Source organism: Semicossyphus pulcher, unplaced genomic scaffold (genome assembly GCF_022749685.1).
Source record: "Semicossyphus pulcher isolate SPU_LCO1_2020_fin unplaced genomic scaffold, fSemPul1.0.p SCAF_9, whole genome shotgun sequence".
Taxonomy (NCBI): domain Eukaryota; kingdom Metazoa; phylum Chordata; class Actinopteri; order Labriformes; family Labridae; genus Semicossyphus; species Semicossyphus pulcher.
The window spans coordinates 3,997,762-4,069,850 of record NW_027211770.1 but is presented as its reverse complement, the minus strand read 5'-3'; the positions used below and the strand labels follow the sequence as shown (position 1 = coordinate 4,069,850).

General features: G+C 41.3%; 2 protein-coding genes across 2 annotated transcripts; one reads left to right on the top strand and one right to left on the bottom strand.

Annotated features, from left to right (window-relative positions):
* Nucleotides 1–6,838: 6,838 nt before the first annotated feature.
* On the top strand, nucleotides 6,839–14,315 carry LOC138583690 (melanocortin-2 receptor accessory protein 2A-like). The gene is made up of 3 exons (XM_069655646.1): nucleotides 6,839–6,959; nucleotides 10,819–10,918; nucleotides 13,892–14,315. Exons 1-3 carry the CDS (start codon nucleotides 6,839–6,841, stop codon nucleotides 14,313–14,315), a joined length of 645 nt encoding a protein of 214 aa, XP_069511747.1.
* A 4,530-nt stretch (nucleotides 14,316–18,845) lies between these two features.
* On the bottom strand, nucleotides 18,846–41,101 carry cep162 (centrosomal protein 162). Its single transcript, XM_069656150.1, has 30 exons — nucleotides 41,049–41,101; nucleotides 39,702–39,803; nucleotides 38,595–38,730; nucleotides 37,154–37,207; nucleotides 34,824–34,970; nucleotides 33,691–33,868; nucleotides 32,740–32,819; nucleotides 32,606–32,667; nucleotides 30,284–30,314; nucleotides 30,096–30,170; nucleotides 29,781–29,984; nucleotides 28,698–28,779; nucleotides 28,274–28,541; nucleotides 27,911–28,139; nucleotides 27,656–27,819; nucleotides 26,543–26,677; nucleotides 25,093–25,224; nucleotides 24,716–24,828; nucleotides 23,937–24,036; nucleotides 23,421–23,547; nucleotides 23,152–23,315; nucleotides 22,930–23,034; nucleotides 22,605–22,844; nucleotides 21,071–21,283; nucleotides 20,652–20,949; nucleotides 20,372–20,504; nucleotides 20,143–20,284; nucleotides 19,965–20,063; nucleotides 19,550–19,684; nucleotides 18,846–19,231 (listed from the first exon to the last, which is right to left on the bottom strand). Exons 2-30 carry the CDS (start codon nucleotides 39,759–39,761, stop codon nucleotides 19,028–19,030), a joined length of 4,110 nt encoding a protein of 1,369 aa, XP_069512251.1. The 5' UTR covers nucleotides 39,762–39,803; nucleotides 41,049–41,101; the 3' UTR covers nucleotides 18,846–19,027.
* Nucleotides 41,102–72,089: the final 30,988 nt, after the last annotated feature.

Sequence of the window (72,089 nt, the reverse complement as noted above, 5' to 3'; positions counted from 1 at the left end):
ACTGGCTTGCATGTTTCTGACCAAACTATCAGAAACAGACTCCATGATGGCCCAACGTCCTCTAATGGGACCTGTGCTCACAGCTCAGCACCGTGCAGCTTGATTAGCCTTTGCCAGAGAACACCAGAATTGGCAGTCCGCCATTGGCGCCCTGTTCTCTTCACAGATGAGAGCAGGTTCACACTGAGCACATGTGACAGACGTGAAAGAGTCTGGAGATGCCGTGGTGAACGTTATGCTGCCTGTAACATCCAGCATGACCGGTTTGGCGGTGGGTCAGTGATGGTCTGGGGAGGCATTTCTTTGGAGATCCACACAGACCTCCATGTCATAGCCAATGGTACCCTGACTGCTGTTAGGTACCGGGATGAAATCCTCCAAGCCTTATTATGGTGCAGTGAGCCCTGGGTTCCTCCTGGTGCAGGACAGTGCCCGGCCTCATGTGGCCAGAGCGTGTAGGCAGTTCCTGGATGACGAAGGCAATGATGACATTGACTGGCCCTCCCATTCCCCTGACCTAAATCCAACTGAGCACCTATGGGACATTATGTATCGGTGAATCAGACGCCGCCAAGTACCATCACAGACTGTCCAGGAGCTCACTGATGCCCTGATCCAGGTCTGGGAGGAAATCCCCCAGGACACCATCAGGAGCATGCCCAGACGTTATCGGGAGTGCATACGGGCACGCGGGGGCCATACACACTACTGAGTCACATCATGAGTTGCCATGATGACATTCATGAAGTTGGATCAGCCTGTGATTTCAATTTTTTACTCTGATTTTGGGTGTGATTTTGAATCCAACCCTCAATGGGCTGATGATTTTGGTTTCCACTGACCGTGTTACATCATTTTGTTCTCAACAAATTATACAATGTACATCAGTAAAGATTTTCAACTTGAATTATTCATTCATCAAGATCTGATGTTTGATTTAAGTGTTCCCTTAATTTTTTTGAGCAGTGTATATACCGGAAAAAAAATAGCAGCCAGCAACTCAACCTGCAGATGGAGCCAAAGTCTCCAACTGTATCCTCTGCCAGCAGCCTGCAGCCTTTAACCCCACCTGACACTTCAAGGAGACAGCTGCATCCAAACCTACACCCAAAGACTCTCCCAGCAAACTGTTGGTTTTTGCCTTCAACTGCAGATTGTTGCACAGCTTCAGCCAAACCTCCACCTTAGGCCCCTGACATTGACATGCAGCCGCCTCAACCTGCAGATAGCTTCCACCTACACCTACAGTCTTTTACACTAACCTGCAGCTGCTGACTCCACCTGTACATTACACACTGACATCCACTGCTTAAACCTGTAAGCTCTGTCCACCTACAGCCTCTGCTAGACACCAACAGCACCTCCGCTTCTACCTGCAGATTCTTTAAGGTGCAGTTAAACCTCCACCCAAAGCCTCTTTAAGATACCTGCGTCTCCACCTGTAGATTCTTGCACAGATTCGGCTCAAATCCTCACCCACAGCCTCTGCTTGATGCCTGCAGCTGCTGCTTCCACTTGCAGATTCATGCGGAGAGCAGCATGAACCTGCACCTCCAGACTCCTCCAACCACAGAAATCCTACAGAATCTTGAACCTCCACCTAAAGATCCTGCCAGAAGATTCTAGAGGAAAACTGCTGCCTAAGCTTCAAACTTGAGCATCTGAATCTGCAGGCGGAGACAGCAGCTGTAGTTTTCCATCAGGTAGACAACTGCAGCATTAGCCTCCACCTTCAGCTGCCAACTCCACCTCAAGATTGTGGAAGACATCCAGCTACATCCCCTGCAGATCCACAGATTCAAAGAAAGCTGGCCCAGGTGGGTCGTCCACCTCCAGCCTCTAGATAACGTTGTGAGCTTCTGCCTCCATCTGTAGATTGGGGCAGATAGTTTTAGCCTGCACCTTCACCCACAGCCTTGGCTAAACACCGACAGCTGCAACCTGCGCCTCCACCTGTAGATTCTGGAAAACGGGTACAACATAAGCCTTCAAGCTGTATTCTCTGCCTGCAGCCTGCAACTCCCACTGCAGATTGTGGCAGACAGATGTGTCCCGAGCCTCCACTTACAGCCTTCTCTACTAACCTGCAGCTGCTGCCTCCACCTGTAGATTGCACAATGGCATCTACCGCTGCAACCTCCAAACTCTGAAACAACTGAATCCACCTGCAGATTTTGTCAGACAGATTCTCCCCAAACCTCCACCTACATCCTCTGTCATACACCTGCAGATTCAGGAAGACAACTGTGTCATGAGTCTTGACCTTTAAGCTCTCCAACTGCAGATTGTCACACAGCCAACACCTCTGTAAATTGAGCTACATGCTACCATTCACAGCTTCAATTTGCAAGCTCTGTCATACAACAGAAACTGTTAATTTCACCTGCAGCCTTTACCAGGTACCATTCACTCCCTCTGTAAGTTTTGGCAGACAGTTGCAGGCGGCATCTCCACCTATGGGCTTTGGTTTACAACCACCTCTCCACCTTCTTGCAGAGAGCTGCATGAGCCTCCACCTCTAGACTTACCTAACCACAGGAATCCTACATAAGGCTGAACCTCCACCTAAAGACTCCAACTCCAGCATCCTCCAGACACCTGCAGCTGCAGAAACCAACTGCAGATTCTTTCAGGTGCAGTTAAACTTCAACCCAAAGCCTTTCCAGCACCATCCAAGAACAACCACCACCTGCAGATTATGGCAGAAAGGTGCTGCACATGCCTCCACCTTTAGCCTCGTCTAGCAACATTCAGTAGCCGCCTCCACCTGCAGACCAGGGATATAGTTGCAGTTCAGACCTTCACCCACAGCCTTTGCTCAACACCGACAGCTGTCACTTAAGCTTCCACCTGTAGATTCTGACAGAAAGATGCAGCCCAAGCCTTTAACTGCATCCTTTCCCAGCAGGCTGCAGCCTTCAACCCCTCCTGCAGCTCATAGCAGACAGCTGCAGCCAAACCTACACCCAAGCCCTTTGTCAGCAAACTGCAGGTTTCTCCTTCACCTGCAGATTGTTGCACAGCTTTAGCTAAACACACAGATTCATGCAGAGAGCTGCACGAGCCTCCACCTCTAGACTCCTCATCACAAGAATCCTACAGAAGCATGAAACTCTACCTAAAGCTTCTGCCAGCGGATTCTATCAGACTATGGCCATACAAGCCTCCAACTTCAGCCTCCACCGTCACCTCCAGATTGTTAAAGATATCTGCTGCCAAAACGTCCACTTAAACCCCTATACCAGAAACCTGTAGATCCGCCTCCACCTGCAGATTCTGAAAGACTGTGGCGTGAAGCCTGCTCCTCCAGCCTTTAGAACACAATGTAAGCTTTGCCTCCACCTGCAGATTGAGGCAGATAGTTGCAGCCTGGATTTTCACCTACAGGCTCTGCTAGACACCAACTGATACCACCTCCTCCTCAACCTGAAGATCCTGGCAGACATGTACAGCCCAAGCCTCCGACTGCATCCTCTGCCAGATGGGGGCAGATAGTTGTAGCCTGTACCTTTTAACTGTGTCCTCTGCCAAAAGCCTTTCATTTCCATTCCCACCTGTAAATTCTAGCTGACAGCTTCGGTCTCCACCTTCAAATTGTGAGAGATGCATGTACCTTTGCAGATTGTGCATGCTGCAGACAGTTGCCACCAGTGCCTCCATCTGCAGCCTCTGCCTGCAGCATGCAACTACGACCACAGAATGTGTCGGACAGATGCTTCCCAAGCTTCCACCTATAGATCGTTTCCATTAACCTGCAGCGACTACCTCCACCTGTACATTGTGCAACACACTAGCATATACAGCCTAAACCTCTCTGTAATACACCTAAGAACAGTTGCCTCCTCCTGCAGCCTCCACCAAACACCTGCATGTCCACCTGTAGATTATGTCAGACAGTTGCAGGCAGTGCCTCCACCTAAGCTCATTGGTAAACACCTGCACCTCCACCTGGAAATTATGTGCATAAGCCTGAAGTCCAAATGTCAACCTGCCACTTTTTCCAACTTTTTGCTGATGCCTGCTCCACCTGCAAATTTTGTCAGAAAAATGTTCCCCAAGACTCCAACCATAAGCTCTGCTAGACACCTGCAGCTGCTGCCTCGACTTGCAGATTAATGCAGAGAGAGGCATAAACCTCCACTTCGAGTCACAGAAATCTTACAAAAGCCTGAACCCCCACCTAAAGCTTCTGCCAGAAGATTTCAGCAGACAGCAACAGCTGCCCAAGACTCAAACTTAAGGTGGCATTAGGCTCCACTTTTAAGCTCTACAGACAACCTGCTGCAGCTGTCTTCTACCACAGATTCTGGCAGACAGCTATAGCCAAAGTCCCCACCTTCAGCCACCAGCTGCACATCAATAATTTGATAGATATCTGCTGCCCGAACATTCATGTAAACCCTCTACCAGCAACCAACAGATCCACCTCCACCTGCAGATGCTGGAAAACAGCTTTGGCAGGAGCCTCCACCTCTAGCCCCTAGAATACCACAAATACCTCTTTCCCACCTAAATTTAGCATGTTGACGCAGGTTTTTTAGACCCAGGAAGACCTGCTTATAGATGCAGATTGTCTCTGTTCCCATTGCCAGTGAAGTATCCTCCTGTCGGTCTCTTTTCTGCTGCGTCACCGTCTGACGTCACAAACGCACCAGAGGTTAGTAAACATTGAAGATGTTACGGTGGTTAGGTCTTTATTGGATCTATTAGTACGTTTGAAAAAGATTTATTAATGAAAAGAATCAAGTCATTTTAACGTGCACAACCTATACTTAAAGTAATAACAGCGATCAAAAGAAATGCGGTCAACAAAAAATACAGCAACTCTCCCTCCCCCCCCCCCCCCCCCCCGCCCACACAGGTGAAAAGGTGAATTTATTATTATTATATTTATTATTATCACCGCCCATATCCATTGTGACCCAAATCTCCATAATCCTCGCGATAACTAAAAGATGATAAATAACAAAATCCCGTCCACAAATGAATAAGAATTCCAAAATATACCATCAAAACTTAATTTTTTTTAAAAAGTACTTATTTGAGAATTAACTCATTTATGGCTCCTACAGTTATGTTACTGGATCATTATTATTGTACTGTAAGTGATACTTTAATGTTGTAGATTATTTAGTTAGACTACATTTTATTGTGATCTCTGAATCTCTACCGCTGTACTTACATCCATCCATCCATCAATTCATTTATTCATTTTCTTCCGCTTATCAGGGGTTGGGTCACGGTGGCAGCAGGCTAAGCAAGGTGACCCAGGCGTCCCTCTCAGCAACATTTTCCAGCTCCTCCTGGGGGATCCCGAGGCGTTCCCAGGCTAGGTTGGATATATAATTCCTTTCAGCAGGCTCTGGGTCGACCCCGGGGTCTCAGTGACCGGGAAACCTCTACAGGGAGGTGCCCAGAAGGCATTCTAATCAGATGTCCGAACCACCCCAACTGGCTCTTTTAAATGCGAAGAAGTAGCGGCTTTACTCTAAGCCTCCTTGGGATGTCTATGCCCCTTACCTTATCTCTAAGGATGAGCCCAGACACCCTGCAGAGGAAACTCATTTCATATGGAAATACACAGGTTCAAGTAACTTAAATTGTAGTGCAGTATTTGATTGCAGGTATACACTACAAGAAATTTAAATGCAATGTTTCTGTTCCCTGTTTCTGTCTGATATGATATGCCTGATACGTTTGTCAACTTGGCTGTTTTTTACTCTTGAACACTGGTGGTAGGATTGTAGATGATTTCCTTTTTTGAACCGCTAACACGAGTAAAGCCAAGAGGAAAGATGGATGTAAAGACCACTCATGCTCTAACTATGCCTGTTCTAGTGTTAGTGATGTCTTTTAGAATATGAAAGACAGAAACATTTCAGTCAAACAGCAGCTCAAGCTCAAAACTTTAAATATCTTTTATCCTTTTTAGATGCAGTTCAAAGCTCTGATGTTCGATAATCGCAGCTGTTTGAATGAATCCTGTATCTGAGCAGCTTTTTGAATATTCATCACAGCTAGACGCAGCAGGTCAAACACCTCACAGGGATTATTGTAACGCAGCTGTGTTTGCTCTGAGGTAAACAATCAGAAGAACCCAGCTGCTCCTCTTCATTATTCACTGCTGAAGAATAAACAGGCTGACGCACACAGCAGCACTCAGTGTCACATTACAGTTAAATCTGACCGAGCTGGAAGTAAAGACGATGCATGAAGATTTATCTTTTATTTGTCTTGTATTGTTGAATGGAATTAACCTTATAGTGTTTCTCACCAGTTACTTATCCCATGTCATGGATCTGTTTGGCTGTATCTATTCTGTTGCTTAATAAAGATTAAAGCGTAATACCTCCTCCTTCCTGTACAACAGTCCAGCTTCACCCGGCACACACTGAAGAACATTTTAAAGTAACACAGTGACACATGGGGTAAATCAAGGGGAAATTAGACTATACTGAAAGTTATACAAGTATTGGAGTTTGTGGTTTCAACATAAGAATATCTTTATCTAATTAAAAGAATGAAAGAAGCTGTACATTCAGGAGAAACCGAAAGGAAAATCTATTTCCCTCTCCACTTACAGAGCTCTCATCTTCCTTCCACCACGTGCTACATGAGGGACAAAGATGAGAGGAGGTGGAGAGAGAGAACGAAGGACGGAGGAAACGGAGGGAAGCGCAACAGCTTCCAGTTGTTCAGTGTGTTGCAGCTCCTCGAAGCTCCAAGCGGATGATTGCGCGCTATTACGCACAGCGGTGATTTGCGAGATTTCATTCTGTTTTGAGGAATCCCTCAACCGTCTGGAGCTCAGCCTGCTCTCTCTCTATCTCGCTCTGGGATGTCACGCGCAGACTTTCCAAACGGCACCGGCTCGTCTCTAGTCCCGGATTATGAATGGAGATATGAATACTATGACGAAGAGGAGCCAGTGTCTTTTGAAGGACTGAGGGCGCACCGCTGTGAGTATCTGTTTGCCTCTGTTCCTCATTGTAACAGTAAAGAGTTAAATTTGTTATTTTCAAAAACAAACGCGGAGTTTCAGCAGCAGATTTCTTCACTTGGATGTTATAAATAAAAATAGAAAAAAACTTAGAGAGTGATCACACCAAACATGTCAAGTATTTAATTTCATAACACATCTGTGATTCGTTAGTTTCCATTTCATGCTACAGTATACTCTTTCAGACGCTGTCTATACTCTAGGAAGATTAACATATAGCACAAATGATAAGCTTACACAGTATAAAACAGTGGATGGACTAAACTACGACAGCCAGATTGTTATGGGAAGGGAAGACTGATACAATACCAACGTTAGAGGGGTTAAAATGTAATGATGCGCCAGATAAAGTGGGTTTTTGCGCTGAAATAAAAACAGACCTTTTCTACGTGGTTTGTGCAAAAGAACTAAGACAGCTGTTCTTGAACAAATAACTTTATTAAAGAATATTGTCAACCAAGTCTAGAGCTGACCACCATCTGCTCAGCTGTGATGCTTTGCTCAGAGCGCCCTCTTCTGGACAAACTATGTAATGATGACAATTTTTGAATCACCCCATGAGTTCATTTTGCATTCTATGATCTGTTGAAAAAAAAAAAAAAGGAGCCAGTTTTACTTTAGTAAAGGATCTCAGTCTTCATTCACCACTGCCTTAAAGTATATATTCTGCAAACCAGTCACATGGTAAGCATGTGAAGGAATCGTTGATGTGTACATTTTTATTTTATCTGGACTTTAAGGACGTCTCCTCCATGTTGGCCTGGACATTGACTCTGAGGGGACATTGTTTACATTGTTTAATGACCTGGGGTTTCAAGGTCAAGAATGAACTATCTCTATCTCTATGATCTATCTCTGTAGGGATCCTTTCTGTAATGTTGTCGCACACTTAGAATAACAATCTGAGCCTGTCAGCGGAAACAACAAGAACTTTTAGTGGATGAACAAGGATTATGTTGCAGCCATTACAGTCATCTGTTTCACTGCTGCAGGCTCAAGAAATCTACTGGAAAAATTAAAAAAGCTTTAATACTGATTAGTCATTATACCCTTAAAAACTCAAACATCGGGCCAAGGTTTAAAAATTCAGGAATTCCCCTTTAATGAGGATGAACTTTACTTATTTAGTAAGATTCAAAGTACATCCCTTTCACCAGAAGTTTTTCCCATGAAGCCTTTTGAAATGTGTTTAATCACATTCTTTAGTGCCTTCCTGAGGACATTTTCAGTCCCCACCTGTGCACGTGCTCAGTATGAGCTTTTCCATTCTCCATGGAGTTGTTATTTCTATAATAGCCCTGTGGGTATATGAATGATCTGTGTGTCTAACATTAGAGACTGCCGGGCGTTTCACACAATTTATTTTTATATTTGTACATCATTCCTCTCCAATCATAGTAACATGTTGAAATATAGGACTCTGATATACACCGATCAGTCAGAACATTATGACAACCCGCCTTATATTGTGTAGCCAAAACAGCCCTCACCCGTGGAGGATGGACTCCACCAGACCTCTGGAGGTGTGCTGAGGTATCTGGCACCAAGACGTTAGCAAGTCCTGTAAGTTGCGAGGTGGGGTCTCAATGGACCGGACTTATTTGTCCAGCACATCCCACAGACGCTCGACTGGCTTGACATCTGGAGAATTTGTATGTTTGCAGTGTGGAAGGGCGCATTATCCTGCTGAAAGAGGCCACTGTCATTAGGGAATACTGTTTCCATGAAGGGGTGGACTTGGTCTACAACAATGTTTAGGTAGGTGGTACGTGTCAAAGCAACATGAATGGCAGGAGTTAGGACCCAATGTTTCCCAGCAGAACATTGCCCAAAGCATCACACTGCCTCCGCCGGCTCGCCTTCTTCCCATAGTGCATCCTGGTGCCATGTCTTCCCCAGGTAAGAGACGCACACGCACCCGACCATCCACATGATGTTGAAGAAAATGTGATTTATTAGACCAGGCCTCCTTTTTCCATCACTTTTGGCAGTGGGTCAGCATGGGCACCCTGACCGGTCTGCAGCTACGCAGCCCTGCACACAACAAACTGTAATGCTCTGTGTGTTCTGACCAATGACTGTATATATAGATGGACGACGTGTCTCCATCTGCTCCCACTGTATGAAATTGATGCTAAAACAGTCGCGTGATAGGTTCTGCCATCTGGCGATTGGTGACGTCATTTGGAGCCAGAGTCTGCGCAGTAGAGATTGGCAGGTGATGCCGCCGTACCAAGTGCTAACCAAAACACAACTTAACGTTCACAGGTATGGAAACTTCAATGACTGTAGTGATCGTTTTTGTTACGTTTCCTCTCGCGGATCGTCCTCCACTCTGCTAATCCTGAACTGATTGGCTGCAGGAGCCGTATTTGTCAACAGAGCTGTCAATCATCATTTTGACAGCATCAAATAACTAATTAAAAATAAACTTGTCACGGTTACGAGTTAAACAAAATGGTGAGGACCCAGATGCAGACTGAAATAATGGATTTAATAAACAAAAGGCAAAAATCAAACAAAATCTAACTCCAACAAAAGACAAAAAGGAAAATCAAAAGGCACAGCAATAAACTCACAAACAAAACCAGGAACAGGTAATCCAAGAGACACGAGGAAATCACGGCACGAAGACAATCCAGAGTAAGGTCATGGACATAGACTAACACACGATGGAAGACATAGACTCACGTATGATGGATGACAATGAACAGGCAACAAGACAGGGGAGCACAAAGACTAAATAAACTTAGGAGGTGAGGCTAATCAGACACAGGTGGGACAATCAAGGGGCAGGTGAAAACAATCAGGGCAGGGCACAGAATCAAACAGGCGGGAAAACACACAAAGGCAGGAAGTGGACCAACACGAGAGACAAGGTGACAAAGTAAAACAGGAAATGATCTAACCAAAGAGACACAAGTGAAATACTTAACTAAACAAGACCTAAACACTGACAAGAACACAGAATAAACTAAATACAAAACTAAACAATAAGAACTCATGACAGGGAGACAAAGAGACAAGGTAAAACAAGAAATGATAACTGAACACTGAAATACAAGACAAAAACATAACTAAACTAGATTGGCTCATGACAAAACTTGTCAGAAAAATGAACAATTGGACATAAATCAGCATGATAATAACTAGCTATAATGACAGAAACCATGTTTGAGAAAAATGTATTTTGATTTTATAGTTTGACTTATGTCCCATCTGTTAACATGGAGGAGGCGGGCTTTATGACCTATACAGCAGTCAGTCAGCAGGGGGCGCTAGAGAGGGTTTGGCTTTACTTTTAGGGAGCTGTCATGTCGGCCATCTATATATACAGTCTTTGGTTCTGACACCTTTCTATCAGAACCAGCATTCACTTTTTCAGCAGTGTGAGCTTCAGTAGCTCTCCTGTTGGACCACACACGGGCTGGCCTTCGCTTCCCACAAGGCATCACTGAGCATTGGCCTCCCATGAACCTATCACCTGTTCACTGGTTTTCCTTCCTTGGACCGCTTTTGGTGTGTACTGACCGCTGCAGACCAGGAACACCCCACAAGAGTTGGCCCTTCTCAAAGTCACTCACATCCTGATGCTTGACCATTTTTCTGCTTCCAACACGTCAACATCAATGAGAAAATGTTCACTTGCTGCCTAACATTTCACTGACAGGTGCCATTGTAACAAGCTAGTCAATGTTATTCACGCCACCTGTATGTGGTCATATTATGGCTGATTGGTGTATGGTTGTTACCAGAATACTAAGTGCCTTATCATCAATATGAACATTTATTATATCCTGTGTCATGTGTCTTTGTAGACTCCATAGTGATCGTCTTCTGGGTCGGCCTGGCTGTCTTTGTCATCTTCATGTTTTTTCTGCTCACACTTCTGACCAAGACCGGAGCTCCACAGACTGAGTGAGTCATACTGCTTTACCATTATCGCTTTAAGATACAATACAATACAAGATACCAATACACCTAAATATAATGAAGAAATAATTAGCAATTCAAACTAAAAGAAAAGATTTAAAACATAAAATACTTTGCAATATAATGATTCACGCATGAAAGGGTTAACACTGTCCTGCTGCCCCAAATACTCTCAGAACATCACATGTGGATTCATCTGCTGCTGGAAATAAGAGTTGCTTGATTCAGGCCTAAAATACACTGAACAAAAATATAAATGCAACACTTTTGTTTTTGCTCCCATTTTTCATGAGCTGAACTCAAAGATCTCAGACTTTTTCTATGTACACAAAAGGCCTATTTCTCTCAAATATTGTTCACAAATGTGTCTAAATCTGTGTTAGTGAGCACTTCTCCTTTGCCGAGATAATCCATCCACCTCACAGGTGTGGCATATCAAGATGCTGATTAGACAGCATGATTATTGCACAGGTGTGCCTTAGGCTGGCCACAATAAAAGGCCACTCTAAAATGTGCAGTTTTACTGTATTGGGGGGGTCTGGGGGGGTCTGGGGGGGTCTGGGGGGGTCAGAAATCATCTCAAGTTTTCTCATGACACTTTACACATGGGGCAGGTCTAATGTCTCTCTGATCTTCAGGTTGTACCTCATGGGAATTTACAAGGAAACACCCTCTCTATATGTACACGCAGATATAAAAATAGGATTTTGATTCAAGATATCGGTATGATTTTTGATATTGTAAGAAAGGGAATATATTGCAAGCTATATGAGACTGCTTGATTTATTGGACTGTGTTCAGCAGATGGATTACAATGCATCCATTTACAGGTCTGAGCATTCAAAACACTGAATGAACCATGAATCTTTGCATGTGAAATACTACTAATAAAATGTACAATGTTTTTGAGAATGGATACTGTAACAATATACATAATATTGACAAACTTCAGTGTATTTATTGAGTTTCTTACACCCCAAATATGTAGAGGACAAAATGGAAAGAAATGTGAATTTTACTACTTTGAATGTTGAATGTTTCCATCTCCCTGATATCTTATTGACTGTCATGAGAAAAGATAAATTATTTTAGTGGAAAACTGATGTTTGGTTCTATTAATAAAGAAACCTGCAGTTTGCTGGGTTACTTTAGCAGCTGAGGCATCGCCCGGCTGGATTATTAGGATTATTATGAGGTTCTGGTTTTCAGAGCATCCAAAAGGAAAGAGTCAATATTTACTCCGCCTGCTCGACGGTGGGAGAACGTCTGAGAGAAACTGAAGCTATGAGAGGAGGAGCGATCCTGTTTACTGAGCCAACACTGACTGTACATGCAGGGATTAGATATTAATGTTGTCAGACAAATCTTATGATACTCCACTCAGTGTGTCCACTCAGAGACAAGAGGCAACTTAGTTGTAACTATGGGATCAGTGCTGTTCAGCAGGGAAAGGAGTTTGTTTGGTACTCTTCCAGGATAAAATCCTTTAACAGCCTGCGAAGGGATTCAGATGTTGTACGGTTGAGAAAAACATAGAGCCAATGGGAAGGGGTCTCTGACAGCACGGTGAAAAGAAAATACATTTTACTTCATATTGACTTTAGTTGGGACTTTTTTAAAGTGACTAATGGTACAAACCCTGTCCACAGCGGGATATAGCCTAAACAATTCCAAACTATCTCTTTAATTCACCCGATCTACCAGTGTTGTAGTACTTGAGTCCAGGACTCGGATTCCAGTCCGACTCCAGTCCTGATTTTCAGGACTCGTGACTCGACTTGGACTTGAGCAGTGATGACTCTGACTTGGACTCTGACTCATTGACAGCAATGACAGCATTCAGACTCGGAGAGGAGGACTCTGACTTATTTATTGATAAGGACGGTTTTGTTGTTTTGAATAATTTATTGATTGATGAGTGAGGGCTGTCACGTGCATGTATCTGCATGCCTGATTAGTCGCCGTCTCGTTCGGACAACTGCAGTGATCGCATTTACGCACGACACACAGCGCTGTAAAGTCAGTTGAGGTTACAGTGAAATAGTTTGGAGTGAAACCGCATTCTCTTTATAAATCCTGAGGTCCATCAGAGCTGTCTTCAGAATGTTATTTAAGATGCTAGAAGTTTATTCAGTTCTCCTGTCAATTCATAGCAGTTTAAATCAGTGTTTAGTTTTGCTGCTTAAATGTCCCACGATATTTGCTGCCGTGACATTACTGTAAGCAAGTAAAGCTGGAGCCAAGCCCAGCTGTCATTGGGTGAGAGGTGGGGTTACACCTGGACAGATCGTCACCAGCCAATCACAGGGCTGACTCATAGAGACAGACTGTTTCATGCTCACACCGAGCATGTCTTTGGACTGTGGGAGGAAGCCGGAGTACCCGAAGGGAACCCACGCGTGCATGGGGAGAACATGCAAACTCCACACAGAAAGGCCCACTACGTCTGACCCGGGATTAAAACCAGGAACCTTCTAGCTGTGAGCGCTAGCCACTGCACCACCGTGCAGCTTCAGATGCAAACATTTAATACATTACATACTGTGAAGAACTTTGTGTGGATGTTGGCGCCCCCTGTGGACAAAGTGTTACATGTACTCTCTTTGCTTGATCTTATTCTGTACATGTGTAAGATAAACTGCTTTCTTTTAACAATCAAACGTCTCACTCACTGTGAGTCTTTATGTTTCTGCAGCGGGCTGTTAATCTCCTCGTCTCACCTGACCCGCTTGCGTTGGTAACAGGTCTTATAAATAACTATACAGAAATAATTAATGTTTTTCCTGATGGTCTGCTTTGTAGCTCATATAGAGGCATTGTTTTAATTTCAGTTTCAGAACCATAAATATATTTTAAGAAGTTACACTAATAAAGTTTTATGCACCTGGAATCTGTTTGAAATATAATCGTTATATTTACTCAAGTATCCTGTCTCTGTGTGTCTTTCCTCTCCATAAGCAGCAGTGTACAGACGTGTGAGAAACAGCCACACCTGATTGGATACATGGACACCAACCTCAACAATGTAACTCTCCACTCCCACCCTGGCGGTCTGAACTCGCCCTGCTCTCTCCTCCACTGCTACGTGTCAAAGGATGTTCAGGTGGGCTCTGGGGCTCAGTGGACCACAGCTGGAGGTGGTGTGGATGGAGATGGAGCATCAGGAGGAGATGACAGGAGGCGCAGCTGCAGTGTGGAGGAGGTGGGCGGTGCTCTCCTCCTGCAGGAGCTGGCAGTGACAGCTAACAGGACGGATATAGACACCGTCCTGCTCTCTCACTTTAACATCCCGAACACTGTGAACTCTGATGCTGTGGGGGAGCTCCTGCTCCTGGGAGCGCCAGAGCTGCCAATCATCCTGGAGGGGCGGGATCAAGGCTGAGAGCACAAACTGTGATTACTCAGTCTGTATCTGAAGACCCCGCTGGTTTGATTGTGACAAGACATGGATGGATGCTTTTAAAGCTGTGAAATCAGCTGCTGTTTGGCCGCCCATCATGACACATGCTGTGAACACTGATTTTAGGAAACCTGCAAAAAATACAGTGTACTCTGTAACATGCTGGTTGTAAATAAAAGGCAATCCTCTGTTCTCATGTTTGGACAGAGATGGAAACAGATGCTAACGTTTTTACTAATTCCTTTTTGCTTGTCCAGAAAAGTCCAGAGAGCAACTCCGAGCTGTAATCCACTGTCCATTTCTGACATCCTACCGAATTTAGTACCAATGCATTCAGCGCGAGTGGACTTACAGTGTGTATGAAACCTGGGCCCTTTTTTATACATATGTTTCGGTTGTAAATGACTAATACAAACAAAAACCTTTGGAATTACTCCAGTAGATTGGTTCGGCCGGCATTAGTGAAACAGGCTGCAACATAATCCTTGATGGATCAAAGGTCGTCCACTAAAAGTTCTTGTTGTTTCCACTGACAGGCTCAGATTGTAATTCTAAGCGTGTGACAACATTAAGGAAAGGATCCCTACAGAGATAGACCTTTGTGTTACATCGCTGTCTTCAAACACACCAGGCTCCATTGATAAAAACAGTCATTTTACAGAACACAAGAATTAAAGCTCTGCTGTAGCCGGTTAGTTTGTTTTTGTTTTACATAAAAACAGTAACTAAAGGCAGTGGCAGACAAACAACTCCTCTGTTCTGCAAAGTGAGTTTCTGGTAAGTTACCGTATTTGTTAACGGAGTCTGTCAGTGGCAAAAATAAGAACTAAAAGTGGTCGTACAAACATTATTAAGTGCTCCTCTGCACTATGTATTGACAAAGAGCAGCAGCAGCAGTAAGTGGCTAAACTACTCTGACTTACAATGTTTCAGTCCACATGTATTTATAGTGCTTTGTGCAGCTACTCTACACATCCCAGAGGGAGCCGCTGTGTACATGTAGGAGCTATTCTTAACTTGCACAACAAACCCTGCAGCTCAGGCAGATGTGAGTATTTTTAACCAACATGATAAACAACTTGGTTCTTTGTATAACTGGGGAAAAGTGTTTTTCAGGCCTGTTTGTGTGTGTTTTTGGGGCTAGCTGCAAAGTTTGTCATTTTTCTTTACTGCATTTTCTAAGATTTAAAATATTAGATTTTTGTAAATACTGTATTTATTTAATGTAACGTTTTATTTGTCATGTGTCTGGCCATTCTATGGAAAAAGAGTCTTGACTTAATGTTAGACTTGGTGTTGACTGGTGTATTGCCATACAGTTTACTGATAATGACAAGGAATTCATTATCATGAATGTGTATACAGCCTATGAGTGCAATCAGAATGATGAAAATCTAAGTAAGCTTGCCTTCATTCATTCCTTTGTTCAAGATAATACCACTACTAGTGTAAATGTCATTGGGGATATGAATGCAGATATCTCAGGCAGGAACCTAATATTTGCTAATCATATGATTCAGTTCTGTCAAGATAATAATTTAATATTATCAAGTAGCATTCTTTTGTCTGCTGACAGTTATACATACATTAGTGAGGCCTGGCACACTACGTCATGGCTGGACCATTGTATCAGTACAGCTGATGCACATGCTTCACTAAGGTGTATTAACATTCTGTATGGGTCAGCAATGACTGATCAGGTACCTTTTGCTATGTCAATTAATGTTGAACATCTACCTGCACTATGCAGAGATAGAAATAGTGTTAAAGCAAAACAACAGGACTGGTCAACTCTTACGAAGGAGGACATCTTATATTATTATGCTCATACAGACAAATCTAGTTACATTCATATACCTAGTGAGGCTATCATGTGTAGTAATGTTAACTGTTGTAATGTAGGGCATAGGAGGGATCTCTGTGCTATGTATAATAATATGGTAAGTTCTTTGTATGAGGACTGCAAGTCTTACTACAGGCATGGAAATAAGACGTTATGTTAAGTTATGGCGACAGCATTATAGTTCTTTATTTAACTGTGTAAAAAGTGAAGTGTATAAGGCAGGGAATATTGATTGTTACAATGCTATTGTGATTAGGTCACAAGAAGTGTCCCAAGCAGTTAACAAGCTGTCGAATAATAAAGCTTGTGGCTTTGACCATATCACTGCTGAACATCTGAAATATACCAGTCCAAGGATCGCTCCCCTCCTGGCTATTGGTTTTACCGGCTTCATGATTCATGGATTATTACCAGACTCAATGTTCTGTTGCTGCCAGTTATTAAAGACAAAGCTGGGAAACTTTGCAGCCTAGACAACTACAGGCCCACAGCTTTAGCCGGCATACTGTCGAAGGTCCTGGAAAGAATTCTGAAGACAGTTTAAATGATTTTATTAACTCCAAGGATAACCAGTTTGGTTTTAAAGCTACTCATGGCACAGATCTGTGTATCTATGCCTTAAAGGAGATGGTAAACAGGTATAGAGGGCAAAACGTATCTGTTCTTATGTGTTTTATTGATGCTTCAAAAGCTTGTGAGCGTGTCAACCATAGGAAGTTGTTTGTTAAATTGTGTGAAAGAGGAGTGTCCAAACACATTGTTTGTGACTATGACTATGTGAGTAAAATGGGGAAATAGTGTAATCTTTATATTGATGATCTGTCTAAGCAGTTAAAAGCCAGTGACACTGGGTGTATGATTGGTAACAGTCGAGTGAATCATCTGATGTATGCAGATGATCTTGTGGTCTTTGGTCCAAGCAGTGCTGGCCTCCAGCAGCTGCTGACTATTTGTTCTGTTCATGGTGCTGAACATGATATTAAATATAATGCTGGTAAGAGTGCGGTCTTGATATGTTGCACCAAAGAGGATAAAAGGTTGAAATTTCCATAACCATGTTTCTGTCTGTAATAGTCAAATATCTCGGACATTTTATAACAGAACAAATGACAGATGATGATGATATCAACAGGCAGTGCTGCAAGACGTTTGCACCAGCAAATATTCTTTCACACAGGTTTGGTATGTGTACAGATGCAGTAAAGATGTCTCTGTTCAGAGCTTACTGTACACCTCTATATACTGAACACCTGTGGACAAACAACAAGAAAACAAGCTGCCAGAGATTACAGGTAGCTTATAGTGATGCTATGAGGATTCTCCTTAAGCGACCAAGATGGTGTAATGCTTGTGACTGAATACTTTAAAAAAAATAAATCTGCCTTGCTGATCACTTGAACCCCTCGTAGTATTTCACACTACCTACATCTCACCATGCTCTGACATGAAATCGCTCTATTATGTATTGGGTCTGTATTTATTATACTTGCATGTACAATGTGGGAGGAATTGTTTGGACATAATGAAACCGTTTCTGTGGGATAGTTTTGGTCTGCTCGGGTACCCAGCTTCTCACTGAGACCAATTATTTAATGTGATGTCACTTTAAAGACGCTGCTGCTGCTGAGGATCAGCATCTGTTCTGCTAAGTACTTAATCCTCATGACTGTGCATGACACACTGAGGAAACTAACAACCTCTGCTGCACGTAGTTATAAATACATCCTGTGGATTGACCGTGCTGGTGTTTGCTCAGCTGCTTTAAAAGTTGCTCAGAGAAATCTAGATCACCAAATGTAACTAAAGTACGGAATAAATACGTGGAGATCTCGAGAAAACAACCAGAAATTACTTGTTATCACAAGAAAATGGAGTAAAGATGTATGGATACATGTCCCCTCACGGCTTCTGTACTAAACCCCTTCAGCTCTTTAGCTCTGTAACAAAGCAGGACAAGACTAATACCTTTAAAAAATATTTATATGTTGAAAACATTACCTTTAGATAAGAAAGTCTGAGGTTACTTTTCAAGTTTTTAGAAATAGATCGGTCTTTAGAAATAGGCTGATCCTCACAATTGCCAGAGATGGATTTCTAATGATTTTAATGGTTTTTGTGAACCCCCTCGACCTACAGCCACCGTCTGGCGGTATTACTGCATTACAACCAGGCGCCGGTAAAAAACAATGGATTAATATGTTTTAAAGATGGACTTTTCTATTTCTTGTATACATTAATGACTACTCGAAATTATGACCCATCCCTAGTTTTTACAGGGGCAAATGTGAGTGAATCTCTTTGTATTACAAGCACAATTCCCCCCGTATGTAGAATATTGATATAATAAATCTTGTGCTTTCAGATTTTACTGGAGAAGAGCTAAACTAATATAGGTGTGCTGATATTATTGGGCTGCTATGGGCCTATCACAGAAATATCGGTATCTTAGTAAACTTTTTCCGATATGTGCTGATATGAAAACTTCCTTTCCAGAAATGTAATAGAGAAAATAATACTCATAGTTTACAATCCCCTCAGCACTGTCTGCAGTAGTAATAAAGTCAGTGAATTCAGCATATCCCAGTTAATACATGAAAAACATAATTTATTTTCACTATACTTTAAGTTACAATAATTTAAATAACAAATGAAAACAACAAAATGTACTTTAATAATTCTGAGTATGCTGTAGCTTTACAAATCACAAATCAGTGCCCATCTGTGATATGTGCTCTTCCCCTGAACATATTCTAATGCTGTGGTACCACCTACCTTTGGCTTCAGTACAAAGTGATCAGCATTAGTTTCACCAACCCCCAACAGTCAAACCTTGTGTGTGTCTGTGTGTGTATTAACTCCTCTGGGTGGAGAGGGGGGCTGTGATGGGGGTTAAGACCACTCCCTGTCTCTGGAGGTGTCTCAGGATGTCCAGGATGGAGTCCAGCTCCAGACGGAAAGCCTCCAGCTCTCTGCTCTTGTCCTGAGCCAGACGCTTCCAGCGCTCCACCTCTGACTGCTGATCAGCCTCTGACGTCTGCCACGAGCAGCCGATCACCTGCAGGGAGAGGACGGTGAGTTTGTTCTGTACCTTTTCAAGTCTCTTATGTTGATTAGTAGGGGAGTAGGTTCATTCAGGTATTTTTCTGGAGGTTCAACACCTGGTTTGCGATAAATAACATTACAATAAATAAAATAGAGCCCAGGTTTAAAAATAGCACAACAACCCGTTTAGCTCAAGAACATGCCTCTGTGTGGCCCTAAAAAAGCCCTGTATAAAGCAGCAAATAATCATAGGGTTAAGCAGTAAGAGGTTGTTGGACTGGCGTGTTGAAAACATCATCTTCAGAACTCTTACTTGTCCCATCTTTCATACCTGCTGCAGCTCTTTCTCTCTGTGTTGGTGCCTGAGCTCCATGTTGACGATTTTCCTCTCCAGGCTGCACAGCAGCTTCACCTCGGGGCTCTGAGCTTCTTTAGCTTCCTTCAGCTCCTGCAGCAGTCTGGTCAGCTAAACAGGAGGAGAGAGCAGTGACTCATTGTCAACACAAGCAAATATAATAAAGCTTAATGATTAGCTTTTTATTTTCGTCAAAACATAAAAGTAATAATCAAGTAAAGAAACAGGAAAGCCCAAGAATATTAGCAGATTCTTCAGACTCTTTTGACCCTGAGGTTCATTTTATTTTTCCATGTCAAATGTAGTACAAATAAAAACCCAGCACACGAGTTATAAACAAAATAATCTTTGGTTTTCTTGTCAATAATCGTCTGTTGCATTGAACCCCCACCTGTTTCTGCAGAGCGTCCTCTCTGGTCCTGGATATTGCCAGGGCGTCTTTTGCTCCCTGCAGCTCTTTCAGTTGGTCTTGCAGATGTTTCAACATTATCTGCAGGGAAAAGTAAAGGTCAAAGAATTATTTTCAGAACTTCCTGTTTACACATGACAAGTTGTTGAGGAGCCAGTACCTCCTGAGTGTTGAGCTTATTGGCCAGTTCAGCAACCTTGGAGGCAGAGTGCTCCAGGGCATGGCTTGCACGCAGCTGGTCCAACACCCTGAGGTGTTCTGCTCTGATGGAGGACAGCTGCTCTGCAGAGTGCTCCCTCAGCCTAACACATCACATTAAAAACAGTCATTAGATCTCATCCATGCTCTGCACGAAACGTTAGTTACTGTAATCACACATGTGAATCTACCTGTGCAGCTCATCCTTGGCTTGTGCAGCATCAGCGTTCAATGCCTCCTTGTCCTGCTCACTCTGCAGCTGCAGCAGCTCCAGGTCCCGCTTCAGATCCTCGTTCTCCTGCAGAACCTCTGATATGTGACTGCCTGTTAAAAAATGCAACAATGAAATTGAATATTCGATGCAACTTAGTCGACTTGCATTCCAAAAAAAGCAATTTATTTATTTTTTCCAGATATAACAGAATCTAGTTTCCATCCAAGTATGCGTGAGTAAAGTGGACACCTCTGTACCTGAAAAGACAGTGGGCTGGTAGGTCTTCTCATACTGAGCAGCTGGAAACTCTCCTGCAGTGGCAGAACTGAGAGTTTTTGCTGGGCCTGGTTGTCTTTTGGTCTCTGTGGATCGAGATTCTGGTCGTGGTTTGGGGACGGACAGCATGTTCCTCCTCTCCTTCTGCAGTCTCTCTAGGGTGTGGCTCAGCTCCTGAATGGTTCGGGTCTTGGCAGTGAGCTCTTGGTTCAATCGGTCGATTCGGACACCAAACGCTGCCTCAGCTTGACGTTGGTGTCGCCCTGGACTTGGCTGCGCCTGTGTAGAAGAAAAGGGGTTTATACTAGCTTGTCTCAGCATGCTAAAGTTAATAATGAGGCTGAAGCTAAGAAGGATGTTTCTACATTTCTACAACCTGTGAATCTCCTGTATAACAAACCTTGCTTTTGAGCTGCTGCTGGAGAGACTCAATCTGGTCCTGGAGGGATTTTTCTTTCTCCTTATGGGCTTCCTTCACACGCTGCAGCTCTTCCTCCAGAGTTTGAACTTGTGATGTCCACGGCTCGGTTCCAGCTGCTGAGTCGGCTGCCTCCAGCTGCTGCTTCTGTTCCAGCTGCTGCTCCAGATCTGAGATCTGCTGCTCATAGCGGAGCTAAAGACAAACACACATGGTGAAATTTCACTTGTAGCATTTTCTACCGCATTTCTTCTTGATGATTTTTATGATTTATTTTTCTGAAGTATTTTCTGTTACATCAGTTTAATGATTGTGTTAATCCACAATTAGTTTGTTCTTGGTGCACATTTATATAAAAACCAAAACGTGTAATTAAGGATTTAATATGTATTTTTCACTTGTGCTGATCACAAGACTCAGCAGTCAGAGCAGAGATGCTGCTCCACTTGACACATCTCTAAACACACAGCAGGGTGCAGATTCTACAGATGATTTAACATCTTAGTTTTGATAGTAAGCTACAGGGTTGGAAATTAAGTACCCACCACCCACCAAATGCGGTGTTTTTGTGCAGTGTCGGGTGATTTTGCTTCATGTACCAGCCGCAATGGCGGGTAGCATATACAAACAAGTAATAGAATTGCAGTGTTGGGCAGTAACGACGCTACAAATAGCAGCGTTAGTAGTTTAACTACTTTTCTCGTCTGGGTCAAAAATGTTGTCATTGGCGATTTGCTGACATTTAAAACCATATAAATCATTTAGCCAAAGGTTAACTAATTTCAGTTGGTGGCTATTGGGCAAAGTAAGTTCAACGCTGTGGGGTAAATTGAGCCAGTTGTTCAACTTACACTATCATAGGGCAATAAAGTTAAGTTTCTTTCTTTGGTAAAAAAGAAAAAGTAATTTCCTGTATGTCATCATTTTAGTACAGAGTGTTCCAAATAAAAATACCATAATAATAGAATTATGAATGAAAATAGCTTTAAAGTAGCAAACTACATTTTCTGTATTGCTGTAGCATAGCCTGCTACATTCCTCTGAGGGGTAGCTTCAGTGCAGTGAAGCTAAATTTAATGCAGAGTAACTGGCAGCTTTGCTCACTACATTTCATAAGTAGCTTTCTAAACACTGTCAGGAGGAGACGCAGGCCAAAGAGGCGAAGGTCAGAGTGGAGAAAAGAAGACAATGGAGAGTCCCAGGAGTGGTTTTCAAGGAGACAAGCCAGACAATGCTCCGTTCGACATGTCGCCAACACGCTTTGGATGCTAATAAGAGCATAAAACTTGAAGCCATAAAAGACCACGACTCGAAGCCATAAAAGACCACGAGTCGTCCCAATGTAAAAAAGATCAGAGAAAATACATTGTCGGAAAGTGGCTGGTAAAAAGAATTAAGTGGCTTGTAGATTTTGGAATCCACCAGCCACAGTGGCAGGTGGACAAAAAAGTACATTTCCAACCCTAATTAGCTCGTTTAAATCCCCAGAATACAGTTTAGGAAAACACGTCTTTACCTTGATCCGTTGGAACTGTTGCTCCATGGCCCGCAGGCTGCGTTTGGCCTCCTCATCGTGGCTCTCCAGCTCTGCCTCCAAACGCTGAATCCTGCGCTCCAGCAGGGCAGTGATCCTGCTGGGTGGGGACGTCCTGGCAGCGTCCACATCCTCTGAACCGCCGGCTGAGGCTGCTGCGTAGATCAGAGCGGGCAGGGAGTTTGGGTTTCTACGTCTCAGTATCTGCTCCAGCTCCTTCACCTGGTAAAGACAGAAAGACTCTTTGACAATGGAGAGGTAGATGTGAGGACAGAGGGAGTGAGTGTAAAAAGTGTGTATGACATACCTGTCGCTCAAGGTCCTGCATCCTCTTTGTTTCCGCTGTTCTCTCTCTAGCCTTCCTCTGCTGCTCACTGCTGCGTTTGCTCACATCTGTTTTCAGTTTTTCTACCTGAAATAGAGACAAAAACCTGTTATTACAAAGTTTTTCCAAAGTAAGCAACATGAAACTCTTTTGGCAAATCCTAGCTGATGCTACAAGGTCTTAGTGATGGGCCTGGGGCCTCACCTGCTCTTGGAGTTGGTGTATCTCAGCTGTAGCAGCCTTCAGTCTGCTGGCATCTCTGTCCAGCAGCTCCTGGTTCTCAGCAAACCACTGCAGCTTCTTCTTCAGGGCTGCCACCTCCTCTCTGTACTTGTCCTCCAACACACGCAGCTCAAACGTCCTGTCACCTGACACATTCAGAAAGATACAAAAAGAACAAAGATAAATTGTGCCTGTACAGTGTCAAAATAAGGAGCTTTATTAATATCCCACTGTTTTGCATCGTGTGTTACCTGAGGCAGACATGGCCTGAGTTTTAGCAAGGTCTCTCTCTTTCTTCATGAGCTGCAGGTCGACCTCCAGAGCCTGCTTCTCTTGCTTCAGTCTGTAAACGTCGTCAGACAGCTTGACCTCATTCCTCTGCACACAGAAACATTTCCTAAGGTAAGTGAGGGAAGCTGAATTTAAGGCTAATGCTGTGTCTTCACCGCATCGCATACCTTCCCATATGCACCTGTTTACACAAGCTCTTTGTGTTGCTACAAAAACTATATTTGTACCAAATTATATTATATTTTAAAATAGTCTCTATTCTATGAATTGTGCTGGTATGTACAGTATATTTAACACACTATGTTGCCATGTATTATTGAATAAAAGGACTTTAAGTATGAATAAATGCTTCAGGCTGCAGTTTAACTCGCGAGACTCCAGCCTGTATGGACCTGAGAGCAAATCTGCTGTGTGAGACGTGACATTAAAAAACCTGAGATCTGAGATGCCTGCTGCCTCGAGTGACTGTGACTCACCTGAAATGCGTCTATTTGAGCTAACAAGTCTGTGATGCGTCGAGTGTGATCCATTAAGCAGACATTTCCAACAGGCCTTGAGTTTGTACTCAACTGCTCCCTGGTGAAGATGGAAAATAAGAGGTAAACAACATGTTTATTCAAAAACACAAGGTAATTACAGGAGCTGCTTAGCAGTGAGTCGGGGCCAGCAGAACCGTCCAGACCAAAATTACCATAAAAACTTTGAGTCATGTGTCTGCCATTCATGAAGGACAAAGTGTAAGTTGGTATAAATGGTTGTATCTGCATCATCCAAGTCTTAAACTCACAGCTTTTGCCACCAATTACAAGTTGTGATACAGAGCTACACGTAAAGATAAAGTCAGAGCTGATTTCACACAATTAGTGTGAAAAAGTTTGGTATCACCAGGGCTGTGATAGCAGCTGTACACATATGTGAAAGGCAGATTTTAAACCAGTATCAAATATTCGGTTATAAAGACAAATTCAGAGAACCTGTGTACTTCATTTAGACAACATATAACTGTGTGTAATTCATTTTTAAGATGAAACGCTACATAGTGACAAACTGATGTTCAATGATAATGATAAGATAAACATCTGTTGATCCCACAACAGGGACATTTTCTCTTTTTCCATTGACTGAGATTTTGCAATAAAACTTTACGATAAATCAAAGATATGTCTGGAATCCACATTCATATTGGGAGATAAGTACAAACAATTTATCTACAGACGGGTCACACATCCTACAGACACACCTTCAATGAACTCACCTGGTGAAAGTCAGCTGATTCAGCAGCGTCTGGTTTTCATTAAACATGGCCTCCTCGTTGGCTTTACTTTTGGCCTGCTGAGCCTTCATCTGCAGATACAGCTTCTCATTCTCCTGTAAAATAAATGCACAAGAGTAAACACATAATCTCATATTAGTTTCCCATTGTCAGCTGAGTTTGATTGTGTCAGTCCAAACCAAAAGTTGCTGCAGCTTGGAAAACAGCCTAAATCATGGCTCAGTCACAAAGTACGTACAGGTACAACCCTTCATTCTGGCACACAAGCTGAACAGAGTAAAGGCGGGATTTACAGTATAAATCCAAAAGCACATTTTATGAATTAAGATGATAATAGATACATATTAAGGGAAACAAACCTGCTGGTAACCTTTAATGAGCGTCTCCTGCTCTTTTATTTCTTTATCCATCTGTTGGAGCTTCTCTTCTGTAGCAGAGTCCGTCGTCTCGGCCGATCTCTTCTTCTGACTGGCTTCCTCTGCACTTCGCAGCTGAGGGATGCAAACACAGCTAGTTCAGTTCATATTAATGCATCACTTTATGGACTACAAATGTCCAAAGCTTTTTTTACAATCTAATTATAAATCATTCAATATTGACCAGCCTTCATGTATGAAATCCACAATAACAGTTTGTATTTGTTTAACATTTAGAGAGCTCAATGGAAGCCATGAGAGGCAAGTGAGGAAAAAATATCTGCCAGAACTTTTTAACAAATGTTATTACAGATAAAAAATACAAGTTTGGAACGTTTTTGCTGACTGGCCTCTCAGGGCTTCCATAGAGCTCTTCCCTTCATCGCTGCTTTCATTTATGACCTATTTTGTACTTCAGTGTTTGTATGATATCCACAAAGAGAAAGTGCTGGTGTGGAACTGCTATGATAGGAACATTTGAATTGCACTTGTTTATGCTCTGTTGATCCCAGCATTAACAAAACATTTATCAGCTGCATCATATTACCAATATCATTTTGGCAGGGATCGATTTATGACCTGGTTATGTTTCTTTTCTTGTTTTTCCAACTCTTATGTTCTCATACTTAAGTTCTTGTTGGGCTGTCGTGTAACAGACTTACATAAGAAAGAGGAATGTCTAGATTTACATTATTGCACCATAACAGTGTGCAAAAACCTAAAATGTCATTTTGACCTTGACCATTTACCACATATATTCCCCTTGGTTGTGCTTTTAACAGTTGACAAACATTCAATGTTTGTCAGCACATCAATGAACCAAATAAGTTAAAAATAATAGGCTGCAGTCCCAGCAAAGACAAATAAAAATGTATATAGACAACCATCCTGCTCTCAAGAAAAACATGTCTCTCTGCAGAAGTGAAACACACAGTGTGAATTTCAGTCGTAAACTTGTGCTACAAAGATAACAAAATACAGCCCAATCAATACCTAGGGAAGCCAGTATAATCGGCTGATATGGGCCTGTCACAGATATTTGTTTGTTTTCTGATCATCGCCCAAATAAAGACTGTTTTACATCAGCAGGGTTCACTCTGACTCCAAAGTAAACATTGTACTCAACAGTCTGCATCACTTACAGCTTCAGATAGCAAATACAGCAGATATCAAATATCTACAGTTCTTCACAAGTTCATATCAAATCAAATCAGGTGCAGAATCCTCAAAGAGAGGGTGAATTTTCATTTCAGCTCAAAAGTTTAATATATATGTTGTCGTCAATAAATTTCCCTCCATTAAAAACAGTTTCTGTCTCAGAAGTCCAATTAACTCAAGACATGGAATTAGTGATTGGTTTTAAAGGACCTGTGTTTTGAATGTTGTTTTTCACCTTGCTTTGCAGCAGGAAATTCTGCTGTCTCACTGAGGTGAGCTCCTCGGCTCCTTCCTTCATCACCTGCAGCTCCCTCTCTTTCTGAGCCAGCTGGACTCTCAGCTCCTCCAGCAGAGAGCGCTCCTCATCCCTCTGCAAGAGAGACATCAACATTGAAATGAACTCCTTCAGAAAGGAGGACTGTGGTTTGACTTACTCTGAGTTAAAATTCGCTGGCTTTTTGTTTCCAGAACAGCTGATCAGAGTTAGTTCAATCAACTCTGAGTAGGTTCAGCCAGAGTTAAGTGCGTGCACGCTGACTATATAAAGCCAGCATTAATGAAGCCCCGATACCACTGTTCACCATGGCACCATTTCTACAAATGATGACTTTGACACAGATTTGTCTTTTGATTTTTTTAATCATAATTATAAAAGACTTTTGCAAAGCGGTCAGAGCAGCACAGAGACGCAACGTTTCTTCTTTTAATTCGGTAACCGCTCAAACACACGCGTGAGACGGGCTGCATGAACGAGGAAGTCGAATGAGGGTTTTATATTCTAGTGGGAGGAGACGGAGCAAAACTCTGAGTTTCCTGAAGAAAACCTGCTCCCGACCAGATTAGGTTCACAGACACAGTTACCATAGTAACCAACTCAGAGTTAAAGTTACCTCTCTGTCTGAAACGGCAAACCCGAGGTTTCCCTCATTTCAGGGTTAACAAACCCGGGGTTTTCACTAAACCCGCTTTCTGAAACGGACCCCTGGTCAATCCAACCTAAAGCCAAAGAGTGTGAATGAATGACAAATGGCTCAGTGTCAAGGGCTCATGGAAAAAGCTACAACCAAAGAGACAATCCAGGCACTCCAAATATGAAAATGTTACAATGAAGAAAGGATAACTAAAATGCTTTAATGCTCCTTTTGCATTCCCACCAATTCTACATGAGTTTTTGATCTTAAAATTTAGCCCATTTATCAGTAAGGTGCCAAGTTAGTGCTGAGTTAGCATGATGTCGTTTTTTGTACACATTGAATGCATGCAATGAGGATATTTTGCAGGGTTCTCATTTAAGACAAATTGAGTTGTGAACACTGAAAACTCATATTGAGATGAAGTAAAATCTTACGTTGTTATTTTGAAGAGAATTCGTCAGGCTGCTTTCTTGAGGAAAACCGACTTCCTGTTTGTCTGCAGCCTCCTGGTGACGGCTGGTGTCTATCTGCTGCTTGAGGACGGACACTAAAGACTGAACAGATGCCACCAGCTCACTGCTCGCCTTCAGCCCTGGATCTTCCAATCAAACAGTCATAAAAGATAATCAAACACATAGATCCAAACATAACAGAAGAACAGAAACAGAAAATCAATAATTACTAATTACCTGTGTAGTCGTCTTTTTCTTGGCTCTTTGTGACTTTGGCTTTTGCTTGTGGATGCTGCAGAGGACGGGAAACAGAGGATTGTGTTTTGGCTGCAGCCGCTCTACTCGTCCCTGACGACCTTGAAGCCACTGCTGTTCTCCCCTCGACTCTCCTGCCCCTCACAGGAGCCACAGTGGGTTTCCTCACTGATGATGTAGAGGGGTGAGAAAAGGTCGAGCCCAGGGAGGCCTAGGGAAAAACATTTTATAATTCATAATGGTTTAAGAAAAGTGCCTTAAAAAACATGAAGCAACCATCACCACACTTGATGTTTTTACTAAATAATAGTCTCATAAGATTTAATGAAAAAATGCTCGCCTCACCTGAGGTTTCCTAGCCTTGCCAGCCTGAGAGGATGTGTAAGAACCATGATTGTTCTGATCATGCATTAGCCACTCCACTTCCTGTCTGATGCTCCATGTCAGGTTATGGTTAGGGGGCTCTGGGGAAGTCGACACATGGCTACTCGATCCCTGGACTCCCTTTTTCCCTGTAGCGTGGTCGGCCTTTCTTGGTTGATTCACATGTAACTCTGGAGAAGTCACATCAGGAAAAGTCCTTTCCAGGAAGTGAGGTGTCTTGTCTACAGCGCTGTAATCAGAACATGAAAGGAGAAAAATCATCACAACAATCATCCACATTGTCCCTTCATTTGCCGATCAGTAACAAGTATGTTTAGTCTTCGGGTGTGTTCCTGATCTCATTATTTTGGATAATTCAAAGTAAGAATTGCAGTTGAGTCCAAACCTGACGGGCTGGAGGGAGAAGCCTCTGATGTCCTCCTTCTCTGGCCGGATGAGTTTCATCAACTCCTCTGCAGTGGGCAGCTCTATATACACAAAGTAATTATTATTAACTAATTATTAAACATACGTCAGTCCTCTCATGAGCTTGGCATTTGTAAACACTTAAGAGCAGTAGATCTGTCCCATCCAGGGCTGTCTCTTTAACAGAATGTGAGCTTTGGATAACTGCTGGCTAATATGTTGAACCTGTGCCTTCTCCCCAAACCACAGCGTTATCAGGGGATCCACAGACTTCAAAGAGTTCTGTTCTGGGCATTTTATACTTTTGTGATCTTAATGACCGACAGGTACAAATCATGGGCAGCCAAGGCTGATTGATGCGCCTGGGGAGTGAAAGCAGGCCGGTGTGGTCCGATCCAACAGACGAGCTGCTGTAGCTCAAACTGCTGAACAAATTGCTGGTTCTGATAGAAAGGTGTCAGAACACACAGATTATCACAGTTTGTTGTGTATGGGGCTGCACAGCTGCAGACCGGTCCGAGTGCCCATGCTGTACCCTGTCCTTCACCAAAAGCTCCTACAATGGGCACGTAAGTATCAGAACTGGACCACAGAGTGATGGAAGGAGTCCACCCCTTCATGGAAACAGTATTCCCTTGGCCTCTTTCAGCAGGATAATGCTCCCTGCCACACTGCAGACATGGTTCAGGAATGGTTTGAGGAAAACGACAACAATTTCAAGGTGTTGACTTGGCCTCCAAATTCTCCAGATCTCAATTCAATCGAGCATGAGTTTATAACCAAAGATTTTACCAGAGCTTGATGGATAGTGGGTTACTGACAGCTGCACAGGATGCATTGGTGTCTACAGATGGCTTATTTTCTCAAGTGCTTTTAGAGCAATAAGATAAGATAGTACTTTAATGATCCCCAGAGGGGAAATTCGGTATGAGACAGTCAGCGTTGCTGAATCTTTAATCTCTATAAAAGAAGCCCTTGAACTGGGATGTAGACCAGTGAATTATAATGACATTAAGAGTCCACTGTTCCCCCAAACACTGTTGACATTCTTTTAGTGTCTGACCTGACTCAGTGGTAGAAGCAGGCTGAAGAGACTGTCGGGCATGATGAGGAGGTGAGGCTGGAGACACAGGTCTGTTGATCCTCCCGCTCCCCTCCAGAGGTGAATGATGGTGATCACGGTCATCTGAATCTTCCACCACATGGATCTGTCTGTAGGCCTCATGGAGAGCCTCCATCTCTGAGCCTCCACTCTGCACATACTGGCCTGTAAACAAAACACATTCAGCTCTGCTCTGAATCTAAACAATGCACGATTAAATGATTACTCAGGATGCAAGACTGACTTTTTTATTCTTGACCCTGCTGTGTTTGCTACCTCTGTCAAGTGATCCTGCTGTGTCCTTCCTTCTTTCTTCTAGACCAGTGTCCTCCAGAGAATCGTAGAGAGAAACTTACACAAAAGTTATGTTGGGTTGAGTGTTATTTACAGGGATTCCACTTTAGTGCCTTTTTTATTATTTAATGTTCTAAAAGTAAAAGTGTAGTATGAATGATTTTTCTTACCTTTGGCAAGAATTGGAGACATTTTAGACTTCTGAAAAAAGACAAGCGCAGGAGTTATTTGTTCATGTAATAAGATGTCAGTTTGTAACATTTCAGAATATATGAGCTGTCTATGGATTTAAACTTATGTCCCTCGTCTCCTGTTTGCAGCGCTGAAATGATCAAGTCCATGTAAAACACGTGTCAGTCTAAAGATCTGATTTTGACAACGAAAACATTTTTCTTTACACCTGAGCTTCTTTGATCAACATACCGGTATATACTGTATATTTCAGATGAAGGCCACAGTATAGGGTTTAAATTAAGACATTTCTTTGTCCTTTAGTTTCATGTTTCCTCATCATATTCTGTGTGTGCATGTATGTGCATATGTAGACATATTTTTACCCATTTGCTTCTTTTCCTCGTTTTACACATCTGGTGGTCATGTTCTTTTGCACATGTGAGATTAAGGTGTTAATTATCTGGCATGTACCGAAGGGCAAACTGTGTGCTGAGGGCCAGAGCCTGAAAAAGGCTGTTATTGCAGCTACGCGTGGGTTGTTATTTAGCATGTTTTCTGATATAATTGGTTAATGCCTTCACCATGAATATGAATAAAGGCTTTTTACTTATTTATCCAGAAGAGCTCTCAATCTGTTTAGCTTTTCTGATCAAGTATTAGATACAGTTTTAAAACAACTAACTCAACATGAATGTGTGATTGTGGGCTCTGAATTGTGTGTTGCTGATTTCTCACCATAATAAATTTGCTTACTCCTTCAAATCAATAACCATGTGGTGGACAAACAGAATACAAAGCAGACTGAGCTGCTACAACAGTTAGTACAGGTGGACACACATTCGATTGTTATAGCTGTAGCTGTGCACAGAGAGATCATTCTTAAGAGCTTGTTGGCACAGTTTTAATCTCTATTAACAGATTCTACATAGAAATGTAAAATGTAGATTAGAGGACGTGGATTTCTGGGATGGCAAGTGTTCTGGTTTCCATTTGTACTACACTTGTAGTCTGAGTAGTATTGACCAATCACGTATCAGCAGGCTGCGGCGTATGCAGGAAAAACAGTCCGTGAGGAGAGCAAAAGCAGGCGGAACATAATCCACCATAATGACATCCCGGCTCCAATCAGCGTGATCTGACGATAATTTACCTTCTAATTAATCTCTTTAATCAGCCATCTGCAGAAAGTCAGCAACAATCTGTTCTAGATCTTAAATTCAACTTGAGATAAATTCCCTGACGCTGTGTCACGAAAGCCGTTTAGTGTTCAGATTTCCCAACTTCCTCGAATGCATCGGAAATGATCGGTCAGACCTCCGTTCAAGAAACTCCTCATTTTAAAGTAGTTTTCTTCTCTTGAGACAGACCTGACAAAGCTTCATGTTGACTTGTTCCTAATCTGCATCATGATGTTGTTATTTCAGCAAACTGAAGAGCCGTTAATTAAAGTCAATCACAAGAAAATCTGTTTCTTTTTCTGTAAACAATGCAGCACGTGGAAAAGAAAGTCTTGACTGGAAGTCGTTTATCGCTAACCGCTGGCTACACGCCTGGCATGTTCCCTGTTGTACCCAGAGGCTATATCGCTGTGAGCCGATGGGATCCAAGATTGGTAAAGTTTAAATAGACTTAGACTGTATTGTCCCCAGTGGGGAAATTATTTTTCACAGCCAAAACTCTTAGACAAACACCAACATGTAACATCATTAGCATCAGACAGCAACATCAAAAATAGCACATACAACCTAGCATCACACAACTGTGCCCGCTCAGCAGGGCCTTCTATTATTCAGGGCAGCTATGGCTGCAGGTATCAGGCTTTTCCCAAAGCGGGCTCTTATCCATCTCAAAGTCCTGGACCTGCGTCCTGGGGGTAATGGGGTGAGTAGGTGATTGAGTGGGTGTGTGATGTCCTGTTCTATTGAGGTTGCGATGCATGCGATGGACCTGCTGTTATGCGTATGAGTTTGGCCCGGTTAGTGACAGATAGCAGTGTGAAAAAACAGCATGCAGTTTAAACATGCAGCACTTTGTTCTGAGATCCATAAGGTGATTGGAATCTCAGTCCGTAGGGTGTAGCATACTACTAATACTTTCTGAAGATAAAAGGCTCTACACTCATGTTATAAAAAGGATCAAAACACAACACTTCTATATAATGCTGATAATAACTCAGTGCAGATATTATGGAATTAGCAAAAAGGAGGAAATTGCAGTAAAGAAATGCCAAACCAGGTCAATAGTCATAAAAAATCGGATTGTTTAAGTAACTAACTAATCAAAGAACACAATCAGAGTTTATTCCTCTAACTACAAACCTCCTCCAGTGGCTCTTTTTCGTTCTCTTCTTCCTCAAAGTCCTCGCTGTAGTGTGGAGAGCCTGAGAGGGAAAAGACCTGATTAAGACTCACAAACAGGAAGGAGAGGTATGCTGAGGGTTCATTGCTCTTACCAGGAGACTCTCTGTCGCTCCCTGTGACTCTGGCCTTCCTTTGATCATCATCACTCTGCTCCACCTCTGCCTCAGTTCTCCTGCAGGGAGGAGATTCGTCCTCATGACATAACAGTGACAAAAAACCTTGATCTTTAAGTTCAGAGCAGGAGGCACTGCATCAGGACCCCAGCAGGCATGGGGTCCACAGCGTGCAATTCAAATCTTCATGGCTGAGAGCACAAACATGTGTGTAAACGCAGACACTTTAAGTTACGAAACACTGATCTACATTTTGTTGCATTTTGGAGTGCAAAATCTTATCGCAATACAGGTTCAAGCTGCAGTCTGAGGATAGCAGTGTGGGGGCACTATAGCATGAAACAACAAGAATAAGCTGCAGCCAGTCAGCAGGGGGCGCTTGAAAAGTTTTTGGCTTCACTTTTAGGGAGCTGTCATGTCAGCCATCTTTTCATACAGTCTGTGGTCAAATCTATCATTTGTGATGCATTCAGGGAAGTCGGGAAATCTAAACACCAATTAGCTTTCGCGACACAATGTCAAGGAAATTTGTCTCAACTTGAAATTTTTGATCTAGAACCGATTGTTAGCTGTTAGCATGCAGATGTCTGTTCATAGAGATGATTAAAGTGTTGTCAGATGATCGCTGATGGGAGCCGGGATGTCATTACCACGGATTGTGTTCTGCCTGCTTTTGCTCTCCATACAGACTGTTTTTCCTGCATACACCAAAGCCTGCCGATATGTTGATTTGTATTACTCAGACTTTAAACATACTACAAACTGAAACCAGAACACTTCTCATACCTGCATGTACAGATTCTACATTTTTATGTACAATCTGTAAATAGAAATTACCTCACATCTAATCATGGCCTGCTTGCTTTGAGTCTTAAACGTCTGTCCACTAGTGCTTGTAGATTTAGAATTAGTGCATGACCATCTACATACCTGAGATTAGCGCAGTCGGTAGGACTTGTTGAGTCCAGCTCCCTGTTTAGTTTAGAGTAATCTATAGTGGAGGAAGCTCCTGCTTCTAGTTTTGAAAAGAACCTGGCTTTCTCTTCTTCCTCCTCCAGAGTGTCCATGCCCATACTGGTTCTGTTTGCAGCTGGTACCGTCACTGAGTCTGCTGATCATATAAAGAGAGGCAAGAACAACTGTGATTCTTCTTCTTCTCGTTTGTGTGAAGATAATGTAGAAATTTAAGTTGCCACATCCCATATTCAGCATAAAGCTTGTTCAGACCAAGAGTGGACACCGAGTAGAGGGCTAGCACACAAAAGGCTGCTGAATAATCCAAAGGACTACAGTTTAAAATACCAGATAATACCTCCTTTTGTTATGCGGCATATATTAAAACATTGGAAACTTCACATAAGACACAGTAAAGTCTACATGTCTATATTGTACAGAAACATCAGTAGGGACACTGAAAGCAGGAAGTAGTAGGCCTTTTTCACAGCGGACATTTTAACATCCAACAGGAGGAAAAGCACAGGTGTTTATAGGACCATTAATGATGGCTGTATTCCATTTAGCAGCTTCAATTTCATGGTCCTGGTTGTGTGCATGCTGACTGCCTGTCATGGCTTTCTCAGAGACCTGAATAGAACAGAGCCAATGTTAAAGTTATCATTAACACCTGTGCTTTTCCTCCTGTTGGATGTTAAAATGTCTGCTGTGAAAAAAGCCCATAGCACATGTGGCACACTTTAAATGATGCCATTTTGGCCAAACGTAAACAAATTTAAAGAGAAAGCATTTCCACCAAAGTTGAAGCCCACAGGTTGGTAACTGACTTCATTGTAACAGGACATACATCCTTTTGAAATGCACCAAATCCCTGGAATATTGGTTTATCATGAGTATCCCAAAATTAGAAATAAGATAATTAAAAAGGTAGAAAATATTACAGGGCTGTTAGGGGGGTCTGGTCTTGAGTTTCAGACTTTGAAAATCTCCGCCATAGAAAACCAGTTTTTATTAATGATTCGATATAAAATATAATCCAACAAACTGCTGGTAAAAATTTACTTTTGGCCCAATTCTAAACCTGTTCATCTCTGTTGTGTAACACTCACCGTGTATCTCAGTGCTGTCTCTGATGACAGCCGCATCTTTAAGCCCTTCGTCCTTTGAACCAGGCTCTTCAGGATCCTCCACCTCCTCCTGAATTGACTGAGACCTCCTCAAAGACTTCCTGAAAGTCTTCCCAGACCCCTGCAGTCCTGGCAAAAAAAAGGCATAGAGAAGTGTTAGCAGGACAGGCCACATCGAGTACGAATATAACACCGTATTCAAGTGCATTGAACTTTACAGGTGTGGTCATGTCTTTTTGTCCTTACCCCACCTATGAAAATATTTTCTTAAAGTCATTTTTAGATTTTATTAATGTTTGGTTCTAATAAATGAAGAAGTGAATGAATGTCAGCTGCAGTTGGTAGGTAATTGCATTTATCAATTGACGGGAGTTCGATTGCAGCATTATTGCCAGGCTTTTTACATGAATGAAAAACCTTCCCCTTTTTTCAGTACCCACTTTCACCCATCGTCCCATTGTGTATGTAATATTGAGTAGTCATGAATTACTTGACTTTTGTCTCATTCTACTTTCCCTACCTTTTTAGTCTCTATAATAACTAAACTCCATGCTAAATAGTGAAAAGGTCACAATTTGCTTAAACATCCTCATTTATGTTTTTTTTTCTCTGTCCATTTTTTGCCTGAATTGGATAATAAAGGCTGGAAAAAGACAGGAAATGCAGGGATAAGAGAGAAGGGATGACATGCAGTAAAGGGCAGAGTGTGGGAATCGAACCTGTGGTTGCTGCAGTGAGGTCTCAGTGCTACTCATGGCCTCATACTGCGGCCCAGTGTTGTTTTCATGTATAACAAGTGAACTTACACAAATATTATATATATTTCAGTGGTTTAAGGAATATTATCTTTTAGCAATAGAATAAGTATCTATTTATTTCCTCACACCTGGACTTTTGCAACATCTTGTTTACCTGCCTCATCACCAGGGATTTTGTTGCCAAGCACCAAACTATGCAGAACTGTGCAGCCAAACTTCTGACAAAAACCAAACTCTTCTCTCATCACACTAGTTCCATGCTCCTTACGCTGGTTACTAGTTACTTTCTGTATCCATTTCACAATTCATAACCTATTAGGATTGAAATGACCAGGCACCAGAACGCGCAGTGAACTTTTAACTCCTTACTTTCCAAAAGATCAGCTGGGTTAGGCCCTCCAGCTGTTCTAGAGCCCAGGTATGCAACCACTTAATTATTTTAGTAGCTTCACTTTAATTTAAAATATATATTAATTAGGGGCTTGTATTTTACTGTTCTTGTTATTCTTATTTAAAATCCAATTGATTAAAAGCTTTGCTTTAGGTATCAGATGCTAGAAAAATGTCTGACCTACAAATATACGTTGCCAATACCACATTTTGAGTTCTGTTTTGAATTTAGTACATTACCACTTTTTCAGGAAAATAAATTCCCAAAGTTCAATCCGGCAATTTTAAGTTAAAGGTTATTAAATATATTCATCAGTTTTAATATCATGTTTTCAGTTAAAATGATTAAGGATGAATCTACCTTTAGCAGTGATTAACAATGGCGGTCAATTATTTAGCTCAGAAAAAAAACATCACTTACACATCAATGACAGAAACCTTGTAGAGCTACTGGTGCTACTGAAGTCTATGGCTCTACTGATTAAGGGACTAAAGCAGCACTAGCTAAGGGTTCAGGGGTTGGAGGTTGAAGTTACCATCTTCACTGTCCCCCTGGGAGTGACCCTCACTGCTGGCTGTTGGGGAATCACTGGAGTGAGTCTCATCCGGCCTCCTCTTTTCTGACACACTCTGGTGGTTTTCATGAGTGGGAGTACTCACACTGTCAGAGCGCGAGTCATCAGATGGAGTTCTGTTAAGTGTTTCTTTGTGGTTCTTTTCCAATTGATCGGGTTTATCCAGAGCTTTGCTGCGAGGTTTAGGGATCGGCTTAAGAGCAGGCTCCGCACTGACAACTTCAGACAGCGAGAGGAAAAAATCAAACTAATGCAGCGTTTGTATCGGACATCTAAACTATTCAAGGAGTTAGTCTCATTCATGTTGTTTTCATACACTATGTCATTAACAACAAGCATCTCAAATGTTGAAAAAGGGAAACGCAAGTAAAAACATTTAAAACTTGAGTTGTGTTTTATGGGCAACTTTGTAAAACATACTGCTAATGAAGAAAGTTAACAGAGCAGATACATACAGGGAGTGAGAAACAGAAAGAGGGGGAATTATAACGACCTGAGTATCAGAGGAACTGGGATCCTGTGTTTAAAATGAACTAAAGGAATGTTTATGTACTCTTAGAGTAGTGAGACTTTCTCAACTCGTTCTCACCATTATTGCTCTCAGACTTTTTGGTTTTGATAAATCTGCTTTTGGTCGTCTCTGCTGAGAAAGGAGGAAAAAATAGAAAGGGACAGTGTTTAAGATATTAAAGTTAATAACTGACACATACAGTGCTGTGAAATGTACACCATTTTTTGCACGCTTTTGCAGTTAATTTGATGTTTCATACACAGTGATCTGTTCACTGGATATTACTGCACATTGATTACATTGTCATGTATCTCAATGACAAACATTAGACTCCAAATTAGTCTTTTATGGGTCTATAAGCAGGTTTATCAAAATAACACTTTAATGCACGCTCCCCATACGAGCATTCTGTGCGTGTCTATTTCACTGCTCAGCGAACAGACAGCTATAGCAGGGCTGCACAATTAATCAGAACACGGCCAAGAGCAACATCCAGATTGCAATGATGTACTTTCCTACAAACCCTGTTCTCCATGTGTCTCCATATGGTTGGTTCAGAGCTCAACAAATCATGTGTAGTTTTTTTGTGATCATAAAAATTATGAACATACTAAATTTGTGAATCATATTACAATTGTAATATCTTTCCAATTAATCACAAGATTTTTTTTCCATGTCCTGTAGCCATAAGCCGATGAGATATGCAAAACTGCAAAAATAAAACAGAAAAAGCTGGTACAGGACAGTGTTTTGACAGAAGGAAATGAGAAAAGAAATTAAAATGTGAAACAGTTCTGTGACACCATCATGCTTTGCCTATTAGAAAAGGAGAGAGTGAGATGGAGATAAGTCAGTCAGAAGTGTTAAAGAGCAAATTCAAGCTCGGGAGAGAGCGGTGCTTTGATGAGGAGAGTCCGCAGGGGAGTAAAGACAGTTCTTAATGGAAACTTCCAACTGAGCAGAGATCTATCCAGGCAGAATTACTATTAACAAAACTGAATCTTGCATAGTGGCTGTAAAGCTGTATTTAATAAATACAAGATACAACTGGGCTATAGCTTTCTTTTAGTGCTATTGATGATCTTCAACTAGGACTGAATGCAAGCAAAACAAAGTTCATGCTTTTTGTCTCAATCAAAATATGTTGTATTTAACTTCATAAATCATTAACATTTACAACCAATATAGCTTATTGAAAATGCAACAGCATATTTAAAATCTCAAGATCAAACTCCTACAAAAACTTTTTCTACAGAAACAGGTCCAGCTTCCTGCAGACAAACCCTCTGTCAGTCCTGGGTTATGGTGATATATTATAATCTGCAGACATGCTGCTGTTTCTACCATCAAACCCCCTGAAACAAATTATCACTCTGCCCTCAGATTCATTACCAGCGATCCCTACAACTCCCAAATGCTTTAAGTTGCGCTGGTTTGTCTGGAAATCGGAAAATCTGCCTTTAGTTTCAGCGCACAAAGATGGATGTTATATCATGTCGAATCCTCTCTTAATTATTACCTCTCTCTGTTCCTCCATCGCTGTGTTCATCATCTGGCCACCAGGACACTGTTGGTTTCTGGGCTGTTTTCTGGCTGCTTTTAGCTCCAGTCTTCTTTTCAAAGCCACCAAAATCCACAGAGTCGTCTGAAACAGACTGACAGGGAACCACGTTTTAATCAGAGATGCATTCAAGTTAAAACAATTAAAATAAAAACATTTTGTTTCCATTTTGCCACTGTAATCCCAACTCCACAAGTTTGATCTGTTTCTGTACAGTACTTTCACTTTAGATAAGTAATCATCCAGCCAGTGTTCTAATTTGTGAGAGAGTTAGAGTTGGTGTTGACTGGACAAATGGACATATTGCTAATGGAAAGAATACATGTTCAGTCACTCCAGTCGAGCCTGAGAAGTTCTTATCTCATACCTAGTAACACTTTAGACATGACAAAGTTCTGCATCGACTGCATGATTTATGTTACCCTTGTACTTTGTACTGACTTAATGCAATAAATGTATTGTTTCAATTATCATATTTTAATGCACAAAACAACAACATTTGGATAGACTAGGAAACACTGTTAAAGAGCCAGTTGTTGAGGAGATACTTCTAAAATTAGATCAGTGTATAAAATCTGTTTTTTAAATCATAGCATTACCAGTTACAAAACGAGGTATAAAAGATAGGTTATAAACAACAAACCTATTTATATAAAGCATTACAGCATTAAGCGCTCGCGTAAAATATTTAAGGATTAAAAGCATGAAATTAAATAAAAACCTGTCATCTGCCAAATGCAGGTTAAATGTGGGCTGTGGCAGCTAAAGTAATCCAGTAACATGCCAGCATGGAAATGGGTCTTTTTTATAGTAATCATTCTAGTTTTTTAAAAGGCAATTCTGAAGTTAAGAAAAGTCAGGTTTTAAGGTTACAAGATACATAACATATTTATACTGTTAGCTATCACTGACTCAGCGTTTATAGTTCTAAAACGTTCTACATAGATTTCATAAGTTGCAGACAAAAAAAAACAAGTGGATGGTAGGAATGTTCAGTAACTTACCACAGTGGCAGGCTGGGGAAATTTCAGACCCTAGCATGTAGGTTGCACAAAGTTACATTACCTCCTTTAAGAACAGCTCAAACTGTTCATCCAGCTCCTCTTTGGTCAGTCTGTGAGACATGTTGATATTGTCTGATCCATCAGCCAATAAGAAACCGGACAACTGTCGGAAAGATGACAAGAATTTGGGGAAATAAATTACACCTCATTTGTGTAGGATATGCAAAACAAATATTATTAAAGCCCAACATTGTATTTCTTTATCTATTTTTTAACTAAAAATCACCCATCCCAGCTAAAATTATGTACACATTAAAAGCACCAAATTTGTACTTAAAAAGTACATTCACATTCACCATTAGAGTGAAAAAAATGGAGTCTTGACTTTGATAAACCAGTTTCACAGCAAGGCGTCAAAGGGTCTCTTTTCACTGTTAGTGATAAAAACCACACTTCCCCTTTAACATTTTTACAATAATGAGAGGTGTTGTGGAGTACAGTTTAAGCACATTTTATATAATTTCTAAGTGAAATGAATATAGTTAGAATACCTTTTATAAACCTTTTGTAATAACTGGCTTTCAATGCATTGGAGTTGTGCATTTTGGACTGTATTTTCGATCTGAAAGCTTTTTTTAATTTAGTGAATTACAGTAATTTAAAGTTAAAATTTCCATAGTAAACAAACAATGCAATTTCACAAAGACGCATTTTCTTTATTTAACCCTCTTGTTCTAACAGGAATCTCATAATGTTTTTAAACAAGAATGCCACACGTACGACGCTAACGTTATCTGTTAACCATTGTAAATGTTGAAATTTTACTTAAATAAGATTCTGCTCACTAAAGAGTCTTACGCCGAATTGTTTTTTATAACTTAACGAGTAATACAACGGAAGACAACGCATCTCAACATTACGAAATCTATAAAAAGGGATTGGTGTTTAAAATGACATTGTACAGAGAACGGGACGTCGTTAGTTAGCTAGGTGTCACCGCGATAGGATAAGGAAGTGTCACTTCCGGTTACAACTGTCAAAGTAAAGACATCCATTAAAACGCCGTTTCACGTACGGCATTTATGTACCACTCTTGGCTAAGTTTTGACCCCAAATGATCTTTTAAAAGAAACACACTCTGGTGGGGCGTTTACCTTACAAATGTTACAGCATCACTTGGGAAACGCAGTTCACAGTCTACCAATGTCAACGCGATATTTTGAAAAAGTGTTGCTATACTTCCGTTGTTTTTCAGGAGACTTGACACAGCCATAAGCAGCTAAATCTCCTTAGCTAGTAACAAGAACAGTAAGATAACCTTTCCCAACTTATGCGGAATGAAGCACTACGCGTTTATAAGCGTACATATATCACACTTGTATCGTCAGAACTTAAAACAGCTCCTTACTTTGACAGCTCTCTAAATTGAACACTTGTTGAATTGTTCTCCCCCTTGGTTTGTTATTTTGAGTGTTTAGCAGTTCCCGCGACAACTACCGGGTGGCAAAACCAGCTTGATTGGCTAAGAAAAATGCGTCATGATGAATGTTCACCAATGAGGTTACAGATACATCTAGACAGTCGATATATAAACACGGAAGGGCCAAAAGTCTGTGGACTCTCCTTATTTATACAGCCCATGGGACACCCCTGTACAATTACATTTTCAGCCTTTTATTCTTTTGTAACAACAATGACTGTTAGTATATATGGATTTATTCACCTATAGAGCTATAGAACCAAGTCAGATTAACCAGCAGCAATTTTAATAAAAAATGGATTAATTATTTGGGTCATTTGTCAAGTAAATACGTCAAACATTACTAATTCTAGTAAAGTAACATTAATATATTTGGCTTTTGGAGTATTGCTTGCACACAACAGACATTTCAAAATACCAATTTTAGCTTTATGAAACTGTGATAGACATTTTTACTACTTTCTGACACAACAAATAATTATTCAAAAAGAAAAATTACCTATTTATTTGGTATTTACAATCAGTGCTGGCTGCAGCACTACCTTTATGGTGTGATCAATTGATAGATTTATGTTTGATATTATTTCCTCACAATATCAATAACCTAATTTATAAGTAATATGTATTTGTACCCTTTTCAAGCACCCTCTTTCAATTGTGGTCAAAATATCTGCCCATCATGTCCACACAGAATAAAAAGAACAGTCATACTGAAAGAATTCATGATTAAATCAGTGATTTAACCACATTTTTACAAGTATCTCTAAGTGTTATACAATGTTATTTTGCAGGATAGATCAGTCTGTAGTTAACCATAAAAGGAGCATAATATAGAAGTACTTCGCCATATTTTCTCCACTTGGTGGCAGTATTGAGCTGAATATCAGTCTGTGTCTCTCCCTGTGTCTGTGTGCCTGGAGGGCAGTCCGTCACCAGAGATCAGTAGTAATCTAATAAACACAGCCCTGTTCGCTTTCTTTCTTACTTTCAGAGGTCAGGATGGATCCATATAAACTCTGTTTTCACCTGCCTCTCTATATACGGCTCTGTCCCTCATAACCTTGCACACACAGACACACACACACACACCTCAAACACTCACTCTGTGTGTCAAGGATACGAGGAGCAGAGGAGACATCATATTAGCTGTTCTTTTTTGCTGATCTGTCATGTCTACAGCCTCGTTCCAGTTTATGGATCTCCTGATGGACATATATCAGCATCACAACAAACACAATGCTCCACCCCCACACTCACATAGTGTCTGGTAACACAGTACTTTTTCTTAAGCTTGTAGAAGGTACACTAAATGCATTATATTCCACAGACATTATTAGTAATTAATTGTTTCATTTGCAAGTGCATGATAAGGATGAGATACATGCAGAGGGGGTTAGACCCCATAAAGGCCTGTACAGATTAAAGCATGTGTTTCCTGTGTCTGTGTTGTGTTGTGCTGAGTTCATGACTGCAGATGCTAGTTCGACCAATAGAAAAACTGTGACACTGTGTTTAAAAATAGAGAATGTAATATTCTGGTCTATTTTATCACTATATCTAGCACATTACCATAAAGCCATAAATAAGATTGATGGCTACAGTTTAATCAACCCAACAGCGCAGTATTCAGACAAAGTAACACCTGGACCGCCAAATGCTGCTGACAGTGTAACATTAATAACGTGGCACTCTGAAAGGAACAGTTGTTGAGGATGTTCGTTCTTTTACAGAGGATAGTGAGGATTATTTTATAGCTTAAACTTCATAAGTACTGAACGTTCTCTGGTTTTAATATGAACCATCCATATAGATGCAAAGGTCAAAGGCTTTGACATGTTCCATTATAACCTCCTTTCACAGACCTGTGAATGCTGATATTTTTCTCCGACATAAAAAAGCGTCTTCAGAGACAAGGAAGAGCCATTTGAGTTTTCTTCAGTAATTTGCAAATTTGTTTCTTTTTATAGATGGTAAATGGACTGTACTTATATTGCGCTTTTCTAGTCTTCCGACCACTTCAAGCTGCTTTTACACTACATTTCACATTCACCCACACAGACTCATTCACACACTGATGGCAAAGGCCTAAGTGCCAATTTCCAGTCAGGATCTATGTATTGTGGCTGCCACCGGGATCAATTTGGGGTTCAGTGTCTTGCCCAAGGACACTTCGATATGTGGCTGTATCAGTCAGGGATCGAACCCCAAACCATCCGATTGAGAGATGACCGACTCTAGCCACCCCTTATTATTTAAGATGAACTCCCAGATAGTTTTATCACCCTCTAATAGGAAATGCATTTTCTATGGGTGACAAAGATGAATAGTTGGTTAAAAGTTGCTCCACCATTTTGGTAAGGACTGAAATATCTCAACAACAATAGATGGATATACTTGATGAATTCTTCTGACTTCTGACAAGCACTTCAACAATGTCGACTTGAATATGAGTGATATTATTCAACACTTTTTGAATGCATGGCCATGACATTACGTACAGAAATTAATGTCAGGAGTAATAGTAATAACTTTACTGATAATTTTACTTAAAGTCTATTGCCACCATCAGGACAAAATTATTACTTCTCCAAATTGGTTTAGAACCAAATACCTTAAAAATTAATAATATTCTCATCAGCCACACCTGAACTTTACTATAAGGTAGATGTTAACATGCTAACAAGCAAACATGATAAACACTAAACCTGCTTAGCTTCAGGAAGTTAGCATTTTCATTGGGATCATGTCAGCATGTTGATGTTAGCATGATAGTTAATTTTGAGCATGTTAGAATGCTAACGTTAGCATGCTCCTTAATCTTTACTTTGTCCTGTATAGTAGTAAATGTTAGCTTGCTAACATGCTAAACAAATAAAAACAATAAATGATACAATTTTAACTTGCTTAACATTAGCAAAATACTTCATTGTTATGATCATGTTAGCCCAGGGATTTTAGCATACTTAGCATCTTAACTTTGTCCTTAGATAGGAGATGTTAGCACACTTACACGGTAAACTAAGACAGTGAACAGGATAGCCTAAACATTTAAACATTGTAACGTTAGCCTTTAGCATGCTTATGTTAGTATGATACTTTATGCTACTTGATGACACTGTGTAAAGGAGCCCCCATTGACAACCGATGAAATAATTATCAAAGGAAAAATGGACACAAAAAACTCTTTAATAGCTTTAATTGTAGCCACACATGAATTTCTGTTGTGAATCTCGCTCAAATATTTACATAGTTAGATTATGTATCATTTTAAACTTAATATTAAGCAGTGTATATTTTATTAATGGAGTCAAACAGAATGCTTTTCTCTTGTTTTGCTATTATGTCACAATCATAGTTTAAATCATTAATTAAAAGATCTCAAATTGGATAAAGATGTATGATTCTAATTAATTCTGAGTTTATAGACACTTTAAATTTTTTAATTTCAGTTTAGAGCCAAGGAAGGTTGTAGTGATGTTTGACCTGAGGGAATAGATAAACTGAATGGCTAAAAAAAAACTGCTTCCTGTTCATTTCCTAGAAGCAGACAAAATGAGTAAACCCTTCACAACACTGGCTGTGTCATTTTTGCTATTTGAAACATAGCTGAGTGAAGAAGGGGGAGGATCACAGCCAGGAATTATAACAAATACATTACGCCCCAGTCAGCTAAATTACTGCCTAATGCCTTTTAAAAATGGCACTTTCAGGCTGTAAAGAACCATCAGTGTTGCATCCATCCATGGTAGCTGGTTGACTGATTGGGATGTGGATGCTGCTCAGCACACTCCCTTTTTCATGTGCATCTCTGATGTAAATGTACCAATTTTCCGGCAGTAATGAAGGCTTCGTCCTCTCCTGTCACACTGACATTGGCATCACCATCTCCACCGTGAAAACTGGACAGCTACCTTCATCCTTCCACCCACCAGCTCTTTATTCTGATCCATATTCATCTGCTTCTTAAAGCAAAGTGGCTTATGAGGATGCGCTTCCATCACAGATAATTGGAGTGACGGTAAAAGTGCACCTTCTGCAGCACTTCCTGTATTTTTAGGGTGTTAAATTCCACACTGTATATGTTTGAGGCTTTCAAGTTTGGTAGATTACATGCTTCACCTCAGACCCCCTCCTAACCCTGGATTCATTTAATGGCTTTGGGTTGGACTCGCAGGTTGACCCTGAAGAGGAGGCAGAGAGTGATGGAGGCTTTTCATTTCAACTTTGAACTTTAATCTATTAAAACCGGGACACAACTCTGAATTCTGTACCTACATCCTAAACACGATGTCTTAAAATGTGAGGAATTTAATCCATGCATGAAATGTAACGAGAAAGTAACAAAAATGTCAGTATTGAAACTGAAATGGTACAGATGGAGTTGGAAACCTCAAAAGATGTGAAAGAATAGATTCTGTGTTGCTTCTGACATGTTGACCTCTGAAAGAAAGTCTAAAAGGGAGGAGTCTCTTATCAATTCAATGCCACATGATCCAATTGTGTACAACACTACTCTTGGTGAATACAAACGTAGCAGAGAAGAGATGCTGTATGGTGTGTAGGATGCCATGAGGCAGGATTACAGCAAATTCACACAAAAAAAGCCCAACTCAGCAGGGAACATGAGCAATCAGACAGTCAAACAGGTTGATTACTGGAAGAGAGGGCACCCAAAATGTTGCTAACAATTGCACAGAAGAAGTATGTGCACAAATACAACAATTAAGAGTAAGTCAAATCTGAAAAAGGCTGCATTTTCTACAGCAGGAACTTTCCCCAGGGAGCAAGGTCATAATTCAGTCTCAGGGACATTATTTTAATTAAAAAGTCTCTGCCTGGGCCACAGGTCTTTCCGAAGTTCAGGTTATTTTGGGGCAGTGCTTTCAGGCACTGAACATTTCTCATTGGAGCGGCAGCAGGTGGATCAACTAACTGTATGTGTAGCTGGGTAACAGGCCGCCCTTCTCTTGTGTAACGACACCGAAGATACAGCTATAACATTGCTGCTTTGTTGGAAGCCATGAAGGATTGGTGGAAGACCAAGAAAAACAGTCTATTAAAATAATTACATAATGGTTGTTTAATGCTAAAATGTTATGCTATTGTGAACCTGCCAAAAACTTTCGGCAACTACATGCTTCCACTGACCAGAATGCTGTAGGTTGGCTAAATCGATCACAGAAAAGTCATACTGTGTTAGTGCTGTCACAGTGAGACAAAACCAATGACTGTATAAAGATGGACGACGTGTCTCCACCGCCTCTCATTGTACAAAAAAGAAATACTCCTGGTGTGGGCGCTGCCATCTTGCTCATTTGTAGTGTGTGCAGTAGAGATCAGCTGGTGGAGCCGCAGTATTGACGTCCCCTCTTCCTCCACCAAAAACACACCTTTACCTTGTGGCCTGGACGTGTTGGAGCCCTCAGGTGTCCTTGCCGTGTTGGAGCCCTCAGATGGGCTCAGTCTGCAGCAGAACAGTATTGTGTCGGTCTGAAGCAGATATTCACGCTTATGGAAAGTTCAATGACTGTAGTGTTAGTGTTAGTTACGTCTCCTCTCGCCGTTCCTCCTCTACTCTGCTACTCGGGAACAGAACGCTGCAGGAGCCCCATTTGTCAACAGAGCTGTCAATCATGAGGCCACACCCCCTTTTTACAGCATCAAACAACTAATTAAAAGTAAACTTGTCAGAAAAATGAACACTGTGACATAAATCAGCATGATAAGAACGAACCATAATGACAGAAACCATTTTTTACGTGTATTTTGATTTTATAGTTTGACTCATGTCCCATCTGTTAACATGGAGGAGGCGGGCTTTATGACCTATACTGCAGCTAGTCAGCAGGGGGCGATAGAGAGGGTTTGGCTTCACTTTTAGGGAGCGGTCATGTTTTTAATTTGCGTAATTTTTGCCAGCTTCTTAACATAAAGAGGGGATGATTCCTTGTGCAAAACACACACGACAGATGAAGCATGATGGAAAAGGCAGAGTTTCTCGACTGTGGAGATGATGCAACTAATGCTGAATTACACTTATCACTTATGATCATTTTAATTTGGATGAGTGAGAAACTTTTGACGAACAAACACAGTTGAAGAGGGTAATGCGAAAAGATGTGTCCCTGTATTTCAGGTATAAGCTGTTCCATCTCAGACACCAGTACTGATGTCATAGCTGAAGGATAAAATTAAGATAAATGAAACAATTGAGAGATAAATGGTTGGAAAAAAAGTGTCAGACTGGAGAGCTAACAATCGGTCTAAACCTCGTCAACCTGAAGCTCATTTCAGTGATTGATTAGTTCTGTCTGGGCTTTGAAGGGAAAGCCTGGTGAATCCTCTCCATCACTTTCTTCTTGGGCAAACCACATAATGTCTGAGAGCACAAAAAGATGATTGTAGGGAGGCTCAGCAGGAGACAGAGCTCTCCCGTGCTGCCTGTGTCTCCTCCGGGCTGGAGGTTTGATTCGACAGCTTACCCGACGGCCGCTGACGAGGATGACATCGCCTCAGATATCCTTGTGAGCTCTTGTTGTCGTGTTGAGAAATCTTTCTGATACTGTCACTCATAGTCTTGAGCCCTGCCCTGATAGAGCTTTGCCAAACAGGTCAAATGTTTATTCAATGTAAGCCTTCTGTGCTGTTTGTCAAGAACTCTGTCGTTTGTGTATTATCCAAGAAATTACAATTTTGAGTTTTATCGAAAGGTGAAGTTCTCACTCACTGCCTCCTGCCAAATGTAATTCAAATTGACGCCTGCCAAAACCATATGGAAGTAGAGGAAGGGATTAGGAAATGTTTTCCTATAGGGCAGAGAGGGTTGATTCAAACTGGTGGAGTGTAAATGTGTGTAACAAAGTTTTCATCCACAACCACTGACAGTCACAATTAAACTTCAGGAGAGTCCAGAACTATTTTATCTACAGGGACATTAAAGTTGATCTTATCTTAAGTGTTGCCATTTGCCTCTGTTTCTAAAGAAAAGCTACAAAATGTATCATGTGACCACAAATGTCCTTTTTATTTCACTGATTTAGAATGGGCAGGGACAGAATGGTAAACACATTTAACATTGAGAATATACACTCTGGTACTTTGTTTAAAGGAGTGAGGCTTTTTAATGTGACCAATAAACACATAAAGCAGAATTATTACTTGTTTTTGCCACTTGGATGCAACAGAAGAAGCTTAAAACACAACGTCCGTCAAATGCGGCTTCAGCTGACTACATTTACCATCAAACCTGATTGGACATCCACATAAAACATGGCGAACATTTATTTTAATGCACATGCTGGTTTGGTCATATTCCCAGAACATTTTCCCCTTGATATCATTTCAATCAAATATTTCAAATTTCTTTTCTGATAAGTTATAGTCCATAAATTAGCAGTTGCTGTTAATGTGTCAGCGCTTTGCATTGTGGGATACATTTATCATACTGGTCTGATGCATTCTATAGATTTTTTCCAAATCAATTTGACATTAGGATATGCTTGGCACAATGCAGACTTTGTTTTCATCTAAAGTTACACTGACTGAGCTGTCCTCTCTGTCTCATTAAAGGGACATGGGAAAAAAGCTGCAATTTTAACACATATAATCATTCAGAAAGTTTAACATGCTGATTTTGCAATCCATCTTTATTTGTCCAGATACAGCTAGTTTGGAATAACAAGTGTAAATGGGACCTAAAAGAACTTAGAGTAGGCTGCATAAATCTTTGTATCATTCAGTCTATTCCATTTAATATCTTAAGTGCTGGAAGGCTTTGAAGCTCAAATCATCTTAGCTTCATTTTCATGCTGCAGGTTAAAGGTCAAAATTAAAGCTCCTGCAAAGTCGGTGGAGGATTTATCCTTGCTGAAGACAGCCGCTCATCTGGCCAATGATAATCCAGCGCTAGTAACTGAGAGGCCCCGAATGACAAGCCAACTATTCATTCATTCACAATTGATTCATGAGCTTTTTGGCCAACAAAGACATTTGAGTGTTTTGCAGACATTTTTCTGGTTTCAGATCAACCAGCAAAAACTGACAGTCCCAAACAAACCAGGATGTCTGGTCACTGTAGGTTAGACACAAGAGTTCCTCAGTCAGCTTCTTATTTTCCATCACTGCTTCTCTGGAAAAGCAACGGGTTATCATTGGCCTGATAGGTAGCTGCTGGCTAGCAAGAGTTTAGCTTCTACTGACTTCTCTTTAGTCTAAATTCTGACCTTAAAGTTGTTAAGTTCAGTATAACCTTTTCCTGGTACTAATTAGAGACACACCTGTTGGTAAGTTGCATTTTAAAACGGTTTTATTTTAAGCTCCTGTTTCGAGTTTTTAGCTGATTCTGAAACAGGCTGAAATTAAAATGGGTGCATCTATATGAGCTACAAAAGTAAACAAGATCATCAGCAAGCAAAAACAGGCAGCGTGCATTTTCCTCGGCAAAGATTCACAGTGAGTGATATGTTTGACTGTTAAAAGGACGACTAACACGTGTATGACAAGATCAGCAAAGACAGAAGTCGTACCGCTTTGTCCTGGCAGGGCTCCAAGATAGACACAAATGAAAATTCCTAACAGTAGCTTTGAAATAATAGAATAATTTACAGAGTTTCATTCTGAAATATCAGGTTAAGTCACACTAAAATTAATATCCAGTGAATTTCTTACTTGTAGACAAAACTGTAACTGCCTTAAAGACTTTTCATGGAGCCGCTCTGACCTCTCTCTTTCTACCCCAGAGGAGAAAACACTTCAGTGATAACCCCTGCGCTGCTGGAGTGTATATCCTGTCCGTGTGTGCGGCTTTGTGCCTGTGTGTGTTCTAGCTCGGAGGATCTACATATGTATGCTGTCCGTGTCATATCCGCCCCCCCTCCAGTCATATGGAAGGTGTCTGGATCGGTGTTTGAGAATAGTACACCCCACTTAGCTCTGTATTTATATTAAATATTAAATCCAATTTAAATACAAAATTACCATATGAAATATTAACCAGGAGTGTAAATATTTAATGCGAGCCCTTTACCATAGGCCTGGTATTCATTACCATGCAGAGCTGGATTTTAATGGACAATTTCCCCTGAGACTGTGTGTGGGTTTCCTCTTTGTCCTCGCAGCTGCAGTAGGGGGCGCTATTGATCTGCGCTTCTTTGGTGAGCACATCCAGAAAAAAAAGCATTATTATAAAGAAGGGAGGAGACAGACTGAGAGACATGTTTTGAGAAAATAAAGGATGCAGCTTTCTGCAAAATGAATCACTGTTTGTTTTTATTTTGTCCTTTAATGTTACAGCTTTTTGCTTAGAGAGTCACAAATGAGAAGAATTGTATGATGAGAAATTAGCTGTGTGATGTGTGCTGAAACAGTACAGTTTCTTTTCAAGTCACGCTCTTAAAGGACGCCTGGAAAAACACACATTATTGAAGGGAAAACAGGAAAGAACAACACTCACAACTTAAATCTGCCCCTTTCCTATTAATTATCCTTATACAATTAGGGGCAAATAATAATTCCTTTCCATATTTAGCCAGTAGGGGGCAGGCTTACACTGCTTAACAAAGGGTTTTCAGGTGTTATTTCATTACAGTAGGCAGAGAGACAGTTTCTATTTGTTTTTCTCCATGATTGATCCCTTCAACACACAGCCTTGATGTCTGCAGTCTTGCCACATTACAGTACAAGGGGATTTTCTTTAAACCCTTACACTATGGTGTGCCTGTTGTGTCCTTTAAGTCCAAGGCATGGGCTGGGACTGAAGATTTCCCCATGAAATTGTCAGAAAAGGCACTTCTTCTTTCTTATTTTCCAAAAATATGCAAGAAATTGAAGTTGATGTTACTTGAGGGAGAAATAAAAGGTGGAGAGGGAAGATACAAAAAGACAGAGAAAGCAGTGAGTTAAAGAAATTAGCTTTATAGAGTGCTGGGGAGGAGGTGTAGGGTTAGAGATGCACGGGCACGCAACTCCTCTGAGGCAAGGCAGGGAGGAACATTAATCATTGTGAGACATCTGTTCATTCTGCCGCTTTACAATTCTGTCAAAGAGTTCGGACTCCCCCCATCCACCCCCCCCCCCCCAACCATCCACTCAGAGAAAACCTGTCCTCCGTTAAGCATGGACAGGCAGAGTGAAACATCAGTCAGCCTCCGCTAAGAGCTGCTTTCAATTTGATTTCCATTCAAGCCAATTTAAGATGAACAAAACACGGGGACACTGAAAAAGGGTGCAGTGTGTAAATCAGTGCTATTATCTGCATATGGCTGGTTTTATGAAGCAAGAAACGTGCATGTCAAAGAGGAAACAGCCGAGCATGTGCACATGTCAAAAGCTGAAACATCTGCAGTCAAGAACATTTGCATATGTCATTTTTGGGGACATTTCATTGACTTCTTCAGAGGATTGCTGCAAGCTGAACTGGAATTAATGCATCTTTCCTCAAACCATAACACTGAACTAACATGAATGAAACTGCAAACCAGGGGAACCTCTGATGAATTCAGTTTAACAAAAACTGTGTGCTGTGTCACAGGTAAAATTTGCCCTCAAATATGAACTACAGTCAAATAATTGGTCAAATTAGCCTGAAATAGTGCAGCTGGTACATCTGCTGTAAGAATCAGTAATTTGAAAATCATGTCCCCTGACCATGAAATGATTTTTAGAAAATAAAATGTTATAAAAGGATAAAACGTTTTAGCCAATATCTATTTGTACCAATGACAGCTACTTTAAAGCCCCCCTCCAGGTAAAAGCCAGTGTCTAACCTTGTAGACATCTCCATGTGGTGTTCTTCATGTGCTACAAGACATATCAGGGACAACATAAGCAGTCATCTCCATGGCTGGGCCTGTCTGCTTTTAATCTGCAGTGTACCAAGGACAGGCTGAACAACACGTTTTCTGATTGGCAAGTTTGAGACGTCACAAACCTAAGGAGCCAATCCCGTTAATGGACGGGGTGACGCTATGCATATCATTATGTGTAACCTATGGCAACTACTTAGGTGATGTGCGAGCCAGCTGTAAGCGTCATTGTCAAACTCACTGCTGACTACTAACGTTAACGTTACTACTACTGATTACTACATTTCAAGCTAGCTAAGTTTGAACACGATGACTCTAAACGATACATGAGAACAGAGACGTGTTTTGTTTTCGCGACGGAGGGGGCGGTTGGAAGTGTGCATAGTGGGTGGGGCCTATGCAGATTCAGGAATTATTAAAGAGGCAGAAGGAGGAGTTGCCTTGGGAGGATTTTTACAAGGTAATTAAACATGTTTAAGGTCAGACACAATTCATTATTTCTAGCAGAGGATTTTATATGACTTAGAACATGACTGGAGCTGCTCTTTAATGTTCTTCTTTAAGAAGTACTTTTCATCAGCACTGGTGAAATCTGCCTTTCCTGTGTAGGTAAACTGCAGTTCCTCCTTAGTCCACTAGAGGCTGTCTCCAGCAGTGAGTCAGTCCCCATAGAGCCCCATGTTAAACTTTACAGCAGAAATGAACATGTTTACAGCCTGGTACAAAAAACTGTTTGGGTCTCGATAGCTCATTTCTCTCTTCATGACAACTGTACGGGGAGAATCTTTATACAACTCACCTGTTTACATTATATTAAGGCTTAAAGTGATGCATCATTAGGAGCGCGGCCTCTTTGAGTGACAGGTGGGAGATGCTAGCTGTCTGCTTGGTGTCACTTCAGCTAATTCAGTCACTGAACATAACCTCTGGGCCGTGTTTGTGCTGTTGGTGCTCTTTAGGGATCACCCTCTCACACAAACTTGTTCACTTTGAGCTGGAGAGCAGCAAAGGTTAAGAAATCAAGTTATCAGCTAATGCTAGTGCTAGCTTGTGTAATTCAAGGTAACTGTGATAATCATTGAAATGTTGGGTTTTAAACAGGCTTCGAACAGCTGTCTACTTAGAGTGTCTTTATTACAACCAGATGCTGATCAAAACTTTTTTTTTCAGGTGGCTGATCAATCACAGGTAGCCACGCCCTAAAGCTTATCCTGCTTTGACATCTATTTCGGTATAAATAGGAGCATCACTAAATGAACATCATGCTGTTTTTAGGAAGAGTTGAAGAGATTGAGATCATAAACTCATGAGGAAAATGTTTACTGAGGCAATAATCTGAATTGACAAATTCTACATAGAGATGAGGGAAGTGGATTTTCAGTACAGGAAGTGTTCTGGTTTGTGTTTGTCGTTTACTTGTCGTCCAAGTTGTATTGACCACAATCAGCAGGCTTCAGTGTATGCAGGAAAAACAGCCCGTATGGAGAGCAAAAGCAGGCGGAACGTAATCCACCGTAATAAATTCAACTTGAGACAAATTCAGTTGTCTCTATGTCACGAAAGCCGTTTAGCGTTTAGATTTCCTGACCTCCTCGAATGCATCAGAAATGATGGCTTCACCCTACGTGCAATAAACTTGTCATGTTAAAGTAGTTTTCTTCTCCTCTTGAGGACAGACCTGACAAAGCTTCATGTTAACTTGTTCCTAATCTGCATCCTGATGTTGTTATTTCAGCAAACTGAAGAGCCGTTAATTAAAGTCAATCACAAGAAAATCTGTTTGTTTTTCGGCTTCATCCCGCTGAAGTAAGCCAGAGTGCAGCCTCTGTGTAACTTACTGTTTACAGTGAAACTGAGACTCAGCACAAACAGATGAACGGGCGCTCCTCTGGGGGATGGAACGAACCAAGAGATGACAGCGTTTATTTAGCAGACATATCTGGAGGGAGAATTTCACTTCACTTTGATCTGAACACACGGTCGCTTCTCGAGCTGCTAACTGGACTGTAAACAATGCAGCGCACAGAGAAGGAAGTCTGGGCTGGAAGTCGTTTATCGCTAAACGCTGGCTAAACCAGAAATTCAGCATCACTCCCAGAGCCTATATCATAGTCAGCAGATCTGGGATTGCTAAGGTAATAAATAAAGAGAGAAGTCGGCTCATTTTCTCTTAGACTTTTACACAATGATGCTTCTTTTTACAAACACTGTATTTGCCCATGTCGGCCTGCAGGCCATGTCCACTTCTTAGGCACAGACTAACAGACACACATTGCTCAACAATACAGATGAAGAAAGTTGCTCAGATGAAATTCTAACTGTAGTTGCTCAAGGATGTTGTTGCCAAACATGTAATTTCTTAAGAAACTAAGAAACAAACGTGTGTAATCAAACTCTTTTCCCAACAATGACCATGTTTGCAGCTAAATAAAGCAGGACTGAAATCGTTACTATTCTAACTTAAATTGTGCCTGTTTACAGCAGTTCAGACTTTTATCATATAAGCTGAAGGGACATTTTTGAGTGTTGAAGCACCAATCGCTACTACAACAAAATCAGGCAGTGTATCTTTAATGTTCTGTATTTCTGTGCAGAGCCAACCTCTATAAATCTCTCTTATCAGCTCAGATTGGTGCTGCTTGTTCGGGGGCCCTTTCACGAGTCCTGTTATATTTTCAGTGGGAGTATCAAATCAAATCTGAATCCAACCTGTGAGCGTACGAATGGTGTCCTCCCATTGGCACCAGAGGAGAGCCGAAGATGAATGAGGCCTTTCTGTGGCTTTTGAGGACTGCAGGCGTAAGGGTGCTTTGTCATCATAATATTGAAAGTGAGTTTTGCAGGAGTTTGTGCCTTTTGGCCACGGAGGTGTGTGCCGCCTTGTTTCACAACTCATTAGAGTCAACATTTTGATTGACTGCCTGCTATTCAAGCTCATATTGGAATTCACACACATTTCTAAAGCTCTGTGGAACTTTCACACGGAGAGGTTTTTTTTTGGCTGTACTTTTTGACCTTGCAGCAGGGTAATAACATCTAAAAACCCCAGAAGAAAGTAGCACACACTCCTGTTTCTCTCCATAACCTCATTAATTATGTTTATTTCCTGCACTTTGCTCATTTATTTCAATAACGCTGCATGCTGTTTTCTCCCTCTGTGAGAGTCATTTTCTGCCTCACCTTTTGGTCTCTCCACTTAATAAGTCTCATATCTCTTATCTTCACCACCGTTGTATTTGAAGATGTTTCTGCTATTGCTGTGCTTGCTTCAGATTGGTTTCTAATGGTGCACCTAATAAAGAATTAATAATGATCGATGTGTTGTCTGGATACAGGAAGACTAATACTGGTTATGCATTAATGAGTATTACCTAAAAACATCCACCCAGAGGAGTGCTGTGTGCCTGCATGTATGCATGTAGGGTAGTTTTGAACAAGCTGGAACCCATCTGCTGTTGTCTGATGAAGATTTTCCGGGCTTCTGTTGTAGCCAGTGTTTAGCGATAAATGTATGCTGCTTTCCGTGTGCTGCTTTGTTTACAGTCCAACTAGCAACATGAAAAGCGAGAATGAAGTTGGAGTTGAGAGACCACGTCTAAAAACGGATTGTAAGCTGCCCTGCCATGTAGGTATCTGTTAATAATAATAAATTAAAGCTTAATTGTCATCAGATAACTGCCAGCTGGAGACGGGATGGCATAAAGGCAAATTGCGTTCTACCCCTTCAGCTTTCCATACGGACAGTTTTCCTGTGTACAGCCTGTTGTGACAGGCCTTTCTCCAACCACTCCCGACACCCTCTCCCTACACACTTAGACTCTGTTTACGCGCGTGCGTGGAGGCTCTGCCACATTGAGTGTCATCCAAAACCTCTTAGTGTGGAGTGGGTTGTTCAACCCTCCACCAGCGAGTCTGCACCGATGCTGACTTACTGACCAGGTGTAACGCTGTGTTGTGATCTTCATGAGATGAGAGACGTAAATTACTATTATTACGAAGTTATGTGTTATTACCGGTAAAATGAGAACTGCTTTAATTAAGATAAACATGAAATAATATACTGCCGTCAGCGTCTTAAAGTCAACGTTATATTCAGGATTTAACAGTAAGTTACGCGTTTTCCATCAGCCAGCAGTGGTTGGTCTGCCAGAGGGGGTAGGCGGAGCTAAGCGGCTGCTTTGACGTTCTCTGCAAGTGTTGCGAGTAAACAGTAATCTACTATGGCTGAACAAACAAAGAAAAGTTGGATGACTACAGATACAACTTCAACAAGAAGTGAAAATCCAAAGAAAAAGAAACAAACGCGACGCTCAGATGAAGGCAAACGTGCGTGTTCTATTATTATGACCCTCCGCCCGCCCCGTAGTTTGTGAAATCAGGAAGCGATGCACCGGTAACGTTGTGGACAGCAAACAGAAACAAACCTCCGTGAGCAAAAATGGATAAAGAAAGGGGTCTTTTAAATGTCAAGTCAGTTATTTGTATTTACTGTCGATGTGAACGGAGTTACCACCGGAGTACGTCGAGTCTTTAATACCACTTGCTGGCCAAGCACACAGCTGATGCAGAGAGCCCCAGGTTGTGAAAATTGTCTTTAAGTGAACTTTGACTAAAATGATGTTATCTCCGCTGCAGACTCAATGACTTATTACTTATTACTGTTCCATTCAGGTCAACATGCCGTCTGTTGTTGCTTGTTGGCCTTCAGTTTGCCATGTTGTGCTTTCTGTATATTTTTTGAGCATGCAGTACCTTTGAGGCTATTCTGTAGAAACATATTTGTCCATTCCCATGTTGATAAGAGGATTAAAAACTTGAAAATATGTCTTTAACGTACATTTACAACAGGTAAAAAATGTGCCATTAATTTAAATAAATTTGCGATTAATCGCGACTTAACTATGGACAACCATGACAGCCCTAATTGAATCCCTTCAGCTAAACGAAGGGTGCTCCGTTCAATGAGAGCGCAGCACCGCGCAGCAGAGACGGGAGGTGCAGACAGTTTCTCTCCCCAATCAGACGCAAAAAACAAGAGCAAACTGCATGGATCTGCAAAACTTTATGGGCGTGTTTGCGCTTGAATATCATCAGTGCAATTTGCTTTGTGAATCGGACCCTGAGACGGAGCAGAGGGCGAGGGCAAATGATGTGCAATTTATGGAGCTATCAGCAGCCAAAATTCATTCTTAGTGAATTCCCCCCTGGACTTCAACACATCCATTTTGTCTATTACAGTTTGGAATAGAGTTGGAAATCAGCCGAATCTGAGTACAGTTCTCCAAGTCAATATTTTACACAGCCAGTGCCCACTTAAAACCAGTGGATGAAACGACTTAAGCTTCAAACAGAAACCAGAATGCTTCACACACCAAAGGTGTCCCTCGCCTACAGATTCTGCATTAGTTATTAATTTAATACACTAAATTATTTTCAAAAGCAAACATGTACTCAGGAGGTGGGCATGTAACGTTTTTCTGATTTTAATGTAGTAGGTTATATTTTAATGATATAGATTATCTGAGCCTTAACTACGATCTTTTCTAATAGTGAATTAGTATTTTTGGCACCAAACCAGACCAAACCCTTCTGGTTTCGTCAACATGGTCATCGTTTGGTTAAATTTTGGTTCCAAAACAACTTGATTGAATTAACATTCACTCAGAATTTTTAAACCTCTGAAATCAGCCCTCAGGACTCCCTCTGTCCCAAAGCCCTTCAAATCCAAGAGCTGAGCCCAGAAAAGGTCCCATGGATGTCAGTTAACTGACAAGCCTCCACTCCTCTCCAAACACCAACCAGAGTAAACCATAAGAATGCAATTTAAAGAAACTTATCTGGAACATTTCAACACAGAAAAAACTTAAAGCCAACGTCGACTTGAAAGTGGTCTGGAAATAAAAAGAGATGATGAATTGACAGAATATATTTATTCACTGTCAGAGATGGAAAGCAGAGACAGATCCAAAAAAAGAAAGATTTTAAACTCAAGGCAAAAAAAGGAAACAGAATATAAACTGTTGACAGGTGTGGCTGAGACAAAAATGCGCTTCCTCATACGATGCAAAACATGAAATAAGGAACACTGAAGAGTTCCACGTTGTACTTTCAGGTTTCAAAGAGCTTGAGCTCTTCTGATTAAAGATACTCCTGGGACACTTGTGGGAAACATCGGTGACATAGTGACAGTGAATGACCTAGACATACACAACATGCGTACAATGTAAAATACCCACATATACTTATGGATGATTTAATTGTTGACGTTATAAAGAAGATTTCACAGAAGCGTAAGACATATATAAAGCCTTAAACTCAGTTTGTTTAATCTAAGAGCAGGTGAGCTGTGGCGTGAAAGGTTCCACAAACTTGCTTCACTCAAACTGAAGCCTTTAAATAAGATTACCCATGAGTTTGGTGCTTTTATTTTAACCGGCTACAAAGAAATACAGCACTCAAACACGTCAATCAAGATGGCTTAAATGTTGAAAAATTCCATCAGGATTTTTTGAAGAGTCACAGAGCTATTACAGATGTCACAGAGAGATTGTGCTCCAAAAGAACATCACATTTCTGTGCTAACGAGGGCAGTCTGCCTCCGAAGTGAAGCCAGAAGGTTGGGGCCGATTCTGTACGTCTCTGTACGTTTATAATGTGCAGAAGCATAGATCTCCTCAATGTGTTGGTTGTTCTTGTTGTATCTCACCAAAACTCTGTCCATGTTACTCTTAGGGTCTTTTGGGTTGTAGTATTTCCTGACTTCATACGGCAGGTCCTTGGCATGAGGAGAGTTGAGGTTTCCGATGGTGTAGTACGTGTACTGCCTTTTGTCCCGTATCACTGGAAGCACACGCGGGTTGTTCCGAAACATATGAAATCCATACTCTCCTTTGATAGGATCGCACAGGGCCCTCATGTTGTTGTCTAGGCAGGCCTTAACGTACCACTCCAGCAACTTGAGGCCGTGGCGAGGAGGTGGTTGACCGAACCCGCTGTCCTGCAGCTCTTGGTCAGAATCGAGGGTCCTCAGAGCTGAAGTCAGAGCGACCGTCAGCACCAACGTGAGATGGAAAAGAAACTTCATCTCTATGCCCGCTGCCATGTGGAGATTCTCTATTTAGAAAAGAGCCATCACAATATCTTCATTAAAACATGCAAATTACAATGAATACAAAATGACTTCATACTTTTACAACTTACCTCTTAGTTGGTTAAAACAGGAACAAATATTTCTTTTGCAGCCGATGAGCTGCTGGACGCTGTGCTCGACGTCTCTCTGTCTTGTGTGTGTGGATGAAAGCAGCACACTTGATTTGATCAGAGGTTTTTTTACTTTCTATTTGTGATGAAAGAGGAAGTGGTGTGGATGCTGCACAGCTGCAGAAAGCTGGGTTTAAATTTACAATTGAGCATGTACATGTTGTCACTTGTAAAGTATTGGTGTGAAACTGTTGCCTGCATAAAGACTGACTTAACATGGGGAATTTGCATGTTTGTGTTACTGAGACTGAGGCTTCGAGGTTTAGGAGGACAACAATTAAACTCCAACAGTATTTTACCTGCAGAGAAATTAGAGACATTTTCTCAAGTTTAAAGTTAAACATGTATACATTAACTTCAAACATTCAATAAGTTATTTGTGAAGTCTCTCTTGTCACAGCATGTTGAGGTTGTGGGCTGCACGGTGGTGCAGTGGATAGCGCTGTTGCCTCACAGCTCGATGGTTCCTAGATCGAGTCCCGGTTCAGACATAGCCTTTCTGTGTGGAGTTTGAATGTTCTCCCTTTGCATGCGTGGGTTCCCTCCGGCTACTCCCACAGTTCAAAGACATGCTCGTTAGGTTACTTGATGACTCTAAATTGCCTGTAGGTGTGAGTGTGAGCCTGAAAGGTTGTCTGTCTCTTTGTGTCAGCCCTGTGATTGTCCAGGGTGTACCCCGCCTATCGCCCAATGACAGCTGTGATAGGCTCCACCCCACCCCCCCACCCCGATGACCCTGAACAGGATAAGCAGTATAGAAAATGGATGGATGGATGCATGAATGGATGGCGCTTTCCTTGGTGAGGGTCTTTTTGAACGTTCACGAGTCGTGTTGTGTGAGTCTCCGTCGGGACAAAAGTAGGACTCTGTCACAGGGGAACCCTTCTCCAGGTGGAGATGCTTATGAAACTCCTGCAGTGCTCTAACCTCTGCTGCAAGTTTAATGAGCTTCTTCTCCAGGATGTGGCACCTGCAGTCCCTCTGGAGGATGCCAGCACATTGGCCACGCTTAGGTTTGGGGGTGGAATGTGGGACGGGGCTGGAAGAGAGGGGGCTTAAAAGGGGACCCATGGGGGTGGAATGAAACGGAGCATTCAGATTCTCTGATGACAAATTCTGGGCCTGGTGAACAGGACTGTCGTCACCCGAATCAAACAGCTTCTTAGGTGTGACTAAATCAGGAGGACGGGCTAAAAGAATCAGCAAGAGATCTGAAAGAATGTTGGGAGGAGACAGGAGAGGGTTCAGTTTGACTCGGGCCCAAAGGAGCTTGGTCTAGCTCAGATCCAGGGAGGGACTAAGTGTGCTCATATATTTTTGCAAGTAAAGAAAAAAATCTTCTTTGGTACAATTTTTCCTCTTTTTACAAAGTGTCTTGAGATAACATTTGCTTTGAATTGGTGCTATACAAATAAAAGCTGGCTGATTGATTGATTGATTGATTGATTGATTGATTGACTGACTGATTGAAAATAGACATACCTTCATCAGAGGCCTCAGGAGGGACATCATGTAAATCTATCATGGAGACCATTGTGGGGAGAGGGTGTGTTGAGCGGAGGTGGCTCAGGCTTTGAATAATTTTTTCCTTTTTGGCCAACACCATTTCTTCTTCTACTTCCTGCCAACAACAAAACGTGCCTGATTAGAGACCGGGATTTTAGCCACATTGCATTTGTCAACCTACCTGTGCTATTTTGAAATATCATCAAGGACTCATTGCTTTACCACAGCTGTGGAGAAAAAAGGAAAATCACTTACGGTTCTTGACAGCCAGTGGACTTCACTTAGAGGTTTGTCCAGCCGTTAAGTCCTTCTCTTTCTTTCCGCATCTCCCTCTATCCCTCTAGCCCAACACAGTCGAGCAAGACTGATCATGAAAAATCTGACTCCGCAGGCTTGTTCCATCTTCCAAAGAATCCCCAGAAGTCAGTTTTCAATACAATTGATCAAGATTGAGTCCAAATGAGACACCTTTGAATTTTCAGTTTCAGCCCTCCAGGTTCTTGACCGCCCCAAACAACAATGGTTTGAGATATCGCCCTGGCTTCTTCACGGGTCAGCGTCTGACGTATCCAAAGATGGGCTTCTTAGCCCATTCTGTGGCCCCACAGGACCTCGACACAGATTCTTCCAAAAGTGCAATCCGGGATTGCGGTTTTAAACTTGGCCTATAACTCGATTTCTATACATGGTAGAGACATAGGGCAGACAGTTTTTGGAAAGCTTTCAACCCTCTTTCATCTGACGTGTGGCACGGACAGCTACGGGGCCCACACCACATCGAAAAACTTGGTTCAAAAGGCCAATCTGGGATTCCAAAAATGCAATCCTGCATCCAGAGCTTGCACGTTTCTTTATCTGGCGATGCGCCACCACATCCTTGGAGACATCCCTCAGCATGGTTGTCAAGGTCAAACAAAATGCTGTTAATCTGTATGTTCTTTAGTCCGGTCTTTTGGCCAGTCTCCACAACCTGGAGGTACTTAAACCATGCCGTAACATTCAGGAGGTAGTTTTTGATGGATGTAGCCGTGTAATTTTTGGTCCTCAGGTAATCCGGGTAGCTGAAGAAATAAAGACATCAAAGCTGTTTGTGGGCATGCTTGTGTGCTACTGTATGCTGTGTGCAAGTGTGGGTGAATTACTTTCATTACTTTAAATGAATTATTATTTCTTGAATTTCACTGATTTTTTAAAAGAATTTTAATTAATTATAATAAATTATTTTGATGAATTTTAATGAATGAATTTAATTAAATATAATGAATTATTTTGTATTCATTTTATAAATTTATTCTTGAATTTTAATGAATTTTAATAAATAACTTAATGCAGTTTATGAATTACTTTCATGAATTATTTCAATTATTTTTCATCAATTACTTTAATGACTTGTAATTTATAAAGCATTAGGAACAGAGAAGATCCAGGTCCATGATTGGCAATAAACTCATAACAAGCAATACAAGACAACTATTTTACTACAAAGAAGATATTTACTCATTTATGTCACTGAGTGGTAGTTTGAAAGTTCAATGTGTTGTTCGTAATATCTCGCCTTGCATGTGTGTGTCGTTGCCTCGGCTATATTAGCGGCTTGTGAACAGGACAAAGTAGTGTAACTGTAGCCCGTCAAAATGACATTGTGTTGCCTGCTGTCCACGCTTGTCAGTGTGTGTTTTTCAGGTTTATTTTATTTTTGACCCGACGTTCACCGATGCAGGTGAGCTTGACTGTAGCTTTACTAGTATGTAACGTTAGTTGTAAATTGAAGAAACAATCTTAAGGGGATACAAGTATGCCTGTCATCACTCATGCTAGTGTTATTCAGCCATAGCTTCACAGTTTGATATCTAACATACTTTATAATGTACTCATGACGGCCTACTAGTCATACCCCTGTACATATGAGTGCACGTGACCAGCTTTGGATTTGACACCATCATTGTTTATGTTCTACGTTATTTCCTACAGTAGCCTACTTGTGCTCAGTCTGGGAGAAGTGTGTGGTTGATAAAGCTAAAGGAATGATTATCCAACATGACCACACCCTGTTCACTGAATTCAGGGTAATTCCCTCAGGCCGCTATTTAAGTCCTTTATTCCTACTGCTATCAGGTTGATAAACCTCAGAAGTGGAGTACCGGAATGATTGTTTTAATGTTAATTCCTTGTTGTTCTGCACAGCCCACAATAAGACTCTAACACCGAAGCAAATTCAAGTCCTTGATAAGAGTAATAAATATGAGTAACATAAAAATAACAACTCAAATGAGTGAGATATAAATGGGATAAATGCAAAGAGACAGTGCCTAATAGAATACCAAACTTGTGTTTGATAGTTTGTGTGCTAGATTGTCTAAGTCAGAGTTTGTTTTACAGGGTTCAAAGTTGTGTCCCATTTCAGGGGTTGCACCGACTGAAAGACAGACTATGATGGCCTGGCCTTTAGAGGGCTGAACTGACACCTGTGCCAGGCCCTGCTCTTTCTCCCTCAGAGGCTGCGCTGCTTATTCACAGTGAGATGTTAGAACCTGATGCTAAATAAGCCACTACAGGAAAGTGAAAGAGGCACCTGGCAGGGGAATCACAGACTTTTGATATGAACAAAAAGGATACTGTACATTTTATAAAAACAATCTGTCACACAGCTGCAGGGATGAAAAAAACATGAAGAGCTAAATCACATCTTGTGGAAACGTTGTCCCCAGAGGCTTTCTCCCGGGAAATACACGAGAGAACGATGCATCCGTCTCAAGGGAAAGGATCTGTCTTTATTCACAACCATGACTGTGAATATATCCTTTAATTAAGCAAGTAAAAAGCCTCAATGAGATTAAAATCTTCTGTTCAACAGTGACCCAGCCGACAGCAGCATAAACATTGTTACAGCAAAAATACAAACAGAAATATACAACTGTCACAAACCACAACAAGCACAGTATTCAGTTAATGTGCAATACAAGGGCAAACACAGAAATCCAAACAGGTACAAGTTTCTTAAATGATTTCATTAGTTTTTAGAAGCCATCATATATTTTTTTTTGCTATTTTATGCATTATTGCAGAAAGCAGAGGCAGATTTAAAAGCTTTTCCCTTGTCCTGTTCTAACTCAAACATATGTACAACACTGTGAGAGCGTAGGCCATACCTGCTGTACACACAAGGAGGAACCAGCCCATGGAGAGATTTATAAATAGGGTCAGCTGGTGAGAAAGTGTGCGGACAGACAGGGAGGGAAACTGAGCAGCTGCATAATGAGTACAGTAGTAACTGAGATAGCCACAGATGCTTCTTTAGGCCCTGCTCAGGTGCATTTATAAAGCACAGGTGCCTGTTTTACTATAAACTATGTGACGTGTGAAGCACAAGTTTCCCCCTGAATTGCCTCAGCACCATTCATAAACTGTATACAGATAAGCGATGTCTCTCCACCTCCTCTCATTGTACTTATTTGAAGCCAAAATACCCCTCAAGGCGGGCACAGCAGAGATCGGCAGGTGGAGCCGCGCTAACTATGTCCCGCCCCTTGTGGCCCTGACGTGTTGGAGCCCTCAGGTGGGCTCAGTCTGCAGCAGAACAGATTTTTGTGTTGGTCTGAAAGTAAACTGTAAAAAAGAGGAATAAGAATAGTTTATGAAGTTTTTCTCTTAGGGGTTTATAGATATGATAAAATTGTACACAGCACAAACAAAGTAATAAGCAAAAATGATAGAACTCCTGCCTATGGTTCAAAACAGTTGTTGGACAGAGAGTGGGGTTTAAATTAGAGAGGAAAGCTTAACCAAAGGAAACTCTGTGCTCATACAACCATGACGACTTTGTGTATTTCAATCTGTGGGGTCGATTTGTGGGACAGTCTGAATGTGGAAGTAAAAGAAAGCACAAACATTATTCTGCTGAACAGATTCTACAGTATAAAAGAAAGCACAATCAAAAGGTGGAGAGCTGAGGGAAGGTTGTGACATTTGTCTTTGCTGTTGACACTGGCTGGGTATTTGGGTCGTACTAAGAGCAAAAACAACTGGGGGTTGTGAAGGTTTATTGTTACTCTAGTTTATTAATCTTATCTACCTTAACATATATGTTCAAAGCAAAAACACAATCAGTGACAGGTGAAGCAAGACAAAACAAGTCTCTTGATGTACTGTAAAATCTGGAATATAAGACGCAGTCTGTTTTGAGGGTATCCCAGAGGTAAAAAGGTTCTACGATAGCTATTTATTTATAAAAATGTGTTTTTAAAAATGTTATTTCAAAACTATTTCTTTTTTTTTTCATTTAAAACACATTTAAAACACACACAACATATATCCTACATGTGTTTTCGCCATGTCGAGTTTACAGTCCTGCAAGCTACCGGTGCAGTATTTGAGCTCAGCCTACGGTAATGCTGATTGGCTAAATCCCAATGTCCACACTCATGAACTCAGACTTTGAGGCGCATCCCAGTAAGTGTGTGAGTGCTTCGGGCTGCGTGAGGGCTCTGATGAGGACTTTTCAACGCCAAATTTTCACGAGTCGGCATATCTGCAGACTTTATTTTGGTAGTTAGCCAGAGTTCATAGCCGACTTGGTGACTTATACAAATGATATTGCTCAGCCTCCCACTAAATGTAAACAAATGTTTGTATATATTGTGTGTATATTGAAGACAATATATTGAAGTCCCTTGGTTTTATCTAACATTAGGCCAATTTCCAAAATTCCTTTTATTTCCAAAGTTTTAGAGAAAGCTGGTTTTTAACCAACTCCAAGAATTTTTACAAAGGGCCAATGTTTGTGAATTGTTTCAGTCTGGTTTAAAGTCTCTTCACAGCACTGAAACTGCTCTTTTAAAAATTTTTAATGATCTCTTGTTGAACCTTGATTCTGGTCACTGTGCCTTTTTAATTCTTCTTGACCTGGCAGCGGCGTTTGACACAGTGGATCATACAATCCTTGTCTCACGCCTTGAACACTGTGTAGGCATCAAAGGCACTGCTTTGGGCTGGTAAATCGTACCTCTCTGAAAGAACACTCTCTGTGCACATGGGCCAGTTTTCCTCCACAGTGGCCCCTCTGACATGCGGGGTCCCCCAGGGGTCAGTTCTGGGCCCCCCTACTGTTCTCCCTTTATATGCTACCCCTGGGGTCGATTTTTAGAAAGCATGGTGTTCCTTTTCACTGCTTTGCTAATGATGTGCAGGTGTATTAACCATTAAAGGTCCCTACCAAAGACTCTCTTCAGGCCGTGCTGCATGAGTGATGTTAGAACATGGATGGATCTAAACTTTAAAATTAAATGAAAACAAAACAGAGGTTGTCCTGTTTGGTCGCCCTGACCTGGTTCAGGTCCTTGCTAGCTCTCTTGGTTCTTTGGCACCTCACATAGGATCCCATGCCAAGAATCTTGGTGTGATTATTGATGGTGCTTTTAAACTGGACAAACAGGTCAGCTCAGTGGTCAAATCTAGCTTTTTTCAGCTGAGGCTTCTAGCCAGAGTTAAACCTTATCTTTGTCAGAAAGATCTCGAAAAAGTTATCCATGCTCTTATTACGTCTCGTTTGGATTATTGTAACTCATTGCATTTTGGCATTGACCAGTCAGAGCTCAACCGCCTGCAGCTGGTCCAGAATGCAGCAGCTCGTCTTCTAACTGGGGCAAAGAAACATGAGCACATAACTCCGGTGCTTTCTGCACTTCACTGGCTTCCGGTTAGGTACAGGATTGATTTTAAGATTCTTTTATTTGTTTTTAAGTCTCTGAATGGGCTGGCCCCGGAATACCTGTCTGACCTCATTTAGGTACACCAGCCCTCCAGAGCCCTGAGGTCAGCTGATCAGGTGGTCCTGGATGTCCCTCGATCATTTTTAAAATCGAGAGGAGATCGAGCGTTTGCTGTTGCGGCTCCCACTCTGTGGAACGCTTTACCTTTTACTGTCCAGACTGCAAATTGTCTCACCACTTTTAAAAAACTTTTGAAAATGCACTTGTTCACTTTGGCCTTCGGCAGAGGATAGTCTCTTTTATTGGGTCTATTATTTGATTAGGTTTATCCATATTGTTGTTTTTATGTTTTTATATGTTTTATGCTTTTATTGTTTTTATTGTTTCTTCCTGCTTTTATGTAAAGCACTTTGGTTGGCCACTGGCTGTTTTAAATGTGCTATATAAATAAAAGTGACATTGACAACCTACATTTAAACAAAGCGAGCATGGACAGTGATGGGAGCCGCAAATATGTTTGACATCATGTAGTTCATCGCTTTTGTAGTTAATAATGTTTTTAGAAATGTTTGTTTTTCAGTAAAAGGATGAACATTAATGCCTTTCTGACTTTTAATAGTGTGCTCACGTGGATAGCGACTGCACTGGCCATCATGACGGTGTGCTGAGAGAGATGGTCACATGACCAGAGAGCACCCTCTCCATGCCATCACAGCTGTAGCAATCAGGGCAGCTCACAAGTGCCTTGTATATTTTATTTGATAATGTTTACCTGATTGTGAGATATGATCTATTTAGTTTACTTTAAAAAGATGTGTACATTTACTTAAATGTGTTCACTTGTGTTTGATTTTTCATTCTTATATTGAAGATTAATTTGTTTATTTTCTTTTTATCGAAAAAACACCTCTCAACTGCACGTTTGATGACAATGAGAAAATAAATGTGGAAACTGCTGCTGCCTCCTTCATGCATCATCACAATATAATAAGTTTCATATTGTAAAACATTCTGCAGCTTTAAATTTGAGATTCTGGTCTCCTGTTTTGCTTTTTCGTCCTTTTAATATAATTTAATTTGTATTTTCAGCTCGACCCTTTTGGTCTGGATTTAATTTAATTTCACTCATTTTTTATCTTTGTCTTATCAGTTCATCTCACATTAAACAAAGAAGCAGACCGGAGCTATTAAACACCTATAATATACCTGCACTGTGCATTTGGTCTGACAGCAGCTCCTGTGATTTCCTGCGCATACTGATGATCCTGCAGTCTGGCTCCACATCACCACACTAAGGTGACCTCTGTGTTTCTGTGCATGTACAGCAGTTCAGACTTCAGTGTTTATGCTGTTTACTGTATGAATAAAATATCTCACCTGTTCACACTATAATCATATTTTCACAGACATGTTAATGTGTCACAATGAGGGGACACAAGGACTACAGGAGGAGGAAAAAGAAGCTACACATTGTGTCCAGCTTTCTGCCCAGAATCACCTTTTTAACTGGACCTGGACTGTTGTATGTTGTATGTCTAAATAAATTGACCAATCACGTGTCAGCAGGCTGCAACATATGCAGGAAAAAACAGCGTCATCTGACTACAATTAAGCTTAATAAATCTATAAACAGACATCTGTATCTAAGTTCAGCTAACAATCCGTTCAAGATTCAAAATTCAACTTGAGACATTCGTTTGACGCTGTGTCACGAAACATTTAGATTTCCTGACTTTATAAAAGGAGCATTTTAAAAGTTGTGTTATGCTGGTTGATAAAATATAACACTGGGTTGTCTCAGCGTTAATTATAAACTTGATATACTTAATTTGATATACCTTCGGGATGTGGGTAAAGTAAAAGCACAGGGACAAATTCGTCTGTGTGTCTTGGTATACCTTTTATGTCTGTCTCGACCATCGGACAACTGAACACTCACCACAACTGTGATACATCACTTAAAACAATATAACTCTGCCAGTCTGAATCATCAGTGAGCAATGGAGACAGGATGGCATGAAGGCGATTTGATCTTTGCTCTGAGCCAGTTTTTATGTGTTCAGCCAAACCCCTTTTAAAACTCCCGTGGATGAAACTACTTAGACTACCAACAGAAACCAGAACGCTCCTGACACCAAAAAGTTGGTCCCTCACCTACAGATTCTGTATTTATTCATTAATTTAATACATTAATTATTTTCAAAACTTACAAGAGACTGTACAAGAGATAAAATCCACAAATTTTACCCAGATTCCTCTGATCAGTGTGAAGTGTGGCTCTCATGACTCCCTTATGCATTCCTTCTGGCTTTGTATAAAAGTGAGCAAAGTGTGGAACGAAATTCAAGAATGGATATCTAAGATTTGCAAAACAAAAATTAAATTCTCAGCTGAACTGTGTACCTTTCAGGATGCAGAAAAAATAAGATATCCTACGGGGTGGCAGATTATGTTCTCCTCCCTTGTTTATAAGAAGCTCATTCTAAAACATTCTACAGAAGCTTCTACTTTACACATTTGGAAAGAACTGATGAAATATTATTTGACCATAGAAAAGTCATTGTCTGAGGATAACAAGAAAACAAAGCAATTCAGTTAGGTATGGAAGTACATTATGAGGCCCTATAAAAGATAACTTTTGGCATGGCTGGGAAGGGAAGGGGGAGCTCCGGAGGGGATCACAGGACATAGAAAGTGTGTGTGTGTGTGTGTGTGTGTGTGTACGTTATGTTATGTTATGTTATGCTATGTTTGTAGAGGGTAATGGATTGGGATGATGGGTATTTGTGTTATGTATAAGACGAATGTGTATGTAATTGGTTTCATGTTAGACTCACTTCATTCTAAGATAGTATATAGCATCTTATACTATCTTATACATCATGGTATTATTATATATACGTGTGTGAGTAAGTCATTGTAAGCGAAACCCTATGGTGAAAAGCATGAAATTAAAATAAAGATAATTATAAAAAAATATATATATATTATTATTATTATTTTCTAAACTAAAAATGTATTTAGAAGGGGGGCTTATATGTTTTTTCATTTATTTTCCTTTTTAAATACTTTATCTAGAGTTTTCTTTTATAAGCTCAAGACAGTGATGAACAAATACAAAAACAGACGTTTTTAGAAATGTAGCGGGAACCCACACCAGGGAAAATCAAATGGCCAGCACAGTTAACACACATGCAATAAAGATTCAAGATTCATGAAAACCGAAACAAACTAGCAGAGTTCATGAGGAACTGGCACTGCCTGTTTGAAGCATGCGGTCCTGAAGAAGACTCAGTCTTCACCGTAGCTCACCTGCCATGGCCTCTACCTCATGCTAGCCAGTAGTCTCTCTTTCTCTCTCTGTCTGTGTGCTTGATTACAGGAGTGGCATCAGGTGTGCAGGGGCTGGGCTGCAGCTGCAAACCATCTTCATCAACTCTGCTACAAATACTGCGCTTCAACTCCACCACGCCGCCCGATCGCAGACTCTGTTACCTCAGTCAGTCTTGTTACAGCAAATCTTTTGATTATTATGTTGACTGTTTCATCATTTATTTGTACCCGCTTTCTTTTGCCTGCAGTTGTGCTCTGCCCAACTCCTGCCTCTCTTCCACTCCTGTACATTTGTGGACACCACCTGGATCAGCCATGAAGTGGACCTGTGGACCCAAGCCCCTGCCTAACTACCTGCCTTGCTCTGCTCCACTCCCCGGCTCACGGCTCATCCCCTGCATTCCCCCAGCCAAGAGAAACTTATTAAGTATCTTCAATAAATTCTTCATTGAATCTATTTCCTGCCTCAGCCTCTGTGTTCTGCACCTGGGTTCTCAAAACCAACTCCGCCTAACATCACCTGCCATCTCCAAGGAGTGGAGTAGGGATATTCTGTAAGGAATTCATACCATGAACTTCTGAACTCCCCATGGACGATGTCTGAATGAAAAATCCTGATTGATTGGCGTCACAAACCAGTGTGAGAAGGCAAAGTTGTTTTTTCACTCAAGATGGAGATGAAAAAAAATACTACCTGCAAACAAGAAGAAAAGAAGTCAATCTCTCAGCATCTTGCTCATCTGATTGACATCCATAACACACACAGCAGGCCCACAGCCCCTGTTGATTCAACATCTGCAGAAATTACAGCATGGGAAGCTCACCTCAGGAATAGCTTCATTGCGAGACAAAACCCTGATATCACTGGCATGCTGAAACGCACCTGTATCACATGGGAATCCAGCAAGCTGACCCTCATCAAAGCGCTTGCTGTTCATGCTAAGAAGTTACTAAAAGACAATAGAGAAAAGATAAGAAATGCCAAGTGCACACTGGAGCTCGAGGTGGCCACAGAGGGCGAGACAGGGGAGGATGGCAGGGACACTCTGGTGCCTGCTTCTTCTGTAGAACAACTGGACATTGGGCAAGAGATGGAGATTGTCCTGATTACAACAACAGAAGCCAGACTGAGACGAGGAGGGGGAGTCCGGGGAGAGGGTAGGGCCGGCATCTCTTGGTTCACTGTTGCAAGATGAGATTCAACATACACACCAGACTGGTAACAACACTAAAGACACACACGTCTCGCCTAAAAACCAATAGTGGTATCAATTGTAAGCTATATTTGAATAATTCACCCCGTTTCACTTTTCAATAAGAACGCCTCTTTATTTGGCACTATTTTGTGTGGACCGCAACACATACGTGTTTCTACACCTGCAGTGTACGGTGCTGACAGGCATACACTGTATGTAGCACACTTAGGGGGGAAGTTACTAAGAACGAATTGCAGCCGCTGATAGCACCAAATTGCGCATCATTTGCACCCAAATGCACCAGTCTGTGGTGGCGAGTGTTCTGTTTTATGCTTGTGACGGCCCCTGCATAGTATACATCTCTTGTAGTAATGCATGTGTTTGTTTGCAGAGGAGCTGGTCAAATAGCTGCCACCAAATGGAGCACCTGGGCCCATTGCTCCGAGTATAAATACAGCAGCTTCCAGCGGGCTCTCTCTCTCGCTCTCTGGACTCAACGCCAGCACCATTTCTAGTTTGGTTCTTTGTGTTAGTGCACTCTTCAAACATCTCACCACACCATACTCACACACCCACATGTACACTACTGATAATACAGATTTCACACACCTCATAGTGTTTGTAAACTCCTTAATTAACTTAACTAATAAATTAATTCATTTACTTTTGGCAACTCGTGTCTCTCCAAGTTGTTTGTCATGGCCTTACGGGCCGGGTTATGACATGCTGCAGTCTGCTGGGGAGGCAGGATAAGACTGGCTAAGCTGGCTCTGTGATTGGAGTCAGGTTGGACCCACTGGGGGACGTGGTGGAGAGACGCACACTGAAGAAGGTTGAGGCCATTCTAAACAACATGGATCATCCACTTCATAACACCTTGATGGACCAAAGAAACAGCGGTGGTGGATGGCTCCTCTCTCTTCACTGCAGGACAGACAGCGATATAGAAGATCTTTTGTACCCACAGCCATCAGACTTTTTAAGTCCTCAGTAAATGGTAGATGAGATGCCAGACAAGGGAATTTCCCTTTGGGGATCAATAAAGTTATTGTTATTATTGTTAATTGTTATTGCTCAAGGTCCGATTCATGAAGCACATTGCACTGATGATATTCAGATGCAAACACACCCATGAAGTTTTGCAGATCTGTGCAGTTTGCTCTT

Coding starts and splice junctions, on each gene's coding strand:
- LOC138583690 (XM_069655646.1), top strand. CDS start 6,839: ATGTCACGCGCAGACTTTCCAAACGGCACCGGCTCGTCTCTAGTCCCG. Junction 6,960..10,818: donor AGGACTGAGGGCGCACCGCT/GTGAGTATCTGT, acceptor GTGTCTTTGTAG/ACTCCATAGTGATCGTCTTC. Junction 10,919..13,891: donor ACCGGAGCTCCACAGACTGA/GTGAGTCATACT, acceptor CCTCTCCATAAG/CAGCAGTGTACAGACGTGTG.
- cep162 (XM_069656150.1), bottom strand. CDS start 39,761: ATGTCTCACAGACTGACCAAAGAGGAGCTGGATGAACAGTTTGAGCTG. Junction 23,548..23,936: donor CTCAAATAGACGCATTTCAG/GTGAGTCACAGT, acceptor TTCTGTGTGCAG/AGGAATGAGGTCAAGCTGTC. Junction 20,064..20,142: donor ATAAGCTCAACACTCAGGAG/GTACTGGCTCCT, acceptor TTTTCCCTGCAG/ATAATGTTGAAACATCTGCA.